We start from the raw sequence: 72,089 nt of genomic DNA, 5'->3' as shown, positions 1-72,089 counted from the left end.
AAAAAGAAAAAAAAGAAAGGCCAAAAAAAAGAAAGGCCAAAAATAAAAAAGGGGGACAATGTTACTATCCTTTTCCACACTTGTGCTTCAAAGTAGCACCATGTTCTTCATATAGAGAGTCTCTTATGTTGTCACTTTCATATACTAGTGGGAATTTTTCATTATAGAACTTGGCTTGTATATTCCAACAATGGGCTTCCTCAAAATGCCCTAGGTCTTCGTGAGCAAGCAAGTTGGATGCACACCCACTTAGTTTCTTTTGTTGGGCTTTCATACATTTATAGCTCTAGTGCATCCGTTGCATGGCAATCCCTACTCCTCATGTTGACATCAATTGATGGGCATCTCCATAGCCCGTTGATTAGCCTCGTCAATGTGAGACTTTCTCTTTTTTTTCTCCACACAACCTCCATCATCATATTCTATTCCACCCATAGTGCTATATCCATGGCTAAAGCTCATGTATTGCGTGAGGGTTGAAAAGGGCTGAAGCGCGTTAAAAAGTATGAACCACTTGCTTGGCTGAAACCGGGGTTGTGCATGATGGGAGTATTTTGTGTGATGAAAATGAAACATAGCCTAACTATATGATTTTGTAGGGATGGACTTTCTTTAGCCATGTTATTTTGAGAAGACATGATTGCTTTGTTAGTATGCTTGAAGTATTACTATTTCTTATGTCAATATGAACTTTTATTTTGAATCATTTGGATCTGAACATTCATGCCACAATAAAGAAAATTACATTGAGAAATATGCTAGGTAGCATTCCACATCAAAAATTCTATTTTTATCATTTACCTACTCGAGGACGAGCAGGAATTAGGCTTGGGGATGCTTGACACGTCTCCAATGTATCTATTATTTTTGATTGTTCCATGCTATTATATTACCTGTTTTGGATGTTTAATGGGCTTTACTATACACTTTTAAATTATTTTGGGACTAACCTATTAACCGGAGGCCCAGCCCATATTGCTGTTTTTTTTGCCTATTTTAGTATTTCAAAGGAAAGGAATATCAAATGGAGTCCAAACGGAATGAAACCTTTTGGAGAGTTATTTTTGGAAGCAATCCAGGAGACTTGGAGTATACGTCAGGGAAGCAAAAAGGAAGGCACAAGGCTGGGAGGCGCGCCCCCACGCCGTGGCCCCCCTGACCGACTTCTTTCGGCTATATATATCCATATACCCTAAAAACTTCGAGGAACACAATAGATCGGGAGTTCCACCATCGCAAGCCTCTGTAGCCACCAAAAACCACTTGGGACCCTATTTCGGCACCCTGCCGGAGGGGCGGGGGGATCCCTCACCGGTGCCCATCTTCATCATCCCGACGCTCTCCATGACGAGGAGGGAGTAGTTCACCCTCGGGGCTGAGGGTGTACCAGTAGCTGTGTGTTTGATCTCTCTCTCTCTCTCTCTCTCTCTCTCTCTCTCTCTCTCTCTCTCTCTCTCTCCCTCTCTCTCTCGTGTTCTTGATTTGGCACAATCTTGATGTATCGCAAGCGTTGCTATTATAGTTGGACCTTATGATGTTTCTCCCCCTCTACCTTCTTGTAATGGATTGAGTTTTCCCTTTGAAGTTATCTTATCAGATTGAGTCTTTAAGGATTTGAGAACACTTGATGTATGTCTTGCGTGGGATACCTGTGGTGACAATGGGGTATTCTATTGATTCACTTGATGTATCTTTTGGTGATCAACTTGCGGGTTCAATGAACTTATGCATAGGGGTTGGCACACGTTTTCGTCTTGACTCTCCGGTAGAAACTTTGGGGCACTCTTCGAAGTACTTTGTGTTGGTTGAATAGATGAATAGATCGATCAGAAAGGATAACTTTGAGGTGGTTGCGTACCCTACAATAATCTCTTCGTTTGTTCTCCGCTATTAGTGAATTTGGAGTGACTCTTTGTTGCATGCTGAGGGATAGTTATATATCCAATTATGTTATTATTGTTGAAAGAACTTGCACTAGTGAACGTATGAACCCTAGGCCTTGTTTCCTAGCATTGCAATACCGTTTACGCTCACTTTTACCACTTCCTACCTTGCTGTTTTTATATTTTCAGATTACAAAAACCTATATCTACCATCCATATTGAACTTGTATCACCATCTCTTCGCCGAACTAGTGCACCTATACAATTCACCGTTGGATTGGGTGTGTTGGGGACACAAGAGACTCTTTGTTATTTGGTTGCAGGGTTGCTTGAGAGAGACCATCTTCATCCTACGCCTCCCACGGATTGATAAACCTTAGGTCATCCACTTGAGGCAAATTTGCTACTATCCTACAAACCTCTGCACTTGGAGGCCCAACAACGTCTACAAGGAGAAGGCTGCGTAGTAGACATCAGACATGGAGGAGGCGGCAGAGATCGACGAGCTCCAGCCGTAGTAGTACTCTTTGTTTTGTTTAATTAAGAGCGTCGGTCTTTAGTTTGTTATAGTAATTTTTAGGCCAGCTAGCTCTGTTTAATTGCTGAACTTGCTCGATTAAGAAGTGTGGGTGTGCTGTAGTCTCCTTTGTGTACCCAAATTATGCAATGACGTGGATGAGCACTGTAACCAGGGAAATTGAACCAAAATTTCTGACGTTCAAACTCATCGCACACATGTTAAGCTATCTGAACCGTTTGTGATATTCACATATTGTACACAGTTCTGAGTAAGGGACCGTGTCTGATGACACTTTGCATGCCAGTATTTCGCCAAAACGATTCCAATTTTTCGGCTTCCGTGAAAGTATCTACCTCCCTGCCCCCTCCCACTTACCAAAAGCCATTTTTCCCCTATTTCCGCCTTCCTTTCCAAGTTGAAACCTTCACTCCTTGCTTGCAGCGCCGCCTCCTCGCCGGCAACCCTCCTTCACGCTGCTCGGCCTCGCCTATTCAGGCAGGTAATCCACACCCGAACCCCGTCCTCCTCCTCCTTCCACATCCCACCCCGACCGCCGACACGAGCACGACACCATCCACCCAAATCACCGACGCCTCCACCAAATAAGCGCTTTCCTAAGCCATGGTGTATGCAGTATAGCCAGGATCTCAAGGAGCATTTGGCAGCAGAGAAGCAAATCGTGGCCGCACACGCTGATGAGGTCGTGATGGCTACCATTCGTGCCGACCCCCAGATCTTGGAGGAGCACCTTGCCATTAGCTAGCTACGCCTGTTAAGCATGCTCGATTTACCCGTTGCGTGTGCTGTTCCTGCCTTTCCTTAACTAATTCTAGTGAATTGTGCTATCTAATTTTACCATGCAATCTGTTGCTCCTGTGTATATGTTCTATATGTCGTGCAGTGGGGTGGTCACTTATTAACTGTTTGGTTAATTAGTTGTCGTCTTCAGGTAACTGTTTGGTTCAATTCTGCAAATGTGATGTTCAATTCTTCAGGCTGCAATTTTGTATTGTCTTCCATGTGAGAAATAAATCAAATTTATCTTTACAAAATACATGAGAAACGAATACATTGCTATATTTCCAAGTTGTCAAACATGCTTGGTTTAGTTATACATTGTGCAATGTGGTGCTTAGTTAATGTTTGGTTCATTTGTGTTGTGGTGTTTAATTAACTGTTTGGTTCAATTCTGCAATGCAATGTTCAATAGTTGTGGGTGCATTCTGTTGTTGTATACCATGTGAGAAGTAACTCAAATTTGGCTATACTAAATACATGAGAAACAAATACAATTGCTATATTTCCAAGGTTTTAAGCATGCTTGGTTCGGCTAACTGTCTGATCTTCTATTAGGAGTATGTTATATTGTGCAATGTGGTGCCCAGTTAATCTTTGGTTCATTTGTTGTGGTGTTTAGTTAACTGCTTGGTTCAATTCTGCAATGCGATGTCCAATTGTCGTGGTTGGAATTTTGTATTGTTGTGCATGTGAGGAATAAATCGAATTTGGCTGCACTTAATACATGAGAAACATATACAAGTGCTATATTTCCTAGTTCTTAATCTTGCTTGGTTTGCATAAATGGGTTTTCCATGTGGCTTGAATTAATCTAATGAATTTGCAATGTGCTTATTTTTCATCAACATATTTTACTGATAGCATGCGAACCCTTACTTAACCTGATGACTAACTACCTTATATGTGTTGCAGGGAAACAATATAATGGGAAGCACTGAGGTTTACAATCGAGGTTAGCACGTGCATGGTCCATTGTCTAATAGCACATTATTGTGCAATTGCAGGAACCATTCGAATACTTAGGTTTTTAACAATTTGTTCTTGCACATGTAGGTCCTGTTGTTAAAGGTTTTGACCCACTGTTCGACCCTTTTTGCATATGGGGAAATGAGTTGTCCACGAATATCAATCAAGTTAAGAAACTCAAAAAGATTGTTAGGATAAAGAAATTGGCGACAAAAAACAACAAGATCTTTGTATGCACAATGAGGAAGACATCAGTTCACTACAAGATGGTACTAACTATTATACCTTGCCTTTTTTTATTCCTTTGCCCCATTTCCAATATAGAGAAGATATTTATGCACATCCTTGTTTTCAGGTCTTTCCAAAGCAGTTCACTAATGATTACCTCTCAAACCACCTCTATGGTCAGGAGGCGAGGAAGGTTTTCATACAACACCCGTGGTTTAATATTTAAGTGTTCCTGAAGAGGATGAAGGATGGACGGTCAATCATCCATAGGCACTGGCCTAAAGTTGCAAAGACCTTCAACATCAATGAAGGCTCAATATTCGCCTTCTGCTTCAGCAGTTTTCCCGATGAGATGCATCTGTCTATGTACCGTCTGTGATGCTAATTTTGAAAGGTCATGTGAAACTTCGTGCTGGTGCAGTTGTGTAATGGGGTAGCTGAGTGCTGAAGCTATCATGTTCTACTCTGATGTATTTCAATTATGAAATCCTGCTTCCTTAATATGGGAGTGAAATATATTATGTGTTTAATACGAATGTCAATTAGATTAATAAATGGATTATCAATAATAGGGCAATCAGCCTGCTAATGGCGAATTAGCCTGCTAATTGGTTTTTGCTATTACAGACGGTTATTGAGAAAATACCGTGGGTGATGACCAAAGACAACGCAAATAGTTTCTAGGAATAATTGGATCTATGAACAAGCACACGCGACATTCTCTTCAAAACTGTTTGCATTAGGCCACCTTGCGCAAACATTTACCGCATGAAAACTGTGTGTGATGGATAGCCTTTGCCACACTGTTTCCTCTACGCACCGTGTGTGATGCATTCAATAACGCAAACGATAATTTTTTTAATATTGTATGCGATGGGAATGCCATCACAAATAATTTAACGGGGAAAACTGTGTGTGGCGTACCTACGAACGGAAACATTTTCCTTGCAGCGACTATGTGGGATGTATATATGAACGAAAATGTTTCGCAGGGACTGACTGGATGGGATGTACTTACGACCGGAAATGATTTCGCTTGTATAATTGTATTTTTGAGCACTACTGTACGTATAACCGTATTTGGTAGCTCGCCGATTGCATATGACCTCATTTTGCCGAGCATGTGTGCCAGGAGGGCATATCCCAACGGTTTCTGGGTCGTGTGGGAAGGACCCCCTAATCGCCCACACTCACTAGGCGACGGTTACAAATGTCATCGTGGAAAGGGGTTTTAAACCGTTTGTATAGCACCAACGCATACCAGTGTGTCTACAAGAAGAAGGTTGCATAGTAGACATCAAGCTCTTTTCTGGTGCCGTTGCCAAGGAGGTTAGTGCTTGAAGGTATATGTTTAGATCTTGCAATCGAATCTTTTAGTTTCTTGTTTTATCACTAGTTTAGTCTATAATAGAAAACAAAAAAATGTAATTGAGGGTGCCTCATATGCTTCATGTTTTTAATATCTTTCGTGAAAATGATGGAAAGGAAAATTGTGCTCAAGTGTTAGAATGCATTAAAATGTTTAGCACTAAATATTTGAATGATGAGTATGATTGCAATGTTGTTAGTATGAATTCCTTGAATATCCATGTTGCTAATGATATGCAAAGCTACAAGCTTGGGGATGCTATGTTTGATGAGTATGATATTTTTAGTCTGCCAAGTTTTGATATGCAAATTTATTATGAGGATAGCATGCCTCCTACTTATGATGATTATATTGATGAAAGTGGGTTTGGAATAGTGTCGACTTTAGGAATTAAAGATCCCACTATTTTGGAGGATGTTGAGTCTTATTGTGATAATTGTGGAAGTGGATTTGGAGAGGTCATGACTTTATTTAGTGATGAATCCACTATTTCGGAAGAGGTTCCAATTGATTATGAGGACGAAGTTGCTATCGATGATGATTATTGTGATGCCATGTATGCTATAGATAATAATGATAACCATAAAACTTGTCATCATGATTTTAATTTTCAATTGGATTATGCCTCACATGATAGTTATTTTGTTGAGTTTGCTCCCACTACTATTGATGAGAAGAAATTTTCTTATGTGGAGAGTAATAAAAATTCTATGCTTGTGCATCATGAAAATAATGCTTAATGTGGTGCTTACATTGTTGAATTCATTCATGATGCTACTGAAAATTATTACGAGGGAGGAATATATGCTTACAGGAATTGCAATAATATCAAGTTTCCTCTCCATGTGTTGAAAATCTTGAAGTTATGCTTGTTTTGATTTCCTATGCTAGTTGATTATTGTTCCCATAAGTTGTTTGCTCACAAAATCCCTATGCATAGGAGGTGGGTTAGACTTAAATGTGCGAGTCGTATTCTTCATGTTGCTCGCATTATGCTTCAATTCTTATCTTTTATGTGAGCATCATTGAAATCATCATGCCTAGCTAAAAGCCAATAAAGAAAAGCGCTTGTTGGGAGACAACCCAATATTTAACCTTACTGCTTTTGTCTGTCCACATGATTAAGCTACTGTAGCAATCATGTTTAATAGCTTTTGTTTCAATAAAGTGCCAAGTAGAACCTTTGGGAAGACTTGGGTGAAAGTTAATGCGATCTTGCTGTAAAAAACAGAAACTCTACGCTCACGAGAATAATTTTAATTTTTAACAAAAGAGTGATTTTAAGTTGATTCTTTTCACAGAAGATTAATAGACAAATTCCTCATGTCCGCCAATTTATTTCAGAATTTTTGGAGTTACAGAAGTATTTGAGAGCTACAGATTACTAAAGACTGTTCTGTTTTTTGACAGATTCTGTTTTTCCCGTGTTGTTTGCTTATTTTGATGAATCTATGAGTAGTATCGGAGGGTATGAACCATATAGAAGTTGGAATACAGTAGATGTTACAGCAATATGAATTTAGAATGAGTTCACAATAGTACCAAAAGTGGTGATTTATTTTCTTATACTAACGGAGCTTACGAGTTTTCTGTTGAGTTTTGTGTTGTGAAGTTTTTAAGTTTTGGGTAAAGATTCGATGGACTATGGAATAAGGAGTGGAAAGGACCTAAGATTGGGGATGCCCAAGGCACCCCAAGGTAATATTCAAGGACAACCAAGAGCCTATGCTTGGGGATGCCCCGGATGGCACCCCCTCTTTCGTCTTCGTTCATCGGTAACTTTACTTGGAGCTATATTTTTATTCACCACATGATATGTGTTTTGCTTGGAGCATAATTTTGTTTTATTTTGTTTTGCTTGCTGTTTGAATAAGATACCAAGATCTGAAATTCTTAAATGTTAGAGAGTCTTCACATAGATGCATAATTATTTGACTACTCATTGATCTTCACTTATATCTTTCAGAGTACTTTGTCATTTGCTCTAGTGCTTCACTTATATCTTTTAGAGCACGGTAGTGGTTTTATTTTGTAGAAATTATTGATCTCTCATGATTTACTTATATTATTTTGAGAGTCTTTTAGAATAGCATGGTATTTTCTATGGTTATAAAATTGGTCCTAGAATGATGGGCATCCAAGTTGGGTATAATAAAAACTATCATGAATTGGATGCTATGATCAATTTGATGCTTGATAATTGTTTTGAGATATAAAGGTGGTAATATTAGAGTCATGCTAGTTGGGTAATTATGAAAATGAGGAATACTTGTGTTGAAGTTGGCAAGTCCCGTAGCATGCACGTATGGTAAAAGTTGTGTAACAAATTTATTGCATGGGGTGCTCTTTTGATTGCCTTCCTTATGTGTGGAGGTCGGGGGCGCGCGATGGTTAACTCCTACCAACCTCCCCCCTAGGAGCATGCGTAGTAGTACTTTGCTTCGAGGGCTAATAAAACTTTTGCAATAAGTATATGAGTTCTTTATTACTAATGCGAGTCCATGGATTATATGCACTCTTACCCTTCCATCATTGCTAGCCTATTTGATACCGTGCATTGCCCTTTCTCACCTTGAGAGTTGGTGCAAACTTCGCCGGTGCATCCAAACCCCGTGACATGATACGCTCTATCACACATAAACCTCCTTATATCTTCCTCAGAACAGCCACCATACCTACCTATTATGACATTTCCATAGCCATTCCGAGATATATTGCCATGCAACTTTCCACCGTTCTGTTTATTATGACACGCATCATCATTGCCATACTCCCTTGCATGATCATGTAGTTGACATCGTATTTGTGGCAAAGCCACCATGCATAATTTTTCATACATGTCACTCTTGATTCATTGCCCATCCCGGTACACCGCCGGAGGCATTCATATAGAGTCATATCTTGTTCTAGTTTCAAGTTGTAATTCATGAGTTGTAAATAAATAGAAGTGTGATGATCATCATTATTAGAGCATTGTCCCTTATAAAAAAAAGGAAAGGCCAAATAAAAAAAGAGAAAGGCCAAATAAAAAAAAGAAAAAAAAGAAAGGCCAAAAAAAGAAAGGCCAAAAATAAAAAAGGGGGACAATGTTACTATCCTTTTCCACACTTGTGCTTCAAAGTAGCACCATGTTCTTCATATAGAGAGTCTCTTATGTTGTCACTTTCATATACTAGTGGGAATTTTTCATTATAGAACTTGGCTTGTATATTCCAACAATGGGCTTCCTCAAAATGCCCTAGGTCTTCGTGAGCAAGCAAGTTGGATGCACACCCACTTAGTTTCTTTTGTTGGGCTTTCATACATTTATAGCTCTAGTGCATCCGTTGCATGGCAATCCCTACTCCTCATGTTGACATCAATTGATGGGCATCTCCATAGCCCGTTGATTAGCCTCGTCAATGTGAGACTTTCTCTTTTTTTTCTCCACACAACCTCCATCATCATATTCTATTCCACCCATAGTGCTATATCCATGGCTAAAGCTCATGTATTGCGTGAGGGTTGAAAAGGGCTGAAGCGCGTTAAAAAGTATGAACCACTTGCTTGGCTGAAACCGGGGTTGTGCATGATGGGAGTATTTTGTGTGATGAAAATGAAACATAGCCTAACTATATGATTTTGTAGGGATGGACTTTCTTTAGCCATGTTATTTTGAGAAGACATGATTGCTTTGTTAGTATGCTTGAAGTATTACTATTTCTTATGTCAATATGAACTTTTATTTTGAATCATTTGGATCTGAACATTCATGCCACAATAAAGAAAATTACATTGAGAAATATGCTAGGTAGCATTCCACATCAAAAATTCTATTTTTATCATTTACCTACTCGAGGACGAGCAGGAATTAGGCTTGGGGATGCTTGACACGTCTCCAATGTATCTATTATTTTTGATTGTTCCATGCTATTATATTACCTGTTTTGGATGTTTAATGGGCTTTACTATACACTTTTAAATTATTTTGGAACTAACCTATTAACCGGAGGCCCAGCCCATATTGCTGTTTTTTTTGCCTATTTTAGTATTTCAAAGGAAAGGAATATCAAATGGAGTCCAAACGGAATGAAACCTTTTGGAGAGTTATTTTTGGAAGCAATCCAGGAGACTTGGAGTATACGTCAGGGAAGCAACAAGGAAGGCACAAGGCTGGGAGGCGCGCCCCCACGCCGTGGCCCCCCTGACCGACTTCTTTCGGCTATATATATCCATATACCCTAAAAACTTCGAGGAACACAATAGATCGGGAGTTCCACCATCGCAAGCCTCTGTAGCCACCAAAAACCACTTGGGACCCTATTTCGGCACCCTGCCGGAGGGGCGGGGGGATCCCTCACCGGTGCCCATCTTCATCATCCCGACGCTCTCCATGACGAGGAGGGAGTAGTTCACCCTCGGGGCTGAGGGTGTACCAGTAGCTGTGTGTTTGATCTCTCTCTCTCTCTCTCTCTCTCTCTCTCTCTCTCTCTCTCTCTCCCTCTCTCTCTCGTGTTCTTGATTTGGCACAATCTTGATGTATCGCAAGCGTTGCTATTATAGTTGGACCTTATGATGTTTCTCCCCCTCTACCTTCTTGTAATGGATTGAGTTTTCCCTTTGAAGTTATCTTATCGGATTGAGTCTTTAAGGATTTGAGAACACTTGATGTATGTCTTGCGTGGGATACCTGTGGTAACAATGGGGTATTCTATTGATTCACTTGTTGTATCTTTTGGTGATCAACTTGCGGGTTCAATGAACTTATGCATAGGGGTTGGCACACGTTTTCGTCTTGACTCTCCGGTAGAAACTTTGGGGCACTCTTCGAAGTACTTTGTGTTGGTTGAATAGATGAATAGATCGATCAGAAAGGATAACTTTGAGGTGGTTGCGTACCCTACAATAATCTCTTCGTTTGTTCTCCGCTATTAGTGAATTTGGAGTGACTCTTTGTTGCATGCTGAGGGATAGTTATATATCCAATTATGTTATTATTGTTGAAAGAACTTGCACTAGTGAACGTATGAACCCTAGGCCTTGTTTCCTAGCATTGCAATACCGTTTACGCTCACTTTTACCACTTTCTACCTTGCTGTTTTTATATTTTCAGATTACAAAAACCTATATCTACCATCCATATTGAACTTGTATCACCATCTCTTCGCCGAACTAGTGCACCTATACAATTCACCATTGGATTGGGTGTGTTGGGGACACAAGAGACTCTTTGTTATTTGGTTGCAGGGTTGCTTGAGAGAGACCATCTTCATCCTACGCCTCCCACGGATTGATAAACCTTAGGTCATCCACTTGAGGCAAATTTGCTACTATCCTACAAACCTCTGCACTTGGAGGCCCAACAACGTCTACAAGGAGAAGGCTGCGTAGTAGACATCAGACATGGAGGAGGCGGCAGAGATCGACGAGCTCCAGCCGTAGTAGTACTCTTTGTTTTGTTTAATTAAGAGCGTCGGTCTTTAGTTTGTTATAGTAATTTTTAGGCCAGCTAGCTCTGTTTAATTGCTGAACTTGCTCGATTAAGAAGTGTGGGTGTGCTGTAGTCTCCTTTGTGTACCCAAATTATGCAATGACGTGGATGAGCACTGTAACCAGGGAAATTGAACCAAAATTTCTGACGTTCAAACTCATCGCACACATGTTAAGCTATCTGAACCGTTTGTGATATTCACATATTGTACACAGTTCTGAGTAAGGGACCGTGTCTGATGACACTTTGCATGCCAGTATTTCGCCGAAACGATTCCAATTTTTCGGCTTCCGTGAAAGTATCTACCTCCCTGCCCCCTCCCACTTACCAAAAGCCATTTCCCCCCTATTTCCGCCTTCCTTTCCAAGTTGAAACCTTCACTCCTTGCTTGCAGCGCCGCCTCCTCGCCGGCGACCCTCCTTCACGCTGCTCGGCCTCGCCTATTCAGGCAGGTAATCCACACCCGAACCCCGTCCTCCTCCTCCTTCCACATCCCACATGCCCCGACCGCCGACACGAGCACGACACCTTCCACCCAAATCACCGACGCCTCCACCAAATAAGCGCTTTCCTAAGCCATGGTGTATGCAGTATAGCCAGGATCTCAAGGAGCATTTGGCAGCAGAGAAGCAAATCGTGGCCGCACACGCTGATGAGGTCGTGATGGCTACCATTCGTGCCGACCCCCAGATCTTGGAGGAGCACCTTGCCATTAGCTAGCTACGCCTGTTAAGCATGCTCGATTTACCCGTTGCGTGTGCTGTTCCTGCCTTTCCTTAACTAATTCTAGTGAATTGTGCTATCTAATTTTACCATGCAATCTGTTGCTCCTGTGTATATGTTCTATATGTCGTGCAGTGGGGTGGTCACTTATTAACTGTTTGGTTAATTAGTTGTCGTCTTCAGGTAACTGTTTGGTTCAATTCTGCAAATGTGATGTTCAATTCTTCAGGCTGCAATTTTGTATTGTCTTCCATGTGAGAAATAAATCAAATTTATCTTTACAAAATACATGAGAAACGAATACATTGCTATATTTCCAAGTTGTCAAACATGCTTGGTTTAGTTATACATTGTGCAATGTGGTGCTTAGTTAACGTTTGGTTCATTTGTGTTGTGGTGTTTAATTAACTGTTTGGTTCAATTCTGCAATGCAATGTTCAATAGTTGTGGGTGCATTCTGTTGTTGTATACCATGTGAGAAGTAACTCAAATTTGGCTATACTAAATACATGAGAAACAAATACAATTGCTATATTTCCAAGGTTTTAAGCATGCTTGGTTCGGCTAACTGTCTGATCTTCTATTAGGAGTATGTTATATTGTGCAATGTGGTGCCCAGTTAATCTTTGGTTCATTTGTTGTGGTGTTTAGTTAGCTGCTTGGTTCAATTCTGCAATGCGATGTCCAATTGTCGTGGTTGGAATTTTGTATTGTTGTGCATGTGAGGAATAAATCGAATTTGGCTGCACTTAATACATGAGAAACATATACAAGTGCTATATTTCCTAGTTCTTAATCTTGCTTGGTTTGCATAAATGGGTTTTCCATGTGGCTTGAATTAATCTAATGAATTTGCAATGTGCTTATTTTTCATCAACATATTTTACTGATAGCATGCGAACCCTTACTTAACCTGATGACTAACTACCTTATATGTGTTGCAGGGAAACAATATAATGGGAAGCACTGAGGTTTACAATCGAGGTTAGCACGTGCATGGTCCATTGTCTAATAGCACATTATTGTGCAATTGCAGGAACCATTCGAATACTTAGGTTTTTAACAATTTGTTCTTGCACATGTAGGTCCTGTTGTTAAAGGTTTTGACCCACTGTTCGACCCTTTTTGCATATGGGGAAATGAGTTGTCCACGAATATCAATCAAGTTAAGAAACTCAAAAAGATTGTTAGGATAAAGAAATTGGCGACAAAAAACAACAAGATCTTTGTATGCACAATGAGGAAGACATCAGTTCACTACAAGATGGTACTAACTATTATACCTTGCCTTTTTTTATTCCTTTGCCCCATTTCCAATATAGAGAAGATATTTATCCACATCCTTGTTTTCAGGTCTTTCCAAAGCAGTTCACTAATGATTACCTCTCAAACCACCTCTATGGTCAGGAGGCGAGGAAGGTTTTCATACAACACCCATGGTTTAATATTTAAGTGTTCCTGAAGAGGATGAAGGATGGACGGTCAATCATCCATAGGCACTGGCCTAAAGTTGCAAAGACCTTCAACATCAATGAAGGCTCAATATTCGCCTTCTGCTTCAGCAGTTTTCCCGATGAGATGCATCTGTCTATGTACCGTCTATGATGCTAATTTTGAAAGGTCATGTGAAACTTCGTGCTGGTGCAGTTGTGTAATGGGGTAGCTGAGTGCTGAAGCTATCATGTTCTACTCTGATGTATTTCAATTATGAAATCCTGCTTCCTTAATATGGGAGTCAAATATATTATGTGTTTAATACGAATGTCAATTAGATTAATAAATGGATTATCAATAATAGGGCAATTAGCCTGCTAATGGCAAATTAGCCTGCTAATTGGTTTTTGCTATTACAGACGGTTATTGAGAAAATACCGTGGGTGATGACCTAAGGCAACGCAAATAGTTTCTAGGAATAATTGGATCTATGAACAAGCACACACGACATTCTCTTCAAAACTGTTTGCATTAGGCCACCTTGCGCAAACATTTACCGCATGAAAACTGTGTGTGATGGATAGCCTTTGCCACACTGTTTCCTCTACGCACCGTGTGTGATGCATTCAATAACGCAAACGATAATTTTTTTAATATTGTATGCGATGGGAATGCCATCACAAATAATTTAACGGGGAAAACTGTGTGTGGCGTACCTACGAACGGAAACGTTTTCCTTGCAGCGACTATGTGGGATGTATATATGAACGAAAATGTTTCGCGGGGACTGACTGTGTGGGATGTACTTACGACCGGAAATGATTTCGCTTGTATAATTGTATTTTTGAGCACTACTGTACGTATAACCGTATTTGGTCGCTCGCCGATTGCATCTGACCTCATTTTGCCGAGCATGTGTGCCAGGAGGGCATATCCCAACGGTTTCTGGGTCATGTGGGAAGGACCCCCTAATCGCCCACACTCACTAGGCGACGGTTACAAATCTCATCGCGGAAAGGGGTTTTAAACCGTTTGTATAGCACCAACGCATACCAGTGTGTCTACAATAAGAAGGTTGCATAGTAGACATCAAGCTCTTTTCTGGTGCCGTTGCCAAGGAGGTTAGTGCTTGAAGGTATATGTTTAGATCTTGCAATCGAATCTTTTAGTTTCTTGTTTTATCACTAGTTTAGTCTATAATAGAAAACAAAAAAAATGTAATTGAGGGTGCCTCATATGCTTCATGTTTTTAATATCTTTCGTGAAAATGATGGAAAGGAAAATTGTGCTCAAGTGTTAGAATGCATTAAAATGTTTAGCACTAAATATTTGAATGATGAGTATGATTGCAATGTTGTTAGTATGAATTCCTTGAATATCCATGTTGCTAATGATATGCAAAGCTACAAGCTTGGGGATGCTATGTTTGATGAGTATGATATTTTTAGTCTGCCAAGTTTTGATATGCAAATTTATTATGAGGATAGCATGCCTCCTACTTATGATGATTATATTGATGAAAGTGGGTTTGGAATAGTGTCGACTTTAGGAATTAAAGATCCCACTATTTTGGAGGATGTTGAGTCTTATTGTGATAATTGTGGAAGTGGATTTGGAGAGGTCATGACTTTATTTAGTGATGAATCCACTATTTCGGAAGAGGTTCCAATTGATTATGAGGACGAAGTTGCTATCGATGATGATTATTGTGATGCCATGTATGCTATAGATAATAATGATAACCATAAAACTTGTCATCATGATTTTAATTTTCATTTGGATTATGCCTCACATGATAGTTATTTTGTTGAGTTTGCTCCCACTACTATTGATGAGAAGAAATTTTCTTATGTGGAGAGTAATAAAAATTCTATGCTTGTGCATCATGAAAATAATGCTTAATGTGGTGCTTAAATTGTTGAATTCATTCATGATGCTACTGAAAATTATTACGAGGGAGGAATATATGCTTACAGGAATTGCAATAATATCAAGTTTCCTCTCCATGTGTTGAAAATCTTGAAGTTATGCTTGTTTTGATTTCCTATGCTAGTTGATTATTGTTCCCATAAGTTGTTTGCTCACAAAATCCCTATGCATAGGAGGTGGGTTAGACTTAAATGTGCAAGTCGTATTCTTCATGTTGCTCGCATTATGCTTCAATTCTTATCTTTTATGTGAGCATCATTGAAATCATCATGCCTAGCTAAAAGCCAATAAAGAAAAGCGCTTGTTGGGAGACAACCCAATATTTAACCTTACTGCTTTTGTCTGTCCACATGATTAAGCTACTGTAGCAATCATGTTTAATAGCTTTTGTTTCAATAAAGTGCCAAGTAGAACCTTTGGGAAGACTTGGGTGAAAGTTAATGCGATCTTGCTGTAAAAAACAGAAACTCTACGCTCACGAGAATAATTTTAATTTTTAACAAAAGAGTGATTTTAAGTTGATTCTTTTCACAGAAGATTAATAGACAAATTCCTCATGTCCGCCAATTTATTTCAGAATTTTTGGAGTTACAGAAGTATTTGAGAGCTACAGATTACTAAAGACTGTTCTGTTTTTTGACAGATTCTGTTTTTCCCGTGTTGTTTGCTTATTTTGATGAATCTATGAGTAGTATCGGAGGGTATGAACCATATAGAAGTTGGAATACAGTAGATGTTACAGCAATATGAATTTAGAATGAGTTCACAATAGTACCAAAAGTGGTGATTTATTTTCTTATACTAACGGAGCTTACGAGTTTTCTGTTGAGTTTTGTGTTGTGAAGTTTTCAAGTTTTGGGTAAAGATTCGATGGACTATGGAATAAGGAGTGGAAAGGACCTAAGATTGGGGATGCCCAAGGCACCCCAAGGTAATATTCAAGGACAACCAAGAGCCTATGCTTGGGGATGCCCCGGATGGCACCCCCTCTTTCGTCTTCGTTCATCGGTAACTTTACTTGGAGCTATATTTTTATTCACCACATGATATGTGTTTTGCTTGGAGCATAATTTTGTTTTATTTTGTTTTGCTTGCTGTTTGAATAAGATACCAAGATCTGAAATTCTTAAATGTTAGAGAGTCTTCACATAGATGCATAATTATTTGACTACTCATTGATCTTCACTTATATCTTTCGGAGTACTTTGTCATTTGCTCTAGTGCTTCACTTATATCTTTTAGAGCACGGTAGTGGTTTTATTTTGTAGAAATTATTGATCTCTCATGCTTTACTTATATTATTTTGAGAGTCTTTTAGAATAGCATGGTATTTTCTATGGTTATAAAATTGGTCCTAGAATGATGGGCATCCAAGTTGGGTATAATAAAAACTATCATGAATTGGATGCTATGATCAATTTGATGCTTGATAATTGTTTTGAGATATAAAGGTGGTAATATTAGAGTCATGCTAGTTGGGTAATTATGAAAATGAGGAATACTTGTGTTGAAGTTGGCAAGTCCCGTAGCATGCACGTATGGTAAAAGTTGTGTAACAAATTTATTGCATGGGGTGCTCTTTTGATTGCCTTCCTTATGTGTGGAGGTCGGGGGCGCGCGATGGTTAACTCCTACCAACCTCCCCCCTAGGAGCATGCGTAGTAGTACTTTGCTTCGAGGGCTAATAAAACTTTTGCAATAAGTATATGAGTTCTTTATTACTAATGCGAGTCCATGGATTATACGCACTCTTACCCTTCCATCATTGCTAGCCTATTTGATACCGTGCATTGCCCTTTCTCACCTTGAGAGTTGGTGCAAACTTCGCCGGTGCATCCAAACCCCGTGATATGATACGCTCTATCACACATAAACCTCCTTATATCTTCCTCAGAACAGCCACCATACCTACCTATTATGGCATTTCCATAGCCATTCCGAGATATATTGCCATGCAACTTTCCACCGTTCCGTTTATTATGACACGCATCATCATTGTCATACTCCCTTGCATGATCATGTAGTTGACATCGTATTTGTGGCAAAGCCACCATGCAAAATTTTTCATACATGTCACTCTTGATTCATTGCCCATCCCGGTACACCACCGGAGGCATTCATATAGAGTCATATCTTGTTCTAGTTTCAAGTTGTAATTCATGAGTTGTAAATAAATAGAAGTGTGATGATCATCATTATTAGAGCATTGTCCCTTATAAAAAAAGGAAAGGCCAAATAAAAAAAAGAGAAAGGCCAAATAAAAAAAAGAAAAAAAAGAAAGGCCAAAAAAAAGAAAGGCCAAAAATAAAAAAGGGGGACAATGTTACTATCCTTTTCCACACTTGTGCTTCAAAGTAGCACCATGTTCTTCATATAGAGAGTCTCTTATGTTGTCACTTTCATATACTAGTGGGAATTTTTCATTATAGAACTTGGCTTGTATATTCCAACAATGGGCTTCCTCAAAATGCCCTAGGTCTTCGTGAGCAAGCAAGTTGGATGCACACCCACTTAGTTTCTTTTGTTGGGCTTTCATACATTTATAGCTCTAGTGCATCCGTTGCATGGCAATCCCTACTCCTCATGTTGACATCAATTGATGGGCATCTCCATAGCCCGTTGATTAGCCTCGTCAATGTGAGACTTTCTCTTTTTTTTTCTCCACCCAACCTCCATCATCATATTCTATTCCACCCATAGTGCTATATCCATGGCTCACGCTCATGTATTGCGTGAGGGTTGAAAAGGGCTGAAGCGCGTTAAAAAGTATGAACCACTTGCTTGGCTGAAACCGGGGTTGTGGATGATGGGAGTATTTTGTGTGATGAAAATGAAACATAGCCTAACTATATGATTTTGTAGGGATGGACTTTCTTTAGCCATGTTATTTTGAGAACACATGATTGCTTTGTTAGTATGCTTGAAGTATTACTATTTCTTATGTCAATATGAACTTTTATTTTGAATCATTTGGATCTGAACATTCATGCCACAATAAAGAAAATTACATTGAGAAATATGCTAGGTAGCATTCCACATCAAAAATTCTATTTTTATCATTTACCTACTCGAGGACGAGCAGGAATTAGGCTTGGGGATGCTTGACACGTCTCCAACGTATCTATTATTTTCGATTGTTCCATGCTATTATATTACCTGTTTTGGATGTTTAATGGGCTTTACTATACACTTTTAAATTATTTTGGGACTAACCAATTAACCGGAGGCCCAGCCCATATTGCTGTTTTTTTGCCTATTTTAGTATTTCAAAGAAAAGGAATATCAAACGGAGTCCAAACGGAATGAAACCTTTTGGAGAGTTATTTTTGGAACAGAAGCAATCCAGGAGACTTGGAGTATACGTCAGGGAAGCAACAAGGAAGGCACGAGGCTGGGAGGCGCGCCCCCACGCCGTGGCCCCCCTGACCGACTTCTTTCGGCTATATATATCCATATACCCTAAAAACTTCGAGGAACACAATAGATCGGGAGTTCCACCATCGCAAGCCTCTGTAGCCACCAAAAACCACTTGGGACCCTATTTCGGCACCCTGCCGGAGGGGCGGGGGGGATCCCTCACCGGTGCCCATCTTCATCATCCCGACGCTCTCCATGACGAGGAGGGAGTAGTTCACCCTCGGGGCTGAGGGTGTACCAGTAGCTGTGTGTTTGATCTCTCTCTCTCTCTCTCTCTCTCCCTCTCTCTCTCTCTCGTGTTCTTGATTTGGCACGATCTTGATGTATCGCAAGCGTTGCTATTATAGTTGGACCTTATGATGGTTCTCCCCCTCTACCTTCTTGTAATGGATTGAGTTTTCCCTTTGAAGTTATCTTATCGGATTGAGTCTTTAAGGATTTGAGAACACTTGATGTATGTCTTGCGTGGGATACCTGTGGTGACAATGGGGTATTCTATTGATTCACTTGATGTATGTTTTGGTGATCAACTTGCGGGTTCAATGAACTTATGCATAGGGGTTGGCACACGTTTTCGTCTTGACTCTCTGGTAGAAACTTTGGGGCACTCTTTGAAGTACTTTGTGTTGGTTGAATAGATGAATCTGAGATTGTGTGATGCATATCGTATAATCATGCCCACGGATACTTGAGGTGACACTGGAGTATCTAGGTGACATTAGGGTTTTGGTTGATTTGTGTCTTAAGGTGTTATTCTAGTAGAAACTCTATGATAGATCGAATGGAAAGAATAGGTTCGTGTTATTTTACTATGGAGTCTTGAATAGATCGATCAGAAAGGATAACTTTGAGGTGGTTGCGTACCCTACAATAATCTCTTCGTTTGTTCTCCGCTATTAGTGAATTTGGAGTGACTCTTTGTTGCATGCTGAGGGATAGTTATATATCCAATTATGTTATTATTGTTGAAAGAACTTGCACTAGTGAACGTATGAACTCTAGGCCTTGTTTCCTAGCATTGCAATACCGTTTACGCTCACTTTTACCACTTTCTACCTTGCTGTTTTTATATTTTCAGATTACAAAAACCTATATCTACCATCCATATTGAACTTGTATCACCATCTCTTCGCCGAACTAGTGCACCTATACAATTCACCATTGGATTGGGTGTGTTGGGGACACAAGAGACTCTTTGTTATTTGGTTGCAGGGTTGCTTGAGAGAGACCATCTTCATCCTACGCCTCCCACGGATTGATAAACCTTAGGTCATCCACTTGAGGCAAATTTGCTACTATCCTACAAACCTTTGCACTTGGAGGCCCAACAACGTCTACAAGGGGAAGGTTGCGTAGTAGACATCAGACATGGAGGAGGCGGCAGAGATCGACGAGCTCCAGCCGTAGTAGTACTCTTTGTTTTGTTTAATTAAGAGCGCCGGTCTTTAGTTTGTTATAGTAATTTTTAGGCCAGCTAGCTCTGTTTAATTGCTGAACTTGCTCGATTAAGAAGTGTGGTGTGCTGTAGTCTCCTTTGTGTACCCAAATTATGCAATGACGTGGATGAGCACTGTAACCAGGGAAATTGAACCAAAATTTCTGACGTTCAAACTCATCGCACACGTGTTAAGCTATCTGAACCGTTTGTGATGTTCACATATTGTACACAGTTCTGAGTAAGGGACCGTGTCTGATGACACTTTGCGTGCCAGTATTTCGCTGAAACGATTCCAATTTTTCAGCTTCCATGAAAGTATCTACCTCCCTGCCCCCTCCCACTTACCAAAAGCCACTTTTCTCCTATTTCCGCCTTCCTTTCCAAGTTGAAACCTTCACTCCTTGCTTGCAGCGCCGCCTCCTCGCCGGCGACCCTCCTTCACGCTGCTCGGCCTCGCCTATTCAGGCAGGTAATCCACACCCGAACCCCGTCCTCCTCCTCCTTCCACATCCCACATGCCCCGACCGCCGACGCGAGCACGACACCTTCCACCCAAATCACCGACGCCTCCACCAAATAAGCGCTTTCCTAAGCCATGGTGTATGCAGTATAGCCAGGATCTCAAGGAGCATTTGGCAGCAGAGAAGCAAATCGTGGCCGCACACGCTGATGAGGTCGTGATGGCTACCATTGGTGCCGACCCCCAGATCTTGGAGGAGCACCTTGCCATTAGCTAGCTACGCCTGTTAAGCATGCTCGATTTACCCGTTGCGTGTGCTGTTCCTGCCTTTCCTTAACTAATTCTAGTGAATTGTGCTATCTAATTTTACCATGCAATCTGTTGCTCCTGTGTATATGTTCTATATGTCGTGCAGTGGGGTGGTCACTTATTAACTGTTTGGTTAATTAGTTGTCGTCTTCAGGTAACTGTTTGGTTCAATTCTGCAAATGTGATGTTCAATTCTTCAGGCTGCAATTTTGTATTGTCTTCCATGTGAGAAATAAATCAAATTTATCTTTACAAAATACATGAGAAACGAATACATTGCTATATTTCCAAGTTGTCAAACATGCTTGGTTTAGTTATACATTGTGCAATGTGGTGCTTAGTTAACGTTTGGTTCATTTGTGTTGTGGTGTTTAATTAACTGTTTGGTTCAATTCTGCAATGCAATGTTCAATAGTTGTGGGTGCATTCTGTTGTTGTATACCATGTGAGAAGTAACTCAAATTTGGCTATACTAAATACATGAGAAACAAATACAATTGCTATATTTCCAAGGTTTTAAGCATGCTTGGTTCGGCTAACTGTCTGATCTTCTATTAGGAGTATGTTATATTGTGCAATGTGGTGCCCAGTTAATCTTTGGTTCATTTGTTGTGGTGTTTAGTTAGCTGCTTGGTTCAATTCTGCAATGCGATGTCCAATTGTCGTGGTTGGAATTTTGTATTGTTGTGCATGTGAGGAATAAATCGAATTTGGCTGCACTTAATACATGAGAAACATATACAAGTGCTATATTTCCTAGTTCTTAATCTTGCTTGGTTTGCATAAATGGGTTTTCCATGTGGCTTGAATTAATCTAATGAATTTGCAATGTGCTTATTTTTCATCAACATATTTTACTGATAGCATGCGAACCCTTACTTAACCTGATGACTAACTACCTTATATGTGTTGCAGGGAAACAATATAATGGGAAGCACTGAGGTTTACAATCGAGGTTAGCACGTGCATGGTCCATTGTCTAATAGCACATTATTGTGCAATTGCAGGAACCATTCGAATACTTAGGTTTTTAACAATTTGTTCTTGCACATGTAGGTCCTGTTGTTAAAGGTTTTGACCCACTGTTCGACCCTTTTTGCATATGGGGAAATGAGTTGTCCACGAATATCAATCAAGTTAAGAAACTCAAAAAGATTGTTAGGATAAAGAAATTGGCGACAAAAAACAACAAGATCTTTGTATGCACAATGAGGAAGACATCAGTTCACTACAAGATGGTACTAACTATTATACCTTGCCTTTTTTTATTCCTTTGCCCCATTTCCAATATAGAGAAGATATTTATCCACATCCTTGTTTTCAGGTCTTTCCAAAGCAGTTCACTAATGATTACCTCTCAAACCACCTCTATGGTCAGGAGGCGAGGAAGGTTTTCATACAACACCCATGGTTTAATATTTAAGTGTTCCTGAAGAGGATGAAGGATGGACGGTCAATCATCCATAGGCACTGGCCTAAAGTTGCAAAGACCTTCAACATCAATGAAGGCTCAATATTCGCCTTCTGCTTCAGCAGTTTTCCCGATGAGATGCATCTGTCTATGTACCGTCTATGATGCTAATTTTGAAAGGTCATGTGAAACTTCGTGCTGGTGCAGTTGTGTAATGGGGTAGCTGAGTGCTGAAGCTATCATGTTCTACTCTGATGTATTTCAATTATGAAATCCTGCTTCCTTAATATGGGAGTGAAATATATTATGTGTTTAATACGAATGTCAATTAGATTAATAAATGGATTATCAATAATAGGGCAATTAGCCTGCTAATGGCAAATTAGCCTGCTAATTGGTTTTTGCTATTACAGACGGTTATTGAGAAAATACCGTGGGTGATGACCTAAGGCAACGCAAATAGTTTCTAGGAATAATTGGATCTATGAACAAGCACACACGACATTCTCTTCAAAACTGTTTGCATTAGGCCACCTTGCGCAAACATTTACCGCATGAAAACTGTGTGTGATGGATAGCCTTTGCCACACTGTTTCCTCTACGCACCGTGTGTGATGCATTCAATAACGCAAACGATAATTTTTTTAATATTGTATGCGATGGGAATGCCATCACAAATAATTTAACGGGGAAAACTGTGTGTGGCGTACCTACGAACGGAAACGTTTTCCTTGCAGCGACTATGTGGGATGTATATATGAACGAAAATGTTTCGCGGGGACTGACTGTGTGGGATGTACTTACGACCGGAAATGATTTCGCTTGTATAATTGTATTTTTGAGCACTACTGTACGTATAACCGTATTTGGTCGCTCGCCGATTGCATATGACCTCATTTTGCCGAGCATGTGTGCCAGGAGGGCATATCCCGACGGTTTCTGGGTCGTGTGGGAAGGACCCCCTAATCGCCCACACTCACTAGGCGACGGTTACAAATGTCATCGCGGAAAGGGGTTTTAAACCGTTTGTATAGCACCAACGCATACCAGTGTGTCTACAAGAAGAAGGTTGCATAGTAGACATCAAGCTCTTTTCTGGTGCCGTTGCCAAGGAGGTTAGTGCTTGAAGGTATATGTTTAGATCTTGCAATCTAATCTTTTAGTTTCTTGTTTTATCACTAGTTTAGTCTATAATAGAAAACGAAAAAATGTAATTGAGGGTGCCTTATATGCTTCATGTTTTTAATATCTTTCGTGAAAATGATGGAAAGGAAAATTGTGCTCAAGTGTTAGAATGCATTAAAATGTTTAGCACTAAATATTTGAATGATGAGTATGATTGCAATGTTGTTAGTATGAATTCCTTGAATATCCATGTTGCTAATGATATGCAAAGCTACAAGCTTGGGGATGCTATGTTTGATGAGTATGATATTTTTAGTCTGCCAAGATTTGATATGCAAATTTATTATGAGGATAGCATGCCTCCTACTTATGATGATTATATTGATGAAAGTGGGTTTGGAGTAGTGTCGACTTTAGGAATTAAAGATCCCACTATTTTGGAGGATGTTGAGTCTTATTGTGATAATTGTGGAAGTGGATTTGGAGAGGTCATGACTTTATTTAGTGATGAATCCACTATTTCGGAAGAGGTTCTAATTGATTATGAGGACGAAGTTGCTATCGATGATGATTATTGTGATGCCATGTATGCTATAGATAATAATGATAACCATAAAACTTGTCATCATGATTTTAATTTTCAATTGGATTATGCCTCACATGATAGTTATTTTGTTGAGTTTGCTCCCACTACTATTGATGAGAAGAAATTTGCTTATGTGGAGAGTAATAAAAATTCTATGCTTGTGCATCATGAAAATAATGCTTAATGTGGTGCTTACATTGTTGAATTCATTCATGATGCTACTGAAAATTATTACGAGGGAGGAATATATGCTTACAGGAATTGCAATAATATCAAGTTTCCTCTCCATGTGTTGAAAATCTTGAAGTTATGCTTGTTTTGATTTCCTATGCTAGTTGATTATTGTTCCCATAAGTTGTTTGCTCACAAAATCCCTATGCATAGGAAGTGGGTTAGACTTAAATGTGCGAGTCGTATTCTTCATGTTGCTCCCATTATGTTTCAATTCTTATCTTTTATGTGAGCATCATTGAAATCATCATGCCTAGCTAAAAGGCAATAAAGAAAAGCGCTTGTTGGGAGACAACCCAATATTTAACCTAACCGCTTTTGTCTGTCCACATGATTAAGCTACTGTAGCAATCATGTTTAATAGCTTTTGTTTCAATAAAGTGCCAAGTAGAACCTTTGGGAAGACTTGGGTGAAAGTTAATGCGATCTTGCTGTAAAAAACAGAAACTCTACGCTCACGAGAATAATTTTAATTTTTAACAAAAGAGTGATTTTAAGTTGATTCTTTTCACAGAAGATTAATAGACAAATTCCTCATGTCCGTCAATTTATTTCAGAATTTTTGGAGTTACAGAAGTATTTGAGAGCTACAGATTACTAAAGACTGTTCTGTTTTTTGACAGATTCTGTTTTTCCCGTGTTGTTTGCTTATTTGGATGAATCTATGAGTAGTATCAGAGGGTATGAACCATATAGAAGTTGGAATACAGTAGATGTTACAGCAATATGAATTTAGAATGAGTTCACAATAGTACCAAAAGTGGTGATTTATTTTCTTATACTAACGGAGCTTACGAGTTTTCTGTTGAGTTTTGTGTTGTGAAGTTTTCAAGCTTTGGGTAAAGATTCGATGGACTATGGAATAAGGAGTGGAAAGGACCTAAGATTGGGGATGCCCAAGGCACCCCAAGATAATATTCAAGGACAACCAAGAGCCTATGCTTGGGGATGCCCCGGATGGCACCCCCTCTTTCGTCTTCGTTCATCGGTAACTTTACTTGGAGCTATATTTTTATTCACCACATGATATGTGTTTTGCTTGGAGCATAATTTTGTTTTATTTTGTTTTGCTTGCTGTTTGAATAATACCCCAAGATCTTAAATTCTTAAATGTTAGAGAGTCTTGACATAGATGCACAATTATTTGACTACTCATTGATACGTCTCCAACGTATCTATAATTTTTGATTGTTCCATGCTATTATATTATCCATCTTGGATGTTTTATATGCATTTATATGGTATTTTATATGATTATTGGGACTAACCTATTAACCTAGAGCCCAGTGCCAGTTTTTGTTTTTTCCTTGTTTTTGAGTTTTACGGAAAAGGAATACCAAATGGAGTCCAATTGACGTACCAATTTTTGATGATTTTTTATGGACCAAAAGAAGCCCTCGAAGTAAAAGAGTTAGGCCAGAAGAGTCCCGAGCCATCCACGAGGGTGGAGGGTGCGTCCTTCCCCCTAGGCGCGCCCCCCTATCTCATGGATGACTCGGAGACCCCCCTGACGTGAGACCGACGCCAAAAATTCCTATAAATACAGAAACCCCCGAAAAGAAACCTAGATCGGGAGTTCCACCGCCGCAAGCCTCTGTGGCCACCAAAAACCAATCGGGACCCTATTTCGGAACCCTACTAGAGGGGAAATCCATCACTAGTTGCCATCTTCATCATCCCGGCGCTCTCCATGATGAGGAGGGAGTAGTTCACCCTCGGGGCTGAGGGCATGTACCAGTAGCTATGTGTTTGATCTCTCTCTCTCTCTCTCTCTCTCTCTCTCTCTCTCTCTCTCGTGTTCCTGATATGGCACGATCTTGATGTACCGCGAGCTTTGCTATTATAGTTGGATCTTATGATGTTTCTCCCCCTCTACAATCTTGTAATGGATTGAGTTTTCCCTTTGAAGTTATCTTATCGGATTGAGTCTTTAAGGATTTGAGAACACTTGATGTATGTCTTGCATGTGCTTATCTATGGTGACAATGGGATATTCACGTGATCTACTTGATATATGTTTTGGTGATCAACATGAGGGTTCAGTGACCTTGTGAACTTATGTATAGGGGTTTGCACACGTTTTTGTCTTGAGTCTCCGGTAGAAACATTGGGGCACTCTTTGAAGTTCTTTGTGTTGGTTGAATAGATGAATCTGTGATTGTGTGATGCTTATCGTATAATCATACCCCCGGATACTTGTTGTGACATTGGAGTATCTAGGTGACATTAGGGTTTTGCTTGATTTGTGTCTTAAGGTGTTATTTTACTACAAACTCTAGGGCTATTCGTGACACTTATAGGAATAGCCCAATGGATTGATCGGAAATAATAACTTTGAGGTGGTTTCGTACCCTACAATAATTTCTTCGTTTGTTCTCTGCTATTAGTGACTTTGGAGTGACTCGTTGTTGCACATTCAGGGATAGTTATATGATCCAATTATGTTATTATTGTTGAGAGAACTTGCACTAGTGAAAGTATGAACCATAGGCCTTGTTTCAAAGCATTGCAATACCATTTTCGCTCACTTTTATCGCTTGCTACCGTGCTGTTTTTATATTTTTTCAGATTACAAAAACCTATATCTACCATCCATATTGCACTTGTATCAGCATCTCTTCGCCGAACCAGTGCACCTATAAAATTTACCATTGTATTGGGTGTGTTGGGGACACAAGAGACTCTTTGTTATTTGGTTGTAGGGTTGTTTGAGAGAGACCATCTTCATCCTACGCCTCCCACGGATTGATAAACCTTAGGTCATCCACTTGAGGGAAATTTGCTATTCTCCTACAAACCTCTGCACTTGGAGGCCCAACAACGTCTACAAGAAGAAGGTTGTGTAGTATACATCAAGCTCTTTTCTGGCGCAGTTACCGGGGAGGTGAGTGCTTGTTTTTAGGTCTTGCAATCGAATCTCTAGGTCTTGCAATCTTTACATCTACAAGAAGAAGAAGGTTGTCTTTAGGTCTTGCAATCGAATCTTTTAGTTTATTGTTTTATCACTAGTTTAGTCTATAAAATAAAACTACAAAAAATGGAATTGAGGGTGCCTCATATGATTCATCTTTTTAATGTCTTTCGTGAAAATAAGGATTCCGATAATTGTGCTCAATTGCTAGAGGAAGAATGCATTAAAATGATTGGCACTAAATTTTTGAATGATGAGCGTGATTGCAATGTTGTTAGTATGAATTCCTTGAATATCCATGATGCTAATGATATGCAAAGCCACAAGCTTGGGGAAGCTATGTTTGATGAACATGATATTTTTTGTCCCCAAAGTTTTGATGGGCAAATTTATTATGGTGAAAGCATGCCTCCTATTTATGATGATTATATTGATGAAAGTGAATTTGGAGAGGTCATGACTTTATTTATTGATGAATCCGCTATTTCGGAAGAGGTTCCAATTGATTATGAGAACAAAGTTGCTATCTATGATGATTATTGTGATGACATGTATGCTATAAAGAATAATGATAACCATGAAACTTGTCATCTTGATTTTAATTTTAAATTGGATTATGCCTCACATGATAGTGATTTTGTTGAGTTTCCTCCCACTACTATTCATGAGAAGAAATTTGCTTATGTGGAGAGTAATAAAAATTCTATGCTTATGTATCATGAAAGTAATGCTTTATATGCTGGTTATATTGTTCAATTCATTCATGATGCTACTGAAAATTATTATGAGGGCATATGCTTGTAGGAATTGCAATAATATCAAGTTTCCTCTCCTTGTGTTGAAAATCTTGAAGTTATGCTTATTTTGCTTTCCTATGCTAGTTGATTCTTGTTCCCATAAGTTGTTTGCTCAAAATACCTATGCATAGGAAGTGGGTTAGAATTAAGTGTGCTAGTCATATTCTTCATGATTCTCTCTTTATGTTTCAATTCTTATCATTTATGTGAGCATCATTGTCATCATCATGCCTAGCTAAAAAGGCATTAAAGAAAAGCGCTTGTTGGGAGACAACCCAATATTTACCCCTACTGTTTTTGTGTGTTCACATGATTAAGCTACTTTAGTAATCATATTTTATAGCTTTTGTTTCAATAAAGTGCCAAGTAGAACCATTGGGAAGACTTGGGTGAAAGTTAATGCGATCTTGCTGTAAAAAATAGAAACTTTGCACTCACGAGATTAGCTGTCATTTTTTTTACAGCAGAGTGCTTTTGAGTTGATTATTTTTGCTTAAGATTAATAGACAAATTCCTCACATCCACCAATTTATTAAAGAACTTTTGGAGTTACAAAAGTATTCGAGAGTTACAGATTACTACAGACTGTTCTGTTTTTGACAGATTCTGTTTTCTATGTGTTGTTTGCTTATTTTGATTAATCTATGAGTAGTATCGGAGGGTATGAACCATAGATAAGTTGGAATACAGTAGATATTACACCAATATGAATTTAGAATGAGTTCACAACATTACCAAAAGTGGTGATTTATTTTCTTATACTAACGGAGCTTACGAGTTTTCTGTTGAGTTTTGTGTTGTGAAGTTTTCATGTTTTGGGTAAAGATTCAATGGACTATGGAATAAGGACTGAAAAGAGCCTAAGATTGGGGATGCCCAAGGCATCCCAAGGTAATATTAAATGACAACCAAGAGCCTAACCTTGGGGATGCCCTGGAAGGCATCCCCTCTTTCGTCTTCGTTCATCGGTAACTTTACTTGGAGCTATATTTTTATTCACCACATGATATGTGTTTTGCTTGGAGCGTCATTTTATTTTAGTTTGTTTTGCTTGTTGTTTGAATAAAATATTAAGATCTGAAAGTCTTAAATGTTAGAGAGTCTTCACATAGTTGCATAATTATTTGACTACTCATTGATCTTCACTTATATCTTTTGGAGTAGTTTGTCGTTTGCTCTAGTGCTTCACTTATATCTTTTAGGGTACGATGGTGGTTTTAATTTGAAGAAAAGATGAACTCTCATGATTCAATTATATTATTTTGCGAGTCTTAAAAAGCATGTTAATTTTCTTTGGTTATGAGTTTATTCCTAATATGATGGACATCCAAGAGGGATATAATAAAAACTTTCATATAAAGTGCATTGAATACTATAAGAAGTTTGATCCCTTATGACTGTTTTGAGATATGAGTATGGTGATATTAGAGTCATGCTAGTGAGTAGTTGTGGATTGTAGAAATACCTGTGTTAAAGTTTGTGATTCCCGTAGCATGCGCGTATGGTGAACCGTTATGTGATGAGGTCGGAGCATGATTTATTTATTGATTGTATTCCTTATGAGTGGCGGTCGGGGACGAGCGACGGTCTTTTCCTACCAATCTATCCCCCTAGGAGCATGCACGTAGTACTTTGTTTCGATAAGTAATAGATTTTTGCAATAAGTATGTGAGTTCTTTATGACTAATGTTGAGTCCATGGATTATACGCACTCTCACCCTTCCACCATTGCTAGCCTCTCTAGTACCGCGCAACTTTCGCCGGCACCATACACGCACCATATACCTTCCTCAAAACAGCCACCATACCTTCCTATTATGGCATTTCTGTAGCCATTCCGAGATATATTGCCATGCAACTTTCCACCGTTCCGTTTATTATGACATGTTCCATCATTGTCATATTGCCTTGCATGATCATGTAGTTGACATCGTATTTGTGGCAAAGCCACCGTTCATAATTTTTTTATACATGTCACTCTTGATTCATTGCACATCTCGGTACTCCGCCGGAGGCATTCATATGGAGTCATATTTTGTTTTAAGTATCGAGTTGTAATTCTTGAGTTGTAAGTCAATAAAAGTGTGATGATCTTCATTATTAGAGCATTGTCATAGTGAGGAAAGGATGATGGAGACTATGATTCCCCCACAAGTCGGGATGAGACTCCGGACGAAAAAAAGAGGCAAAAAAAGAGAACGAAAAAACAAAAAAATGAGAGAAAAAGAGAGAAGAGGCAATGCTACTATCCTTTTTCCACAATTGTGCTTCAAAGTAGCACCATGATCTTCATGATAGAGAGTCTCCTATGTTGTCACTTTCATATACTAGTGGGAATTTTTCATTATTGAACTTGGCTTGTACAGTCCAATGAAGGGCTTCCTCAAAATGCCCTAGGTCTTCGTGAGCAAGCGAGTTGGATGCACACCCACTTAGTTTCTTTTTGAGATTTCATACACTTATAGCTATAGTGCATCAGTTGCATGGAAATCCCTACTCACTCACATTCGTATCTATTGATGGGCATCTCCATAGACCATTGATACACCTAGTTGATGTGAGACTATCTTCTTCTTTTTGTCTTCTCCACAACCACCATTCTATTCCACCTATAGTGCTATGTCCATGGCTCACGCTCATGTATTGTGTGAAGATTGAAAAAGTTTTAGAACATCAAAAGTATGAAACAATTGCTTGGCTTGTCATCGGGGTTGTGCATGATTTAAATATTTTATGTGATGAAGATAGAGCATAGCCAGACTATACGATTTTGTAGGGATAGCTTTCTTTGGCCATGTTATTTTGAGAAGACATGATTGCTTTATTAGTATGCTTGAAGTATTATTGTATTTATGTTAATATTAAACTTTTGTCTTGAATCATATGGATCTGAATATTCTTTCCACAATAGAGAAGATTACATTGATCAACATGTTAGGTAGCATTCCACATCAAAAATTCTGTTTTTATCATTTACCTACTCGAGGACGAGCAGGAATTAAGCTTGGGGATGCTTGATACTTCTCCAATGGATCTATAATTTTTGATTGTTCCATGCTATTATATTATCCATCTTGGATGTTTTATATGCATTTATATGCTATTTTTATATGATTTTTGGTACTAACCTATTAACCTAGAGCCCAGTGCCAGTTTTTGTTTTTTCCTTGTTTTTGAGTTTTACAGAAAAGGAATACCAAACGTAGTCCAATTGACGTACCATTTTTTGATGATTTTTTATGGGCCAAAAGAAGCCCCCGAAGTAAAAGAGTTGGGCCAGAAGAGTCCCGAGCCATCCACGAGGGTGGAGGGCGCGCCCTACCCCCCTGGGCGCGCCCCCCTATCTCGTGGATGACTCGGAGACCCCCATGACGTGAGACCGACACCAAAAATTCCTAAATACATAAACCCCCAAAAAGAAACCTAGATCGGGAGTTCCGCCGCTGCAAGCCTCTGTGGCCACCAAAAACCAATCGGGACCCTATTCCGGAACCCTACTGGAGGGGAAATCCATCACTAGTTGCCATCTTCATCATCCTGGCGCTCTCCATGATGAGGAGGGAGTAGTTCACCCTCGGGGCTGAGGGCATGTACCAGTAGCTATGTGTTTGATCTCTCTCTCTCTCTCTCTCTCTCTCTCTCTCTCTCTCTCTCGTGTTCCTGATATGGCACGATCTTGATGTACCGCGAGCTTTGCTATTATAGTTGGATCTTATGATGTTTCTCCCCCTCTACAATCTTGTAATGGATTGAGTTTTCCCTTTGAAGTTATCTTATCGGATTGAGTCTTTAAGGATTTGAGAACACTTGATGTATGTCTTGCATGTGCTTATCTATGGTGACAATGGGATATTCACGTGATCTACTTGATATATGTTTTGGTGATCAACTTGCGGGTTCAGTGACCTTGTGAACTTATGTATAGGGGTTTGCACACGTTTTCGTCTTGAGTCTCCGGTAGAAACATTGGGGCACTCTTTGAAGTTCTTTGTGTTGGTTGAATAGATGAATCTATGATTGTGTGATGCTTATAGGAATAGCCCAATGGATTGATCGGAAATAATAACTTTGAGGTGGTTTCATACCTTACAATAATCTCTTCATTTGTTCTCCGCTATTAGTGACTTTGGAGTGACTCTTTGTTGCACGTTATGAGATAGTTATATGATCTAATTATGTTATTATTGTTGAGAGAACTTGCGCTAGTGAAAGTATGAACCCTAGGCCTTGTTTCAGAGCATTGCAATACCGTTTTCGCTCACTTTTGTCGCTTGCTACCTTGCTGTTTTTATATTTTCAGATTACGAATACCTATATCTACCATCCATATTACACTTGTATCACCATCTCTTCACCGAACTAGTGCACCTATACAATTTACCATTGTATTGGGTGTGTTGGGGACACAAGAGACTGTTTGTTATTTGGTTGCAGGGTTGTTTGAGAGAGACCATCTTCATCCTACGCCTCCCACGGACTGATAAACCTTAGGTCATCCAATTGAGGGAAATTTGTTACTGTCCTACAAACCTCTGCACTTGGAGGCCCAACAACGTCTACAAGAATAAGGTTGTGTAGTAGACATCACTCATTGATCTTCACTTATATCTTTTGGAGTAGCTTGTCGTTTGCTCTAGTGCTTCACCTATATCTTTTAGAGCACGATGGTGGTTTTATTTTGAAGAAATTGATGAACTCTCATGCTTCACTGATATTATTTTGAGAGTCTTTAGAACAACATGGTAATTTGCTAGGGTTATAAATTTAGTCCTAATATGATAGGCATCCAAGAGGGATATAATAAAAACTTTCATATAAAGTGCATTGAATACTATGAGAAGATTGATTCCTTATGATTGTTTTGAGATATGAAGATGGTGATTTTAGATTCATGCTAGTGGAGTAGTTTTGAATTTGAGAAATACTTATGTTGAAGTTTGTGATTCCCGTAGCATGCATGTATGGTGAACCGTTACGTGATGAAGTCAGAGCATGATTTATTTATTGATTGTCTTCCTTATGAGTGGAGGTCGAGATCTCGCGATGGTTAACTCCTACCAACCGTTCCCCTAGGAGCATGCGTGTAGTACTTTGTTTCGATAACTAATAGATTTTAGCAATAAGTATGTGAGTTCTTTATGACATTGCACGACATAAATCACGAGCGATTCATAGTGTAACACTAAGCCGCTGGATTGCTGACCCGCTCTCGCTTACCATGACAGTCAGTTTCGGCTTTCTCTACTAATGTATTTTGCCGGATGAACCGGAAGTACAATCGCAGTAGTTCTCCCTTTACCACCTTAGCCGAACTTGCGGAACGTAAGGTGGAATACACAGGAGCCGGGCAACCCAACTATAGACTAAAGACATGATTCAGAGAAGATGCATATAACGCAATATCCAGGACACCGAAGAGTTCCCTATGGGTGTTCGGACTTAATAAATTTAGCAGGGCCGAGTACAGCCCCTAGCACATGTCGGACCACGGGTGTCCGTCGAATATGAGGAATAGTGTAGATTACAAGGAAGAAATTCGACGTCCAACCGAAAAGGTGGTAATCATCTGTGCCCTTTGTATCTTTATTGATACTTCCATGACATCCAATGCCGTTCAACACTAAGGTCATATTACATGCCTAAAGAAGAGAAAATTTTATATAAGTTTAAGTCTAACACAGGGCCTCAAAACCATAGTTCGAAAAAGAAACTTTTATGATGCCTTGCCGCACGTGTGCGCCTTTCGTCCTTAGTAGTAAGTCCTTCGAGAGGAGTGTTTGATGACTGGGACATACTAGCCTTAACGGGATCTCCTATGATAACCATCCTGTAAGTAGGGCTCTTGATGAACCTGCGTTGATAGAAAAAGTAAGAGGGGATATGTGGTCCATTCGTGGTCAAGCCGTGGGATGGACCTATTCCGCAGAGTGCCTCCGGCGTCACTCGATGTATTTTTAGTGCGTAATTATGTACACGCGGTACCTGAACCGCCACCTGATGGGTCGATCGGCGGAGGCCAAACTGTTAATTGATGTCCGGATCCGCTGATTTATGCACGGACCGGACTCGCTTGGATGCGTCCTTGGCTTTATTGGCCTGTGAGCTGTTCGGCTTGATGAGGCCGCTATACACTTCGGTTGCAAGGGCCGCGGTGTGTTCTGCAGTACAGAGTGAGCGCTCCATATTGCCATTGACTGTAATAATGCCGCGAGGTCCGGGCATTTTGAGCTTCAAGTAAGCATAATGCGGGACCGCGTTAAAGCGGGTGAAGGCAGTTCTTCCGAGCAATGCATGGTAACCACTGCGGAATGGGACGATGTCGAAGATTAACTCTTTGCTGTGAAAGTTATCTAGGGAGCTGAATACTACCTCCAGTGTGATTGAGCCCGTGCAACGGGCCTCCACTCCAGGTATCACACCTTTAAAGGTAGTGTTACTAGGCTTAATTCACGATGGGTCAATCCCCATCTTTCGGATAGTACCTTGATAGATCAAATTGAGACTTCTTCCTCCGTCCATGAGGACTCTAGTGAGGTGGTATCTGTCGATGATTGGGTCAAGGACCAAGGTGGACGAACCTCTGTGACGGATACTAGTTGGGTGGTCCCTGCGATCGAAGGTGATCGGGCAAGCTGACCATGGGTTAAACTTGGGGGAGACAGGCTCTATGACATAGATGTCCCGTAACGCGCGTTTGTGCTCCCTTTTGGGGATGTGAGTGACATATATCATGTTCATTGTTTTCACCTTGGGGGGAAATTGTTTCTGACCCCCGGTGTTCGGCTGACAGAGCTCATCATCATCTTCGCTTGGGGGCCCTTTTCCCTTGTGTTCGGTATTTAACTTAGCGGCCTGCTTGAAGACCCAATAGTTCCTGTTGGTATGATTTGCAGGCTTATCGGGTGTGCCATGAATCTGACAGGGCCTCTCAAGGATTTTATCTAAGTTGGATGGCCCGTATTTGCCTTTGAAAGGTTTCTTCCACTGACCGGACTTCAGCCCGCTGAATCCGGCATTGACTGTCGTATTGTCTGCGTCGTCGTTGTTGTTATTCCTACGTTTGTGTTTATTGCGGCGAGGTTTACCATTGCTGTCCCGCACCTCGGAGGTGCCGGGGTCACCTGAGTTGTTGCTTCTACGAGCCAACCAACTGTCTTCGCCCAGGCAAAAGTGGGTCATGAGTGCCGTTAAGGCTGCCATGGTCTTAGGCTTTTCCTGCCCAAGGTGTCGGGCGAGTCATTTGTCACGGACGCTGTGTTTAAAAGCCGCTAAGGCTTCGGTGTCCGGACAGCCTACAATCTGGTTCTTTTTAGTTAAGAACCAATTCCAAAGCTTGCGGGCTGATTCGCCTGGCTACTGAATTATGTGACTCAAGTCGTCAGCATCCGGTGGCCGGACATAAGTGCTCTGGAAATTAGCCCTAAAGGCATCTTCCAAGTCTTCCCAAGTTCCAATGGAGTTTTCTGGAAGCCTATTTAGCCAGTGCCGTGCTGGCCCCTTCAGCTTTAGGGGAAGATATTTAATGGCGTGGAGATCATCTCCTCGAGCCATATGAATGTGGAGAAGGAAGTCTTCAATCCAGACGACCGGATCCGTTGCTCCATCGTATGGTTCGATGTTTACGGGTTTAAACCCTTCTGGAAACCGATGTTCCATAACCTCATTAGTGAAGCATAGGGGGTGTGCAGCTCCTCCATATCTAGCAATGTCGTGGTGTAGATTGGCTGGCATCTGGGTTCGGTACTGATCCCGAACATAATAGAGATCGTCACGCCGGGCTTCATAGCCATTATCTTGTGTCGGGGCACGCCCCCTTGATCCATAGATGGATCGGGTCTGACCAGCTTTATAGGCTAGGTCGTGTTGCAAGTCGTATGTATAGCCCGCGACTGCAGTCTCCCTGCCTCTTCGGCGAGGGGGCACGGGTTGGTATTCAGCTTGATATGCCGCTTTATCCCGTCCACGTGGTGGTCGGCCTGGTTGGTCTGCCTGATTGTATTTCGACGGTATTGGTTCAAGGACTTCGTCATCGAATTGAGGCAACATCTTACGCCTAGGGTAAGTTTTGACAGGTCGCTCTTGGCCGTATTCCTCAGTGGCCAAGACCTTAGTCCACCTTTCGTTCAACGTGTCTTGCTCTTCTTTGAGCTCCTGCTGCTTTCTCTTCAGGCTCCGGGCTCTAGCAATAAGCTGTTGCTTGAAGCGTTCTTGGTCGAGGGGGTCCTTTGGGACAATGAAGTCCTCGTCACCGAGGCTGAGCTCCTCTTCGGATTCTGGCATGTAGTTGTTGTCCTCCGCCTCTTCATTGTCAGCGCATCTAGGGCTGTATTCACCTTCTTCCCGTTCGTCCTATTCGGATGTGGGCTCGATAAGGTGTTCATTATCTTTGGCGCCATCGGGAGTCTCATTGTCTCCGGTGCGGGTATTACTGTCCTTCTCTTGACGCGATCGGGAGCGACGCCATTGACGTCGGTGCTTTGGTGGTTTATTGATGGGTCTATCCTCATCTGGGCTTGGGTTCTCCTTGTCGTTCTTCGGCATGTCCACCATATATACATCATATGTTGAGGTGGCCGTCCAACGCCCCGTAACGGGTGGGACTTGGCTTGGTTCCGCGTCGGCATCGTCATCCATGTCGTCGATGTCTTCGGACGCATAATCTAGCATGTCGTTTAAGTCCTCGAAAGTGGCTATCACGTGGGTGGTGGGTGGGGCATAAGATTTCCCTCTCTCAGCCCCCAGTCCAAGCTGGGTGCAGTTCGGAGGTAAGGCCTCCGTGATGGCGAGAGACTGCAATAGGCCCAACGCTTCATCTAAGAGCGGGAGAGGGACCAGAAACTACGGGTCTGCCTCTCTATGTTCGGCTTGGACATCCTGATCGGATCCGCTAAGTGCAGACCTTGGCAATTCAGCACGGTTGCCCAGAGCCGGGTTTAAGCCTGCGTTTGGGCCTTCGGAAGGAAGTTCAATAAGGGGAAGAAGTCCGGCGGGGTTTATGCTCCCGTCTTCGGACGGTGAGACCTACCCCGGATCTAAGGCCGAGGCGAGTGTTGACCCCTAGATGGGATCCGGCAGGGGATCCGAATATTCTTCTTGTATGGGACACAGAGTGGCGATCGAGGCCGCAAACCCATCAAAAACTAGATCTCCTCGGATGTCTGCAACATAACTCAGGTTTCAAAACCTGATTTGATGGCCGGGGGCGTAACTGTCGACCTGCTCAAGGCGGCCGATCGAGTTGGCTCGAAGCACAAAGCCACCAAACACAAAAACCTTCCCAGGAAGAAAATTCTCCCTGGACGCAGCGTCATCCTTGACGAAGAGGTGAGCCATTGATGCTTCTGTCGATGATACAGCGGAGCTCTCAATGCAAGCACCAATGTCGGGGTCAAAACCGGCAGATCTCGGGTTGGGGGGCCCAAGTTGTGCGTTTGAAGATCAATGGTAACAATGGAGAAGGGACAGGATGTTTACCTAGGTTCGGGCCCTCTTAATGGAGGTAAAACCCTACTCCTGCTAGATTATATTCGAGGGTATAGGGGTTATAAGAGTTGATCTACCATAACATCGATTCGGCTAAACCTAGATAGCTAGCCTAGTAATGTTGTTTGCCTGCCTTTGCTCTAACCCTTCGGTTTATATAGACACCAGAGGGGCTTAGGGTTTGTACAAAGTCGGTTTTTACAGAAAGGAACAATATATCCGGACACATATACTTGCCATCCATGCATGCAAGAGTCCCCACAAGATACGGGAGAGGATCTTCGGTCTTGTGTCTAGACGGCCCACCAATCCAGCCCACATCAGTAGACCGGAGGCCCGAGGACCCCTTAATCTAGGACTCCCACAGTCACGTCATTCGTGGATGATCACAACCACACGATGGCTCAGCTTTATGAGGTTTGCTTTTTGTGGTCACACAGACGGATTGGATATGGCACTAGGGCAGAGATATTGGCGATCGAAGCGGCCGGGATAAGAAAGCATATAATAATGGAGAACTTCATCAGCAGATAAGGTTCGTATGATAAGTGCGGGCTTATCAGACAGGACATTTACAATTTGTGCTGTCAAGAGAAAATGAAGCTCATTGCTAAGGGTGATGCCGAGACGGCGGTTGGCATTATGAGGAGGAGGAAGGAGAAGTACCCTGAGGTTTTTCTGAGTATGTGCTTGATAAGGAAGGGCGACTGAAGAGTATGTTCTAGTGCAATTCACAGTCACGGAGGGACTATCAGGACTATGGTGATGTGGTCGTGTTTGACAACACCTATAAGATGAACAGATATGGTATGCCCTTCATCCCCTTTGTCGGAGTTAACAACCACAGTTGCCCCATAGTGTTTGGTTGTGCCATTATTTCTGATGAGACCAAAGGGACATACGTGTGGCCCCTACAGGCATTTATGAAGGCAAACTGTCAGGTGAAGCCAAAGTCAATAATCACAAACGATGACGCTGCCATGATTCGGGCTATTCGGATTGTCCTTTCAAATGTGTTCCATCGTCTTTGTTCGTGGCATATCGAAAAAATATAAAGAGGCACCTGCATTACATGTCTGTGGATGAGTTCAGATCGCTCCTGTACTATGCCACCTCTCAAGCCAACTTTGAGCAGAGATGGACCGCTTTCTATAGTATATGGAAGACGGATAAAACTGAAGAGTGGCTTAATAGCATGTACAAGAAGAGGAGTCTTTGGGCAGCTTCATATCTTTCTGGTGGTTTTTTTCTTGGTATGCGCAGTAACCAGAGGAGCGAAAGCCTCAACTCCTGCCGTCACCTTCACCTGGACTACGGTACGATAATAGTTGATTTGGTAGTGCATTATGAAAACTGTATAGTTCGCCTCCGTGAGAATGAGGCGTACGATGACTGCGAGGCACATCAGAAAGAACCACCGTCGGTCACTAAATATATGGCCCTTGAGGAGCATGCTGCCAAAGTATTCACACCTGCTGATTTCTACATCCTGCAAGATGATTTGCATAAGATGGGTCAGCTTGAGACATTTGAGACACTTGTGGGAGTTGAGCGTCAGACATTTATGGTGACATGGAAGGATAACCACAAGTTCAGGTACAATATTGTTTATGAACCAGGTAACTCAGAAGAAAGTATAACATGCAGTTGTCTTAGGATGGTTCGGAAAGGGCTGCCATCCGAACACATTCTCTTTGTTCTCCATCATCTGAGCATAACTAAATACCAAAGTGTTGTGTCCTTCATAAATTGTCCAAAAATGCGAGAGATGGGTTGCCTGTGCAGCGGAAGAGTGATATGTTTGGATGGGGTTGGTCAGGGCCATTAGATAGAGAACTGTATAGTCAAATAACCATAAAAACCGCAGAAGCTGCTCATGTTGCTGCAAATGATCCCTTCTTGTTTGATGAGTTGATGAAGTGTCTGGACAACATAATAGCGCAGAAAAAGATTTCAGTGGAGGAACTTATAGGAAGTAGAAGGTATGCTATGCTTATGAAGGAGGCAAGTCAGGCGCAACAAGTGGAACCTGGTATTGGTGATCCTGAGAAAGTTTCGACGAAGAGTGCACCTAAGAAGGAGCGGTCAAAGTGGGGGCCCGATGTTACGAAGAATGGTAGGCCAAAAGATTTTAGAGAGAAGAAAAGTGGTCCTTTGTGCAGTATGTGTAGTCTGCCAGGTCATAACAAGGCTACATGTTCTCTGAACAAGAAGTGAGCTGCTACCTTCTTATTTTTGTTATCTTGCAAATTTGATTTCACCGACTATATTTTCTCACCTATTTCTTTATTTTTTGTTCAGGAATGGGCGTAGAGAAGCAGCTTGGTTTGTTGGAAGAATAAAAGTGGTCGCACGAGTCAAGTCTGAATAACCTATGTTGTTTTTTATTCATACATGTGTGCCAGAAAACTTGATAAGTCTCAATTTGTTTATGTGTGATGAAAATACATATGTGAACATATGTGATCTGACACATCATATTTGTTGAGTGAATTGCCATCTTTTTTGTACTTCTATGTGAAAGAGTTCATAGTTTTATATGCTGGCATTTTGTTCGGTTACTGATCATTATTGTACATGTGGGGAAAAAATGCCCGACCGCCGTTGTGCAAAAAAATGCCCGACCGGCAGCTGCTCGACCGGAGTTGGGATATATTCCACCTAAATCAAGCTAACGAGGCGACTCGGGAGGGACATAGGGCCCAACAAGGGCCCAGCAGCTAGGTCCAACGGGGAGGCGAGGTCAGGCAGTATTAGCAGAGGAGTTCGACCTCTGTACCACGCCGGCATATTTAAGCCGGTCCTCGCCCCCGCCAGCTTCTGAGGTGGGACTAAACACCTGCATCGGGCGTGCGAGGCGACGGTGACTAGGCCGGGGGAGGGGTGCTGCTGGGCCTTTCGTATTGGGCCGACCTGGTCCGGACGGCAATGGTGGAGAAATGGAGCCTCATCAGCGTTTCGTCGACCGCATGCACAACTGGTGCTTATTTAGTCCCACCTCGCCAACGGAAGGGCACACCAACTGGCTTAAATAGCCGCATCGGCGTATGTTCCCGAGCTCTTCTGTTACCAGTGCCCTGTCAGCCTCATTGGGCCTCGCTTGTGGGCCCATGTGGGGTCCGAATGAACCGCCCGAGTCGCCTGTCGGCTTCATTTGGGTTGGTTGCACAGTCCCCTATGGGTCCACAAGCGAAGGTCGGGCTGTTTTTTTTAAGTCAAATTTTTTTGTCACCAAACAAGCAGGCGGCGGCCTCCATTTATATGTGCCTCTTAGAGCCAAAAGACGGTGGCGTTATCATCACATAATCATATCGCACATAGAAGCTGAATATATATAGTTGCAAAATCATCACCCGTAATGATGCATACAATCTGAACATATATAGTTGCAAAATCATCACCCATAATGATGAAAATAAGACTGACATTGCAAAATCAATATTGTGGCTAGTACCGATGGCGACACGTTTATTTAGTTGCGAAACATGCAAAATCATGCCGCGTTACAATAAAGAAATGTCTTAATATAAAAATTGTTACAAGTGCCGACAACATCATGTTTATTTAGTTGCGATAATATGAAAAATAATGTCCTAGTAGGCAAAACCCCATCATCGGACACATTTCTTATCCATGATCTTGAGAATCTTCTCTTTCATAGCTTCCATCGTGTTGCATTCTGAAAAAAGTATTTCAGCTAGAATGCGCCCCTTGAAGCATTAACCTCAGCTTGATCAAAGTCAAATATCCAATCATCTCCATCCCAGTTTTGAATGCATTTCACCACAAAAAGACCACAAGAGACTCTACAAGAAACCATGAGTCAAGCATTGCTAGGTCAGATAAGTACACAGAAATTAAACATTTGAACATACCCGTCCTCTTGTAACGACATATCATACTCCCTTATTGGCCAGGAAGATACTTCTGGATGTTCCGTTTGTATAAGGGAGTTCACCTCCGTCATATCTTTAGCTATTTCTGCACTCTGAAATAAAAATATGAAGTTCATATGAAGTAGGTAACTAATTACTACTATATCTTTCTTTTATGTAAAGTTGTAAGCTTACCAGCTTAGTAATCTTTGCAAGGACTCTCTTGCTGCATTTACCAGTAGAATTTAAAACTTGAAACTCTTTTTTCTTGTTGTGCATGAGAATTGTTATCCAGTGATTTTCTTCCACATGAAAAGAAAAGTATGCCTATAACAAAGTTTATTCAAGTTCTTGGACACACAAATAGTTATGTACTACGAAGGATCATACAAAACTGAAGTACCTTATCTTTGATGAAATACTCTTCAGTAACTCTAGACACCATTTTAGTTTGGTTTGTGAAATGCTCCAGAGAATGCTGCTTAGAGTTCTTAACCATTCCATCAGCATGAAGAATAAGCCAGTGTGACACCCAAGATGATAAAATGTGACAGTCATCACGAGGGTTATGGGTCTGCATATGGTTGCAATAACTATTGATGACCTGAAAAAACGTAACAACAATACGCCTATTAGATTTTTTTTAAATGACATGTACAACTTAATATATTTGTTCTAATACTTACAGCGCCATGCAACCATTTTTTCACAATGATGGCTCAAAGTATATCAGGTGTACATGTTTCCCCAGCAAGATCCGATACAGTCTTTGTGATGCCATTGACGCAAACGTGTTCCAGTTAAATGATTTGATGCTCTCCACATCCTCCACTAACTTGTAAAAAGCATTAGGAACTTCTTTCATGGAGTGCGGTGCAAGAACCGTGCCAAGGAGAACCAACACAATTCAACGCAGGAAATCATCATCGTACGTGCCACTGGCAATGATGTCCTCAATAAGCTAGTCTATCATTATTTCATTCGTACTGAAATCTATAAAACGACTTGGCACCTTCACCTTCGCCTTCAACCCCCCTTTACATAACGCTTTCATAGCATCTCTACCCTTGTTATCTAGCCCAAAAATGTTAAACACATCTTCAGTGCGCAATGATATCACACCATTTTTTGATGGCATGATGAACCTTTTTCTACCCAACGCATATGATTTAATAATGAACTTAAGCAAACACTTTCGCATGAGCACACTAGGAATCATCAACATCTTTCCCAGTCTAGTGCTGGCAAAACGCTTTTTCTTCCTAGAGTTTAGTCTGCTGACATACAGACACACTTTTCAACAGAAAAATAAATCACTCCGTACTTTTCCATCACTACGGAAGGAGCAAAAATAATATTAGCTACTTTACATGTCTACTTGATAAACATGATGAATGCAACGTGCGTTCGAAAAACAAAAAAATTACCTCCCACCATTAGGCCCTAGGCGGCTCGTTGCGACTACGGTGCACATATGGTGGTGAAGCTGGACAGAGAACGTGGCATTTGGTTCGTCGCATCATTCGTGGATGATCACAACCATACGATGGCTCGGCCCGACGGGGTTTGCTTTTTGTGGTCACATAGATGGATTGGATATGGCACGAGGGCAGAGATATTGGCGATGGAAGCGGCCGAGATAAGAAAGCATATAATAATGGACAACTTCATTGGCCAATATGGTTCGTATGATAAGTGCGGGCTTATCAGGCGGGACATTTACAATTTGAGTTGCCGAGAGAAAATGAAGCTCATTGCTAAGGGTGATGCTGAGACGGTAGTTGGCATTGTGAGGAGCGGGAAGGAGAAAGACCCTAAGTTTTTTTTGAGTATGTGCTTGATAAGGAATGGTGACTGAACAGTATGTTCTGGTGTGATGCACAGTCATGGAGGGGCTATCAGGACTACGGGGATGTAGTCGTGTTTGATAGCACCTATAAGATGAACAGATATGGTATGCCCTTCATACCCTTTGTCGGAGTTAACAACCACCGTTGCACCACAGTGTTTGGTTGTGCCATTGTTTCTGATGAGACCAAAGGGACATACGTGTGGCTGATGCAGACATTTATGAAGGAAAACTGTCAGGTGAAGCCAAAGTCAATAATCACAGACGGTGACGCTGCAATGATTCGGGCTATTTGGATTGTCTTTTTAGATGTGTTCCATCATTTTTGCTCGTGGCATATCAAGAAAAATATGCAGAGGCACCTTCAGTACAAGTCACTGGATGAGTTCAGAACGCCCTTGTACTATGCCACCTCTCAAGCCAACTTTGAGCAGAGATGGACCGCTTTATATAGTAAATGGAAGACAGATAAAACTGAAGAGTGGCTTAATAGGATGTACAGGAAGAGGAGCCTTTGGGCAGCTTCATCTCTTTCTGATGGTTTTTTTCTTGGTATGCGCAGCAACCAGAGGAGCAAAAGCCTCAACTCCCGCCTTCACCTTCACCTGGACTGCGGTATGACAATAGTTGATTTGGTAGTGCATTATGAAAACTGTAGAGTTTGCCTCCACGAGAACGAGGCGTATGATGACTGTGAGGCACATCAGAAAGAACCACTGTCAGTCACTAAGTATAAGGCCCTGAGGAGCATGCTGCCAAAGTATTCACACCTGCTAATTTCTACATCCTGCAAGATGATTTGCATAAGATGGGCCAACTGGAGATATTTGAGACTCTTGTGGGAACTGAGCGTCAGACATTTATGGTGACATGGAAGGATAACCACAAGTTCAGGTACAATATTTTTTATGAACCAAGTAACTCAGAAGAAAGTATAACATGCAGTTGTCGTAGGATGGTTCAGAAAGGGCTGCCATGCAAACACATTCTCTTTGTTCTCCATCATCTGAGCATAACTAAAATACCAAAGTGTTGTGTCCTTCATCGATTATCCAAACATGCGAGAGATGGGTTGCCTGTGCAACGGAAGAGTGATATGTTTGGATGGGGTTGGTCAGGGCCATTAGAGAGAGAACTGTATAGTCAAATAACCATAAAAACCGCAAAAGCTGCTCATGTTGCAACAAATGATCCCTTCTTGTTTGATGAGTTGATGAAGTGTCTGGACAACATAATAGCACAGAAAAAGATTTCAGAGGAGGAACTTGTAGGAAGTAGAAGGTATGCTATGCTTATGAAGGAGGCAAGTCAGGCGCAACAAGTGGAACCTGGTATTGGTGATCCTGAGAAAGTTTCGACGAAGGGTGCAGCTAAGAAGGGGCGGTCAAAGGGGGGGCCCGACGTTACGAAGAATGGCAGGTCAAAAGATTTTAGAGAGAAGAAAAGTGGACCTTTGTGCAGTCTGTGTAGTCTGCCAGGTCATAACAAGGCTACATGTTCTCTGAACGAGAAGTGAGCTGCTACCTTCTTATTTTTGTTATCTTGCAAATTTGATTTCACCGACTATATTTTCTCACCTATTTCTTGATGTTTTGTTCAGGAGTTGGGCGTAGAGAAGCAGCTTGGTTTGTTGGAAGAATAAAAGTGGCCGCACGAGTCAAGTCTGAATAACCTATGTTGTTTTTTATTCATACATGTGTGCCAGAAAACATGATAAGTCTTTATTTGTTTTTGTGTGATCAAAATACTTTGAACATATGTGATATGACACATTATATTTGTTGAATGAATTACCATCTTTTTTGTACTGCTATGTGAAAGAGTTCACAGTTTTTATATGCTGGCATTTTGTTCGCTTACTGATCATTATTGTACATGTGGGAAAAAATGAGCGACCGGTGTTGTGGAAAAAAAATGCCCGACCGGCAGCTGTTGGACCGGAGTTGGGATATATTCCACCCAAATCAAGCTGACGAGGCGACTCGGGAGGTCCATAGGGCCCAACAAGGGCCCAGCAGCTGGGTCCAACGGGGCGGCGAGGTCAGGCAGTATTAGCAGAGGAGTTCGACCCTCGCCCCTGCAAGCTTCCGAGGTGGCACTAAACACCAGCGTTGGGCGCGCGAGACGACGGTGACTGGGCCGGGGGAGGGGCAAGGCTGGGCCTTTCGTATTGGGCCAACCTGGGCCGGGCGGCGACGGTGGAGAAATGGAGCCTCGTCAGCGTTGCGTCGACCGCATGCACAGCCGGTGCTTATTTAGTCCCAGCTCGCCAATGGAAGGGCACACCGACCGACTTAAATAGCCGCGTCGACGTATGCTCCCGAGCTCTTCTGTTACTAGTGCTCTGTTAGCCCCGTTGGGCCTCGCTTGTGGGCCCATCTGGGGTCCGAATCGACCGCCCGAGTCGCCTGGCGGCTTGATTTGGGTTGGTTGCACAGTCCCCTATGGGTCCACAAGAGAAGGTCGGGCTATTTTTTTTTGAAGTCACATTTTTTTGTCAGCAAACAAGCAGGTGGGCGCCTCCATTTATATGTGCCTCTAAGAGCCAACAGATGGCGGTGTTATCATCACATAATTATATAGCACATAGAAGCTGAATATATATAGTTGCAAAGTCATCACCCATAATGATGCATACAATCTGAATATATATAGTTGCAAAATCATCACCCATAATGATGCAAATAAGACTGACATTGCAAAATCAAGACTGTAGCTAGTACCGACGACGCCAAGTTTATTTAGTTGTGTAACATACAAAATCATGCCGCATTACAATAAAGAAATGTCTTAATATAGAAATTGTTCCAAGTGCCAACTGAAAGAAATATGCCCTAGAGGCAATAATAAAGTTATTATTTATTTCCTTATTTCATGATAAATGTTTATTATTCATGCTAGAATTGTATTAACCGGAAACTTAATACATGTGTGAATACATAGACAAAACATAGTGTCCCTACTATGCCTCTACTTGACTAGCTCGTTAATCAAAGATGGGTAAGTTTCCTAACCATAGACATGTGTTGTCATTTGATGAACATGATCACATCATTAGGAGAATGATGTGATGGACTTGACCCATCCGTTATCTTAGCATTATGATCGTTACAGTTTCATTGCTACTGCTTTCTTCGTGACTTATACATGTTCCTCAGACTATGGGATTATGCAACTCTTGCATGGTTTTAAATAGCGGATAACGGGATGTAGCGGATTGGGGTCCACATAGCGGAATGCGGATAGCGGGTGATATTGCGGACGCTATGTCTGCGTAGCTGATTTATAAAAACACTAGATTGTTTGTCTATACTTCTAGATCATTAACAAAAAGTAGTGGCATTTAATTTGAGAAAAAGCGGATGCTATTGCGCTAGTGCTATTGCGGACGCAATAGCGGATGCTATCTTTGCTATTTGAAACTATGAACTCCCGAATACTGAAGGAACACTTTGTGTGCTATCAAACATCACAACATAAATGGGTGATTATAAAGATGCTCTACAGGTGTCTCTGAAGTTGTTTGTTGGGTTGGCATAGATCGAGATTAGGATTTGTCACTCCGTGTTTCGGAGAGGTATCTCTAGGCCCTCTCGGTAATGCTCATCACTATAAGCCTTGCAAGCAATGTGACTAATGAGTTACTTGCGGGATGAAGTTTTATGGAACGAGTAAAGAGACTTGCCGATAATGAGATTGAACTAGGTATGATGATACCGACGATCGAATCTCGGGCAAGTAACATACCGATGACAAAGGGAACAACGTATGTTGTTATGCGGTTTGACCGATAAAGATCTTCATAGAATATGTAGGAGCCAATATGAGCATCCAGGTTCTGCTATTAGTTATTGACCAGAGATGTGTCTCGGTCATGTCTACATAGTTCTTGAACCCGTAGGGTCCGCACACTTAATGTTCGATGACAATTTGTGTTATGAGTTATGTGTTTTGATGACCGAAGTTTGTTTAGAGTCCCGGATGAGATCACGGACATGACGAGGAGTCTCGAAATGGTTGAGACATAAAGATTGATATATTGGACAATGTTATTCGGACACCAGAAGTGTTCCGGGTGGTTTCGGGTAAAAATGGAGTGCCGGAAGGGTTACCGGAACCCCCGGGGGACTAATGGGCCACCATGGGCCTTAGTGGAGAGAGAGGAGGGCTGCCAGGGCAGGCCGCGCCCCCCCTTAGTAGTCCGAGTTGGACAAGGGAAGGGGGAGCGGCAAGATGTGCGGTAGTAGGTTGAGAAAAACGGTTCGAATAATGACCAGGCCGCAGCGTGATGCCAAACTGTGAAGAAGTTGTCAGCAGATTAGACTTGTGGAATATTTCGCTCTCTATGGTGGTATGTGAGATCTATTTTTGCAGAGCCGGACACGATCCTTGTGTTCAAGATCTTCTATGGAGTATTCGGAGAAGGAAACCGCCTTGCAATGCCGAAGACAATCTGCGCGTCGGACTCATCGTCATTGAAGCCTGGTTTAGGGCTACTGATGGAATCCTGGATTAGGGGGTCCTCGGACAGCCGGACTATGTACTTGTGCCGGACTATTGGATTATGAAGACACAATATTGAAGACTTCATCCCGTGTCCGGGTGGGACTCTCCTTTGCGTGGAAGGCAAGCTTGGCAATTCGGATATGTAGATTTCCTTCTCTGTAACCGACTCTGTGTAACCCTAGCCCCGTCCGGTGTCTATTTGAACCGGAGGGTTTAGTCCGTAGGACGAGGACAATCATAATCATAGGCTAGCTTCTAGGGTTTAGCCTCTACGATCTCGTGGTAGATCAACTCTTGTAATACTCATATCATCAAGATCAATCAAGCAGGAAGTAGGGAATTACCTCCATAGAGAGGGCCCGAACCTGGGTAAACATTGTGTCCCCCGCCTCCTGTTACCATTAGCCTTAGACACACAGTATGGGACCCCCTACCCGAGATCCGCCAGTTTTGACACCGACATTGGTGCTTTCATTGAGAGTTCCACTGTGTCATCACGATAATGCTTGATGGCTCCTTCAATCATCCACAACGATGCGATCCAGGGTGAGGTTTTCCTCCCCGGACAGATCTTCGTATTCGGCGGCTTCACACTGCGGGCCAACTCGCTTGGCCATCTGGAGCATATCGATAGCTACTCCCCTGGCCATCAGGTCAGGTTTGGAAGCCTGAACTACATTGCCGACATCCGCGGAGACTTGATCTTCAACGGATTCGAGCCCGCGATAAGTGCGTCATACAGTCACAATGAGCATGACTTAGATCTGCCATCGGACGGTGTTCAGGAGAACGCACCTGCAGCTACCCTTGCCTTAGATCCGGAGCAGATCGTGCCATCCCAGGACGAGTGGATAGACCCCGCCATGGAGGCCGCACACTCATCAGCGATAGAGCCGAACACAGACTTCGCCTCCAATGAGGTCTGTGTCATCGGACCCTCGGACTCATCTCCGGCCATAGGCTCCGAACCGTGTGCATCTATGCCTATCGAACCGGATTGGGCGCCGATCATGGAGTTTACCTCCACGGATATCATTCAGCACTCGCCCTTGGGCGACGTGCTAGATTCATTAAAATCTCTCTCCCTACCAGGAGACTCCTGGCCGAACTATGTCTGGCTTGAGTGGGAAGCGAACGACGAAGAAATTCGTTCCCCACCCACCACCGACTTAATAGCCACTGTCGACGACTTAACCGACCTGCTTGATTTCGACTCCGAAGACATCGATGGTATGGATGACGATGTCGGGGAAGAACAGGAACCACCGCCCAAAGGGCGCTGGACAGCCACCTCATCATATGATATATATATGGTGGACACACCCAAAGAAAGCAATGGCGATGAGGCAACGAAGGATAATCCCCTTGACCCCTTGAGAAGCAATCCAAGCGCCAGCGTCAGCGGCGCCGCTCTAAGCCCCGTCATAGCAAAAATAGCGATACCGGCACAAGAGACAATAACACTCCGGATAATGTCGAAGACGAAAACAATGCCGCCCAGCCAAGCTTCGAGCAAGCCGGACGGGAGGATGGCAAGCTAGCCATGATGAGCAGGCAACGGATGGAGATTCGACGGATGACAATTACAAGCCCTCTCCGAAGACAAGGTGAGCCTCGGCGATGAAGAATTTATCGTGCCTGAGCATCCCGTCGAGCAGGAGCGCTTCAGGCGCCAGCTTATAGCCACTTCAAAAAGCCTGAAGAAAAAGCAGCAACAGCTTCAAGCTGATCAAGATCTGCTAACCGATAGATGGACTGAGGTCCTGGCAGCCGAGGAATATAGACTTGAGCGCCCAACCAAAAGCTACCCAAAGCGCAGGTTGTTACCTCAATGCGAGGAGGAGGCACTAGAGCCTACACTACCAGCGCAGGATGCGGCTGACCGGCCGCCTCGTGGCCGAGATAAAGCGGCGTATCAGCTCGAACACGAGCCCTCACCCCGTCGCCAAACAAATAAAAACATGAAGGCGAGGGGCTACACGCATGATCCGCGAGACGAATTGGAAAACAAAGCAGGACATTCAAGATCGATCTACGGATCACGGGGGCGCGCCCCAACGTGCGACGATGACCGCCACATCGGATATACTAAATACAAATCCGGCCAGGCCGAATACAACAGACCAGACTCATTTGAACTGCGTCGTGATGTAGCTCGGCATAGAGGCGCTGCACACCCCCTATGCTTCACCGACGAAGTAATGGAGCATGAGTTCCCAAAAGGGTTTAAACCCGTGAATTCGAGCCCTACAATGGGACTACAGACCCCGTGGTATGGATAGAAGATTTCCTCCTCCACATTCACATGGCCCGCGGCGATGATCTACATGCCATCAAGTACCTCCCACTAAAACTTAAGGGACCGACTCGGCATTGGCTGAATAGTTTGCTGGCGAACTCCATTGGAAGTTGGGAGAACCTGGAAGACGCATTCCTGGATAACTTCCAGGGAACTTACGTGCGACCACCAGATGCTGATGATCTAAGTCACATAACCCAACAGCCCGGAGAATCAGCCAGGAAATTCTGGACTCGGTTCCTAACTAAAAAGAACCAAATTGTCGACTGTCCGGATGCCGAAGCCCTAGCGGCCTTTAAGCACAACATCCGTGATGAGTGGCTTGCCCGACACCTTGGCCAAGAGAAGCCGAAGTCCATGGCAGCCCTCACGACACTCATGACCCGCTTTTGTGCAGGCGAGGATAGCTGGCTAGCTCGTAGCAACAGCACATCAAGCAAGCCTGGGACTTCTGAACCAGGAGATAACAACGGCAAGCCCCGACATGCAAACACAAGCGTTGAAACAATGGCGACAAAGCCGAAGACACGACCGTCAATGTCGGATTCAGCGGCTCTAATACCGGTCAAAGGAAGAAACAATTCAAAAGAAATAGTCCGGGCACGTCCAGTCTAGACCGTATACTCGACCGTTCATGCCAAATTCACGGCACCCCAGGAACACCAGCCAATCATACCAACAGAGAATGTTGGGTCTTCAAACAAGCCGGCAAGTCAAGTGCCGAAAACAAGGAGAAGGGGTCGCAAAGCAACGACGACAAGGAGGAGCTCCGGCCACAGAACACAGGAGGACAAAAGAAATTTCCCCCGCAAATCAAAACGGTGAACATTATAAATGCCACCAATATTCCCAAGCGGGAGCGGATGTGCACTCTCAGGGATGACGGTGCAACGGAGCCAATCGCCCCAAAATATAACTTATGGTCGTCCGGCCTAATCACCTTTGACCGTACGGATCGCCCGGCCAATACCAGTCAAGGCAATTCGGCCGCACTAGTCCTGGACCCAATAATTGACGGATTCCAACTCACACGAGTTCTCATGGACAGAGGCAGCAGTCTGAACCTGCTGCATCAGGACACAGCGCGTAAGATGGGTATCGATCCTTCAATAATCAAAAAGCTAAAACCACCTTTAAAGGTGTTATACCAGGTGTGGAGGCCTGTTGTACAGGCTCTGTCACTCTGGAGTTAGTCTTTGGACAACCGAATAATTACTGTACCGAAGAGTTAATCTTCGACATTGTCCCTTTTCGCAGTAACTATCATGCACTACTCGGACGAACCGCGTTTGCTCGATTCAACGCGGTGCCACATTATGCCTACCTTAAGCTCAAGATGCCCGGTCCGCGCAGTGTCATAACAGTCAATGGTAAGGCCGAACGCTCCCTCCACACTGAAGAGTGCACCGCCTCCTTAACAGTAGAAGCAATGAGTGGCATCTTTCAATCAAACCTAGAGTCGACGGCCAAGCTCCCAGACACCATCAAAGGAGTCCGAACTACTTCGTGACAGGATAGCCCGGCTCGTCAGGAGCTCAATTAAAACACTCCGGCAGTAAACGGAGGCAAAACTAGGATAGACCAAACAATGCGGCTTAACTGCTCCGGGGCACACAAACGTTTTTTGCATTTTCTTTGCAGGTCCACTTTAGTGTAGGCCATCACTGGCAACATGACGACCAGACCCACGAGGGAACGAACATACCAAGGAAGGAAATAGCTCGATCGCGTACGGGAACCCTCAGATATTCCCCTTGAGGACCATCCGATTATTACCCGAATCCGGGCACGGCCCCCCTCCCCCCGGTCACAGCAGGTTCTGAAGCCATATTTATTTCATCACACTATACGTACTCGTATGCATCAACGTATTATTCAATTACAATATGTGGCTTTATATGACGCTTGCTTGCTGCTCTTTCTTGTTGATATTCTATGTCAAATGGCATCCGAAACACGGCAATATGCCTTAATATGCCAAGGGCCTTGTTGTACCCATAATATGGCAATAAAGTCCGAACACATTCACCGTCGTACGGCACCCCGAACTTATAGCATTATATGCATCGGCTCCGAATTATGTCTTGGGTCAATAGTTGGGTTGCCCGGCTCCTGTGCTTGCTACCCTACGTTCCGCTGTATCGGCTAGGGTAGTAAAGGGAGAACTACTGCGATTGTGTCCCGGTTCTTCTGGACGAGCGCCTCAGTAGAGAAAGCCAAAAACTGTCTGTCATGATACGGCGAGAGCTGGTCAGCTGTTCAAGAGGTTGCAAAATCTTTAAGGATTTCTTCCGCATTATGCGATAATTCATGCAGTGCGATGGATCGGCTTTTCTTCCGATCAGGTGCTTATAGAGCCCCTCGTGCGGTCTTCCGAACACCAGGGGCTGCGTCTACCTTCCTTTTGTCAAACTCCTATGGCTAAGTGAGAGTGATAAAGCCTTATAGTCCGATTGCCTGGTTCGTTGCGCTGAACACCTCCTTCAAGGACCCAAAACTGGGGTAAAGAGTGCTCAGATTTATCCCGAACACCCCCGTACTCCCTACATGGGGGCAAAAGCCGACGACTGGCCAACTCTCAGGATTAATATATAAAACAGCCGCGCAGGAGGAAAAACTTTCAAATAACAGGCAATAAATAATAGAAATGACCTTGTTTAACATTACATAGGACAATATGACTATATTCATGGGAATATAATGTCCTTGGCGCATTGCTCCGCCACAAGGCGGGATCCTTTCATGACACTATCATAATATAACTCGGGCTTGCGGTGCTCCTTCCCCTCCAGCGGTCCTTCGTTCATCAGCTTTTCAGCATCCATCTTCGCCCAGTGCACCTTCGCGCGGGCGAAGGCCATTCGTGCACCCTCCATACAGACCAACCGCTTGATGACTTCAACTCGAGGGCAGGCACTCACAAGCCGCTTTACAAGCCTCAAGTAGCTACTAGGAATCAGCTCATCAGGCCATAGCCGAATAATTAAATCCTTCATGGCTAGTTCGGCCGCCTTATGCAGTTCGATCAGGTGTTTCAGTTGATCGGCAAAAGGCACTAGATACTTTGGCGCCAGATACTGCGACCAGAAGAGCTTCTCCGCAGTGCTCCTTTCTTTGGCCCAGTAGAATTGGGTGGCATCAGATATGCTGCGTGGCAGCTCTGCAAATACCCCCGGAGAAATTCGAATTCAAATTAGTAAAACGTGATTTTCTCCCTTCAAATACCTGCTTTGCATAGAAAAAGCCTTACCCGCCGCGATCTTCCTCACCTCCTGGATTTCCTGCAGGGTTCTTGGGCTTCCCCCGGGCACCACACGCGGCTTGTCGAGCCTGGGTGAGTTCGGATTCTTTCTCCATTACACTCTGCTCCAAGGTCTCGCATTTCTTCACGGCCTCTTGAAGCTGTCGTTCAGCTTCAATAACCCTGGCCTTGTGCTTTTCACGAAGAGCCTGCTCTGTGGCTGCCTTCTTCTTGGCTTCGGCCGCAGCCTTCTTAAGAGCCTCAACTTCGGCCGTCGCTCCTAGAGCACACCATAAAAATCTTTTCATCATACTAACTTCTTCATTCACGCTGAATGCGAACAAGGTTTTTGCATACCTTGGTTAACCTCCAACTGCTTCTTCACTCGGCCGAGTTCTTCTTTGGCCCGCTCCAGACTCTGCTTCAGTCCGGAGACTTCCACAGTATGAGAGGCGGCAGTCGCTACAGATGCCTGCTTATAATAAAAAAGAGGGAGAGATGCCATAAAGTCAGTCTCCTGCGAACATATATTTGATCCTCTGTCCGGTTCTTTCTTTCACCGAACAATGTATCAGGGGCTACTACCTATACTATGACACTCTTCGAAACCTCACAAAACATACCTCAAAGCCCGTTATAAGGCTGATGCAGGCTTCATTCAGCCCACTCTCAGCGGACTGAATCTTCTCAATCACCCCACCCATAAGGGCACGGTGTTCTTCAACGATGGAGGCGCTCTTCAGCGTCGCCGATAAAGTATCCGGCACCTCTGGTTGGGCAGAGGTTGCTGATACGTCTCCAACGTATCTATAATTTTTGATTGCTCCATGCTACTTTATCTACTGTTTTAGGCAATATTGGGCTTTATTATCCACTTTTATATTATTTTTGGGACTAACCTATTAACTGGAGGCCCAGCCCAGATTTGCTGTTTTATGCCTATTTTAGTGTTTCGAGGAAAAGGAATATCAGACGGAGTCAAAACGGAACGAAATCAACTGGAGAAGTTATTTTTGGAAGGAAACCCACCTGATGGACTTGGACTCCACGTCAGAAGATACGGGAGGTGCTCACGAGGGTGGGGGCGCGCCCCCCTACCTCGTGGGGCCCTTGTAGCTCCACCGACGTACCCCCTGCACCCATATATACTCTTATACCCTAAAACTTCCAGAACAGAAGATAGATCGGGAGTTCCGCCGCCGGAAGCCTCTGTAGCCACCAAAAACCAATCGGGACCCTGTTCCGGCACCCTGCCGGAGGGGGATCCCATCACCGGTGGCCATCTTCATCATCCCGGCGCTATCCATGACGAGGAGGGAGTAGTTCACCCTCAGGGCTGAGGGTATGTACCAGTAGCTATGTGTTTGACTTCTCTCTCTCGTGTTCCTCTATGGCACGATCTTGATGTATCCCGAGCTTTGCTATTGTAGTTGGATCTTATGATGTTTCTCCCCCTTTACTCTCTTGTGATGAATTGAGTTTCCCCTTTTGAAGTTATCTTATTGGATTGAGTCTTTTATGAACACTTGATGTATGTCTTGCGTGGGATAACCGTGGTGACAATGGGTTATTCTATTGATCCACTTGATGTATGTTTTGGTGATCAACTTGCGGGTTTCATGACACTTGGGAACCTATGCATAGGGGTTGGCACACCTTCTTGACTCTCCGGTAGAAACTTTGGGGCACTCTTTGAAGTACTTTTATGTTGGTTGGATGAATCTGAGATTGTGTGATGCATATCGTATAATCATGCCCACGGATACTTGAGGTGACAATGGAGTATCTAGGTGACATTAGGGTTTTGGTTGATTTGTATCTTAAGGTGTTATTTTGGTACGAACTCTTTTATAGATCGATCCGAAAGAATAGCTTTGTGGTGGTTTCGTACCCGACCATAATCTCTACGTTTGTTCTCCGCTATTAGTGGCTTTGGAGTGACTCTTTGTTGCATGTTGAGGGCTTGTCATATGTTCTATCTATGTTATTATTGCTGAGAGAACTTACACTAGTGAAAGTATGAACCCTAGGCCTTGTTTCCTATCATTGCAATACCGTTTACGCTCACTTTTATTACTTGTTACCTTGCTGTTTTTATTATTTTCAGATTACAAAAACCTATATCTACCATCCATATTGCACTTGTATCACCATCTCTTCGCCGAACTACTGCACCTATACAATTTACCATTGTATTGGGTGTGTTGGGGACACAAGAGACTCTTTGTTATTTGGTTGCAGGGTTGCTTGAGAGAGACCATCTTCATCCTACGCCTCCTATGGATTTATAAACCTTAGGTCATCCACTTGAGGGAAATTTGCTACTGTCCTACAAACCTGTGCACTTGCAGGCCCAACAACGTCTACAAGAAGAAGGTTGTGTAGTAGACATCAAGCTCTTTTCTGGCGCCGTTGCCGGGGAGGCTAGGTAAAGGGCACTCACTCACACCCCGTCAACTAAGCTCTTTTCTGGCGCCGTTGCCGGGGAGGTGAGTACTTGAAGGTATATCTTTAGATCTTGCAATCGAATCTTTTTATTTCTTGTTTTAGCACAAGTTAGTTTATAAAAGAAAATTACAAAAAAAATGGAATTGAGTTTGTCTCATACGCTTCACCTTTTTAATATCTTTCGTGAGTATGATGGAAAGGAAAATTGTGCTCAAGTGCTAGAAGAAGAAATATCTAAAATGTTTGGCACTAAATATTTGAATGATGAGCATGATTGCAATGTTGTTAGTATGAATTCCTTGAATATCCGTGATGCTAATGATATGCAAAGCCACAAGCTTGGGGAAGCTATGTTTGATGAAGATGATATTTTTTGTCCCCCAAGCTTTGTTGAACAAATTTACTATGATGAAAGCATGCCTCCTATCTATGATGATTATTGTGATGACACGTATGCTTTAAACAATAATGATAACCATGAAACTTGTCATCTTGATCCTAATTTTCAATCATATATAGTTATTTTGTTGAGTTTGCTCCCACTACTATTGATGAGAAGAATTTTGCTTATGTGGAGAGTAGTAAATTTTCTATGCTTGTAGATCATGAAAAAAATGATTTAGGTGTTGGTTATATTGTTGAATTCATTCATGATGCTACTGAAAATTATTATGAGGGAGGAACATATGCTTGTAGGAATTGCAATAATATCAAATTTCCTCTCTATGTGCTTAAAGTTTTGAAGTTATGCTTGTTTTACCTTCCTATGCAAGTTGATTATTGTTCCCATAAGTTGTTTGCTCACAAAATCGCTATGCATAGGAAGTGGGTTAGACTTAAATGTGCTAGTCATATTCTTCATGTTGCTCTCTTTATGTTTCAATTCTTATCTTTTATGTGAGCATCGTTGAAATCATCATGCCTAGCTAGGGGCGTTAAACGATAGCGCTTGTTGGGAGGCAACCCAATTTTATTTTAGTTTATTACTTTTTGGTTCTTTTTAGTAATAAATAATACATCTAGCCTCTGTTTAGATGTGGTTTTGTGTTTTAATTAGTGTTTGTGCCAAGTAGAACCTTTGGGAAGACTTGGGTGAAGTCTTTATGATCAATCTGTAAAAAAACAGAAACTTTAGCGCTCACGAGATTATCTAGAACTTCTTACTGGAGAGTGCTATTTAGTTGATTCTTGTTGCAGATGATTAACAGGCAAATTGCTCAGGTCCAGAAATTTATTTCATAATTTTTGGGGTTCCATAAGTATACGTTTGATACAGATTACTACAGACTGTTCTGTTTTTGACAGATTCTGTTTTCTATGTGTTGTTTGCTTATTTTGAGGCATCTATGGCTAGTATGAAGTGGTATGAACCATAGAGAAGTTATAATACAGTAGATATTACACCAATATGAATTTAGAATGAGTTCATTACAGTACGTAAGTGGTGATTTTATTTTCTTATACTAACGGAGCTTACGAGTTTTGTTTTGAGTTTTGTGTGGTTGAAGTTTTCAAGTTTTGGGTAAAGATTCGATGGACTATGGAATAAGGAGTGTCAAAGAGCCTAAGCTTGGGGATTCCCATGGCACCCCAAGGTAATATTCAAGGACAACCAAGCAACTAAGCTTGGGGATGCCTCGGAAGGCATCCCCTCTTTCGTCTTCGTTCATCGGTAACTTTACTTGGAGCTATATTTTTATTCACCACATGATATGTGTTTTGCTTGGAGCGTCATTTTATTTTGTTAGTTTTTGTTTGCTGTTAGATATAATAATGATTTGCATCTTTAGTTTCAATAGAAAAGTCAAGGATAGCCTTTACCATGCTTATTTTGCTAGTATGCATGTTGCTGTTTGAAAACAGAAAGTTTACCGCTGTTGAAAAAATTCCCTAGAAAAGTAAGAGAGTGGTATAGTGTTGAATATTTTTGCATATTGAGCTCTTATAAATTCATTACAGTTTAAATTTTAGTTCATAATTTTTGGAGTTAGGTAAGTATTTATACTCTTGCATTCTTTACAGACTGTACTGTTTTGACAGATTGCTGTTATGGTTGCATTGTTTGCATATGTTTGCTTGTTTAATGATTCTATTTGGTGATAGGAGTATTAAATATGCAGAGGCATTTATTATTCAATGTTGAATAATAATTTTAATGATTTGTTACAGTAGAAGATGATAAGGTTTTGCATTGGTTTATACTAACCGATCTCACGAGTTCTTGCTGAGTTTGTTGTGAATGAAGCTTTTGATAAAAAGAGAAACCATGATATGAGAGGAATTAAAGAGACACAAAAGCACAAGCTTGGGGATGCCCAAGGCACCCCAAGATAATATTTCAAGAAGTCTCAAGCATCTAAGCTTGGAGATGACCCGGTAGGCATCCCACCTTTCTTCTTCAACAATTATCGGTTAGTATCGGTTGAGCCTAAGTTTTTGCTTCTTCACATGAGTTGTGCTATCCTTGCAATGTAGTTTTCTTTAGCTTTGCTTGCTGTTTGAATAAAGTATCAAGAGCTGAAATTTTTATTTGAGAGAGCCATACATGAATTGGAATTTGTTAGAATACTCTATGTGCTTCACTTATATCTTTTGAGCTTGATAGTTTTGCTCATAGTGCTTCACTTATATCTTTTGAGCGTGATAATTTTTGCTCTAGTACTTCACTTAGATCTTTTATAGCCCGATGGTGGATTTGTTTTAAAGAAACTATTGATCTCTCATGTTTCACTTAGATTATTTTGAGAGTCTTTAATAGCATGGTAATTTGCTTAATGTTAATATACTTGGTATTCAAGATATGTGAAACTTTCTTTTGAGTGAATTGAATACTAAGATAAGTTTGATGCTTGATAACTGTTTTGAGATATGGATGTGACAATATCAAAGTGGTGCTAGTTGGGTAATTGTGAATTTGAGAAATGCTTGTGTTGAAGTTTGCAAGTCCCGTAGCATGCACGTATGGTTAAAGTTGTGTAACAAATTTGAAACATAAAGTGTACCTAGCTTGTCCATCCTTATGAGTGGCGGTCGGGGACGAGCGATGGTCTTTTCCTACCAATCTATCCCCCTAGGAGCATGCGCGTAGTACTTGATTTTTGATGACTTCTAAAGTTTTGCAATAAGTATATGAGTTCTCTTGACTAATGTTGAGTCCATGGATTATACGCACTCTCACCTTTCCGCCTTTGCTAGCCTCTTCAGTACCGTGCATTGCCCTTTCTCACCTTGAGAGTTGGTGCAAACTTCACCGGTGCATCCAAACCCCGTGATACGATACGCTCCATCACACATAAACCTCCTTATATCTTCCTCAAAACAGCCACCATACCTACCTATTATGGCATTTCCATAGCCATTCTGAGATATATTGCCATGCAACTTCCATCATCATCATCATGACATGCATTACTTTTGTCATATTGCCATCGCATGATCATGTAGTTGCATCGTATTTGTGGCAAAGCCACCATGCATTATTTTTCATACGTGTCACTCTTGATTCATTGCACCATCCCGATACACCGCCGGAGGCATTCATATAGAGTCATATCTTGTTCTAAGTTTCGAGTTGTAATCCTTATGTTGTAATCAATAGAAGTGTGATGATCATCATTTTTAGAGCATTGCCCAAAAAAAGTGAAAGGCCAAAAAAAAGAAAGGCCCAAAAAAAGGGAAAGGCAAAAAAAAGGCCCAAAAAAGGGGGCAATGCTACTATCTCTTTTTCCACACTTGTGCTTCAAAGTAGCACCTTGTTCCTCATGTAGTGAGTCTCACATATTGTGCTTCAAAGTAGCACCTTGTTCTTCATGTAGTGAGTCTCATAAGTTGTCTTTTTATACTAGTGGGAATTTTTCATTATAGAACTTGGCTTGTATATTCCTACGATGGGCTTCCTCAAATGCACTAGGTCTTCATGAGCAAGCGAGTTGGATGCACACCCACTAGTTTTCTTTTGTTGAGCATTCGTAGCTCTAGTGCATTCGTAGCTCTAGTGCATCCGTTGCATGGCAATCCCTACTCCTCATGTTGACATCAATTAATGGGCATCTCCATGATTATCCTCGTCAATGTGAGACTTTCTCCTTTTTGTCTTCTCCATACAATCCCCATCATCATATTCTATTCCACCCATAGTGCTATATCCATGGCTCACGCTCATGTATTGCGTGAAGGTTGAAAAAGTTTGAGATTATTTAAGTAAGAAACAATTGCTTGGCTTGTCATCGGGGGTATAGAAGTTGGGAACATCTTTTTGTGACGAAAATGAAGCATAGCCTAACTATATGAGTTTGTAGGGATGAACTTTCTTTTGCCATGTTATTTTGAGAAGACATGATTGCTTTGATTAGTATGCTTGAAGTATTATTATTTTTGTGTCAATATGAACTTTTCTCTTGAATCTTTCGGATCTGAATATTCATATCACAATTAAGGAGATTTACATTGAAATTATGCCAAAGTATCACTCCGCACCAAAAATTCTTTTTTATCATTTACCTACTCGAGGACGAGCGGGAATTAAGCTTGGGGATGCTTGATACGTCTCCAACGTATCTATAATTTTTGATTTCTCCATGCTACTTTATCTACTGTTTTAGGCAATATTGGGCTTTAATATCCACTTTTATATTAATTTTGGGACTAACCTATTAACCGGAGGCCCAGCCCAGATTTGCTGTTTTATGCCTATTTTAGTGTTTCGAGGAAAAGGAATATCAGACGGAGTCAAAACGGAACGAAATCAACTGGAGAAGTTATTTTTGGAAGGAAACCCACCTGATGGACTTGGACTCCACGTCAGAAGATACAGGAGGTGCTCACGAGGGTGGGAGGCGCGACCACCCCCTGGCCACGTCCCCCTCCTCGTGGGGCCCCTGTTGCTCCACCGACGTACCCCCTGCACCCATATATACTCTAATACCCTAAAACTTTCAGAATAGAAGATAGATCCGGAGTTCCGCCGCCGCAAGCCTCTGTAGCCACCAAAAACCAATCGGGACCCTGTTCCAGCACCCTACCGGAGGGGGATCCCATCACCGATGGCCATCTTCATCATCCCGGCGCTATCCATGACGAGGAGGGAGTAGTTCACCCTCGGGGCTGAGGGTATGTACTAGTAGCTATGTGTTTGATCTCTCTCTCTCTCGTGTTCCTCTATGGCACGATCTTGATGTATCCCGAGCTTTGCTATTGTAGTTGGATCTTATGATTTTTCTCCCCCTCTACTCTCTTGTGATGAATTGAGTTTCCCCTTTTGAAGTTGTCTTATTGGATTGAGTCTTTTATGAACACTTGATGTATGTCTTGCGTGGGATAACCGTGGTGACAATGGGTTATTCTATTGATCCACTTGATGTATGTTTTGGTGATCAACTTGCGGGTTTCGTTACACTTGGGAACCTATGCATAGGGGTTGGCACACGTTCTTGACTCTCCGGTAGAAAATTTGGGGCACTCTTTGAAGTACTTTTATGATGGTTGGATGAATCTGAGATTGTGTGATGCATATCGTATAATCATGCCCACGGATACTTGAGGTGACAATGGAGTATCTAGGTGACATTAGGGTTTTGGTTGATTTGTATCTTAATGTGTTATTCTAGTATGAACTCTTTTATAGATCGATCTGAAAGAATAGCTTTGTGGTGGTTTTGTACCCGACCATAATCTCTATGTTTGCTCTCCGCTATTAGTGGCTTTGGAGTGACTCTTTGTTGCATGTTGAGGGCTTGTCATATGTTCTATCTATGTTATTATTGTTGAGAGAACTTACACTAGTGAAAGTATGAACCCTAGGCCTTGTTTCCTATCATTGCAATACCGTTTACGCTCACTTTTATTACTTGTTACCTTGATGTTTTTATTATTTTCAGATTACAAAAACCTATATCTACCATCCATATTGCACTTGTATCACCATCTCTTCGCCGAACTAGTGCACCTATACAATTTACCATTGTATTGGGTGTGTTGGGGACACAAGAGACTCTTTGCTATTTGGTTGCAGGGTTGCTTGAGAGAGACCATCTTCATCCTATGCGTCCTATGGATTGATAAACCTTAGGTCATCCACTTGAGGGAAATTTTCTACTGTCCTACAAACCTGTGCACTTGCAGGCCCAACAACGTCTACAAGAAGAAGGTTGTTTAGTAGACATCAGTTGCCAGTGGAACAGGCGCACCCCCTCCAGCCGAGGGAGGCTTCCTGCCTGATTCTGGAGCCGTATCGGTCTCCGGAATTATGTCCTGCGGGGGGGCGAATTCGAGATAGCCCCCGCCGTCGACGTCTGTCGGTGTCAAAACCGGCGGATCTCGGGTAGGGGGTCCCGAACTATGCGTCTAGGTGGATGTAACAGGAGAAAAGGGACACGATGTTTTTACCCAGGTTCGGGCCCTCTTGATGGAGGTAAAACCCTACTCCTGCTTGATTGATATTGATGATATGGGTAGTACAAGAGTGGATCTCCCACGAGATCAAGGAGGCTAAACCCTAGAAGCTAGCCTATGGTATGATTGTTGTTGTTGTTGTTGTTGTTGTGTCCTACGGACTAAAACCCTCCGGTTTATATAGACACCGGAGAGGGCTAGGGTTACACAGAGTCGGTTACAATGGTAGGAGATCTACATATCCGTATCGCCAAGCTTGCCTTCCACGCCAAGGAAAGTCCCATCCGGACACGGGACAAAGTCTTCAACCTTGTATCTTCATAGTCTTGGAGTCCGGCCGATGATGATAGTTCGGCTATCCGGACACCCCCTAGTCCAGGACTCCCTCAGTAGCCCCTGAACCAGGCTTCAATGATGACGAGTCCGGCGCGCATATTGTCTTCGGTATTGCAAGGCGGGTTCCTCCTCCGAATAATTCATAGAAGATTGTGAACACCAGGATAGTGTCCGGCTCTGCAAAATAAATTCCACGTACCACCGTAGAGAGAATAATATTTACACAAGTTCAATCTGCTGACGTATTTCGTGGCGTGACGTCACACCACTACCAAGCCTTTACTCGAATCGTTTTTATTATACCACCTCAGGGCATTTAGCGAAGCGGTTTCCTTGGCACATCTTGTCGAAGCAGAGATCGTGTTCCCCTTATTCCGGGATTCCCATCAATACAGACGTGGGTAACCCAACCGCGCCATTGATGGCGGCGCTTGGGAGATAAGCGAGTTTTACCAGGCCGGTAGGGACGCATAGTTTCATCCGCCCATATATAAGGGGATAAGGATCCACCTCTTTTACCTACGCCTTCTTCCTCCTTTGCTTATCCATCTCCGCGCACTCGAGCTCCAGCGCCCAAGTCCACACATCTCACCTCGACCTTCTCCAGCCATGTCCGGAGTGGGAGGCAAGTGCATGGCCTCCTCCGTTACGGAGGGGCACATCAAGAAGCTGCGCGACGCTGGATATCTGTCCAGCGACATCGCGCATCGGCTGCCCGACGAGGGGCAGCTCATCCCCACCCCCAGGCCCCATGAGAGGGTGGTATTTCTTCCCCATTTCCTCCGCGGACTGGGCTTCCCGCTCTATCCTTTTGTCCGGGGGCTCATGTTCTACTACGGCCTGGATTTCCATGATCTAGCCCCGAATTTCATCCTCAACATCTCGGCGTTTATCGTCATGTGTGAGGCCTTCCTCTGCATCCAGCCCCACTTCGGCTTGTGGCTCAAGACCTTCAATGTCAAGCCGAAGGTTGTGAAGGGCAGCCAAGCGGAGTGCGGAGGCGCCATGGTGGGTAAAATGCCCAACGTCACTTGGCTCGAGGGTGTCTTCATGGAATCCATCAAAGGGTGACAATCGGGGTGGTTCTACATCACTGAGCCGCGTGACCCTAAATGGGCAGCGGCCCCAGAATTCATATCTGGCATCCCCATGCAGATCACCTCCTGGAAAGAGAAGGGCTTGCTATGGGGTTCGGAAGAGCTGACCGGACTCCAGTCCTGTCTCCAGACCCTGGTGAACAAGAAACTCAAGCTTGTCAATGTGATCCAGGTCATGCTTGTCCGCCGGATTCTCCCCTGCCAGCAACGGGACTTCAATTTGTGGGAGTTCAATCCGGCACAGCACCAGACCTTGAGCGGGCTCTTTGACACTACGTACAAAGATGCCTGGAGGGTGCTGTTCAAGGGCGCCAAAGCCCCCGCATCCGCTACTGAAGATCACGGATTCAGCTCGCAACGTCCAGCTGACGAGGTAAGCCATGCTATCCTTTATGGGATACTTGCTTTTTGTGTTTTGATTTTATGCGGGATCTAAACTCCCAATACCTTTAACAGGCCTGGCAGACGACGTCCGGACAGGTCAACTGTCCGGCTCCTCTTCCAGAAGACCCAGCGGATGCCCGTTTGATAGGGCTACTGGTCCCGGCACTTTACGTAGTGCCGGAGAAGAAGGCCAAGAAGAAGGCCATGGGAACCCGAAGGAGTTCCCGGCGTCAGGTGGTATCGGACTCGTCGTCTGATGACTCCAAGGCGGACTCCTCCCGCGAGGACGAGGAGGAGAAGAAAGAGGACTCTCCCCCAGAGGGGGGAGAGAAGAGAAGTAAGGCCTCCCCAACGAGGGAGGATGAAGGGTCCAAGAAGGGAAGGACCCTTCCCCCGGACTGTTCCGCCAACGTCGGCGACGGCGACGAGGAGTGGCTCTCAAGGGCCAAGCCCCTGGCGAGATCGTGTGTATCCGGACTCCTAGATGATTCATAATTTTTTGTTTTTTCGCATGGTGTCTTTCTAATCATACAACCCTGCAGTCCGCCCAAGGACGATCTTCCCGCTTCGTCGAGCGGGTCCTTGGGTACGTCGGATATGGATTCTCTTCCGACCGCCTCCACCCCTCGTGGTGCTGACGACGCCGAGGTGGGATCCCGGGAAGGGACCCACCAGGAGGAGGAGGCCCCGCAGGTGCCGCAGGGCAACCTCCCAGACTTTGCACCGGACTCCACACCGGAACCTGCAGTGGTTCCGGAGTCCGGCAGGCGGCCCCTTCGTAAGAAGGGCAAGACCGTGACGCCGGCGGCCTCCGTCCAACCGGAGGCGCCGGATAACTTGCTGGAGGCGCTCAACGGCGCTTCCATCGAAGAAGAACACCGCACTGTCATGAGTGCGGTGATTCAGAAGGTTCAGCTCGCCAAGAGCGAGCTGACCGAGGCCTACAACAGCCTTCTAACAGGCTTTGAGGTAAGAAGTTTAATATATGTAAAATAGTACCGCATAGACAGTAGCCCCTGATGCTCGGTTCGGTGTTTGGAAAGAAAAGACGGATTGAGGATCTAAATAGATATACGCAGGAGTCTTAAAAAATATGTCGATATGGGATTGCAGGTTGCGCTGCTGACCTCTGCCACACTGACTGCGGAGGTCGATGCTTTGAAGCAGAGCCTCGAGCGGTCCGAGAACGAGCTCGGCCATGCCAAGAAGCAGCTCGAGGACAAGGAAGGTGAGTAACACCTTATGAAAGTTGTACCTTACAGAAAAGGATTTGGTTGCAAGAGAAATAACAAGGATAACATGGGTATTCCAGGGGCCACGAATGAGGTGGTGACCCTGAAGGAGGCTGTCGGTGTCAAAACCGGCGGATCTCGGGTAGGGGGTCCCGAACTGTGCGTCTAGGCGGATGGTAATAGGAGACAAGGGACACGATGTTTTACCTAGGTTCGGGCCCTCTTGATGGAGGTAAAACCCTACGTCCTGCTTGATTGATATTGATAATGTGGATATTAAAAGAGTAGATCTACCACGAGATCAAGGAGGCTAAACCCTAGAAGCTAGCCCATGGTATGATTGTTGTAATGGTTGTTGTTGTCTCCTACGGACTAAAGCCATCCGGTTTATATAGACACCGGAGAGGGCTAGGGTTACATAGAGTCAGTTACAATGGTAGGAGATCTACATATCCGTATTGCCAAGCTTGCCTTCCACGCCAAGGAAAGTCCCATCCGGACACGGGACGAAGTCTTCAATCTTGTATCTTCATAGTCTTGGAGTCCGGCCGATGATGATAGTCCGGCTATCCGGACACCCCCTAGTCCAGGACTCCCTCAGTAGCCCCTGAACCAAGCTTCAATGACGATGAGTCCGGCGCGCATATTGTTCGGCATTGCAAGGCGGGTTCCTCCTCTGAATAATTCATAGAAGATTGTGAACACCAGGATAGTGTCCGGCTCTGCAAAATAAATTCCACATTCCACCGTAGAGAGAATAATATATACACAAGTTCAATCTGCTGACGTTTTTTGCGGCATGACGCCACACCACTACCAAGCCTTTACTTGAATCGCTTTTTTTACTTTACCACCTCAGCGCGTTTAGCGAAGCGGTTCCCTTGGCACATCTTGTCGAAGCAGAGATCGTGTTCCCCCTTATTCCGGGATTCTCATCAATACAGACGTGGGTAACCCAACCGCGCCCATCGCCACGCCCCCTCTATCGTGGGCGAGTTCCGAACGGTCACGGATACGGCTCTCGGTATTCTCCCTTTTTATAACGGGACCAAGGCTCGTTTATTTTCTTCAATCCTCCATCGAATCTTCTCCTTGCTCCAAGTTCCAACACCTAGAGCCCCAGATTCGAGCGCTTCGGACCTTCAACAATGTCTGGTTCCGACCTCCAGGGCCGGTGGATGCCCTCCTCCGTCACGGAGGAGGACGTGCTAAAGCCGCGGGAGGCCAAGTACCTGACTTACGAGATTTCGCACAGGTTGCCCGCCGAAGGGCAGGCCATCCTACCCCCGAGCCCGGCGAGTACGTCGTTTTTGTATCCCACCTCCGTCGGGGTTTAGGCTTCCCGATGGATCCTTTTGTGAGAGGGCTCATGTTTTACTATGGGTTGGAATTCCACGACTTGGCTCCGGAGTCCATCCTCCATATTTCCGCATTTATTGTCATCTGCGAAGCCTTCCTCCGCGTCACCCCCCACTTCGGCCTGTGGCTGAAGACCTTCAATGTGGAGCTGAAGATGATCGAGGGACGTCAAGCAGAGTGCGGCGGGGCGGCCGTAAGTAGGAGGGTCAATGCCCCGTGGCCCGCGGGCTCCTTCCAAGAGGAGCTCGGCCTGTGGCAGCAGGAGTGGTTCTATATTACCGCTCTGAGGGGCAGCAGACAGAAGCCGCGGCCCTTATTCCGCTCGGGACCTCCACGACGGTTGATGTCGTGGGTCAACCAAGGGCTCAACTGGGGGCCGTCAAAGGACGTGCCCTTACTGCAGGTCCGAATTCGAGATCTCCAAGCGAGGGAGATTGATATGGTGGTGGTAATGCAGGTCATGCTGATTAGGCGTCTCCTGCCCTGCAAACGCCGCCCTCTCCGGCTGTGGGAATTTAATCCGGAGGGGCCACGGATTCTTCAACACTTCATGGGTATGACACCCATGGAGATGTACAAATTATTCTTCAGATCGCAAGAGGCGTGTCCGGAATTGACCGAGGATGCTGGCCTAAGCTGCAATCGCCCGGATACTCAAGTAAGTAGCTCCGAGTCCGGACATACCGTTTGTTTGCCTTTCGATGATTCGCCTTATGACCAATTTCCTTCTAAACAGGAGTGGATAGCGCAAGCAAAACTGATATGGTGTCCGTCCCCCCTCCCAGAGACCGCGCCGGATTCCATGCTGGTCAGGATGCTGGAGGTTGCGCCTCCAGAGGAAGGCGAAGGGGAAAGTAGAAGAGCTACCACCTCACCTAAGGAGGCTCTTGAAAGAGGGGGGATCGAGAATCCCTCCCTCCAAGGGGAGAAGAGGACTGCCTCTGAGGACCCGGGGGCCAAAGCCCCTAAGCGGGGGAAGAAATCTTCACCAGAGGGTCCTGCGTATGGGAGGCCCCGGCCGCACAGTCTCCCTTAAAGAATCAGCCCTCCAACGAGCCGTAAGTAGAAAGAAGGGAGTTTTATAATAAGGGACACCCCTATTTGTGCTTCTGAGGATAACTCAAGTTTTTACCTTGTAGTTCGGATCTCCGTCCTCGCAAATGAGCTCGTCTTCGGGGGACCTTCGTCCGGAGATGGTGGAGAATGAGACGCCTCCGTCTGGGGCACCGTCGGATAGGGCGGACGAGCCTGAAGTATCGTCACAGAGGGAGCCCCCGGGTTTGGCAAAGCTGGATAGTTTGGCACCAACTGGTGTACGGCTGAAGGATCTGCTTGAGAAGGCGTCTATCTCAGAAGATCACCATGCATTGATGAGTATGGTGATTGGAAGGATTTCGTCCGCCGAAGGCGGATTGCATAATGCCGTCAGGAGTTTGCTGGCGGGGTTTGAGGTACGTAAAAATGACACACCTTTTGACACTTTTGCATATAGAGTGCGCCCTATATAGATAGTAGCCCTGAGACTCGATAGGTTGTCGAAAGCAACAGCGTGCCGAGGATCAAAATCGCAGGTTTCAATTTTCGCCGTGCCTATGTAGGTGGCGGATCGTCTGGGGGCCAGCCGGACTGATGGAGTTGCTGAACTAAAGCGGCAACTCGACGTTGCGGATGCGGACATCACGCTAGTCAACAGGCGACTTGATGAGTCGCAAGGTAAGTGTTTCTTTGCGGTCACTTGGTAAGGGAGCCGAAGCCCGCTCCTTACAACATGTGTGTGAAATGCAGATAGTGCCGCTGCTGTGGAGAGCCTTCGGGCCGAACTTTCTCAAGCCAAGGAGCAAGCCAGAAGGAGTAATGCGGCGGCCTCGAGGGCGGCCGAGGAGTTAGAAGCCGAAAGGGCTGCACACTGCCGAAGCAGGGAAGAGATGGCCGAAATGGCCGTGAAGTTAAAAGATGCTACCAACCGCAATGAGGCTCTTGAAAAGGAGCGCCTAGCGAGGAAAGAAGACCTGGGGAAGGCCACCGCCGAGGCCAAAGATGCCCGTTCTGCAATGCGGGCTATAAAGGAAGAGCTGCGCCAGGCCGGAGACATTGTAGCTGGCAAGCCTTTTCTGCTGCGCCGAAGGTTTACGGATCCAAAGTATGCTTAGCTGGGCCAGCTGTGGGGTCCGGAGGACCCTTATATGGACTTAGCAGCGAGTGCGGCGGATGCCGTTGTGCATTTCCGAAGCCAGATGGATCACAAGACGGAAGAGCTGTTTTGGTCTAAATCCCATAGTCTGGAGCGTTCACTTCCGCTGACCGACCGGTTGGCCGAGTGGGCTGAGCTGAATAGGTTGTCCGGGCTTGCCATGACGGATATCGTGACCCATGTCTGGCCGGATAGGCCCAAGCCGAAGAGCTACTTTGGCTTATTGCAGCAATTTCTTGGGGCGGTGCAGCATATCAAGGCGATGAAGCGGTCGGCCTGCATAGAGGGTGCGCGGATGGCACTCGCCCGTGTGAAGACACATTGGACAGAGATGGATGCCACCGCTGTTGCGACCCCGGGTTCGGATGATAGCCGGTTACCCGCCGAGCACTATTTTGGCGAAGTTCTGCGTGGTGCTCGTGTAATAGAGTCGCAGTGCTAAAAAAATGTTATGTTCAAATGAACGTTTTATGTTGTAAAACAATGTTTATGATGTAAGCGCCTTTTATACTTGTGCGTTCAAGTAGTGGAATATCTCCTGTGCGGCCGTTCATGTATACGTGTGTATAACCTGAAAGATGGCAGTCATCGGCTTCAGCCCCCACGCACAAGGTGCGGGGGTGTTCGCAAAAATAGCGCATTTTCACACTTAATCCAACGTCTTGGTCCTATAAAGGAGGTGGTAGCTTAGCAAATGAGGCAACCGGACTATAATGCTTTATCACTTTCACTTAGCCATGGGAGTTCGAGGGTGGGGCTACGATATAGCCCCTGGGGCACCGCGCTCTCCGAATTTGGGGCGCGTATGTGCCTGACCGGGAAACAGCCCTTCGTCAAAGCGGAGGAATTCTAAACATTCCATTGGTCGATCGAGTGGTTGACCAGTCTCTCGCTGTATCATGACAGTCAGTTTTCGGCTTTCTCTACTGAGGTGCTCGCCCAAGCCGAACTGGGGCACAATCGCAGTAGTTCTCCTGGTGCCGCGTTAGCCGATGATACGGAACGTAAGGCAGCAAAACACAGGAGCCGGGCAAATCCAACATTTGACCAAAGACATGATTCGGAGCTGATGCATATAAGGCCTAACTCGAGATGCCGAACACTCCCGAAGGTGTTCGGTCTTTATAATAACGGGCAGAACAATGCCCTAAGCCCCTTGTGTCCAGGTACGGGCAAGTTCCTCTGACGCGGCCGATGCCAAAACGCCAGTCTCCACTCTGGTTGTAATGAGAAACCAGGGTATTATAGCAACAAGAGACAGTAAGAAAGGTTTACGCAGGGTCTTAGTCTGAAAAGAATCCTTGAAACGGGTCCCTACTGCACGTCTGCGCCTGTGTCTCCGTTGTGCCGTATCCTGGACGGGTGTGCATGTTGTTCATCTGTAAAAAGAGAGGAACTTAGTTTGAAAAGAAATCGTGCGAAAAAGTGCATAAAAAATTGAAATATAAATTAATAAAGCTGAGCCTATGCTAGCTCATTATAGCTTATATGCACAACCCCTTGTGAAGGGGTGTGCGGCTAGGTAGCCCCTAGCTTATTTATTCCGGACTCGTCCAGCCGTGTCCGGGGTCCTAGACGACCTTTTAATGAAATGATGCCACGTGGACCGGACATTTTAAGTGTAAGAGACGCGTAGTGTGGTATTGCGTTAAAGCGGACGAAAGCTTCACGTCCCAATAGTGCTTGATAACTACTTTTAAATGGGGCGACATGAAAGGTTAGCTTTTCGCGTCGGAAGTTGTCAGGTGACCCGAACACAACTTCTAGTAATAATGAACCTGTGCACCTGGCGTAAGGGCCTGGCGCCACTCCTTTGAAGGAAGTGCGGCTATGTCGAATTGTAGTAGGGTCTATCCCCAACTTGCGGATTGCGTCCGGATATAGCAGGTTTAAGTCACTGCCGCCGTCCATCAGGACTTGTGTAAATTGCAGTCCGTCTATTATAGGATCCAATATCAGAGCAGTCCATCCTACGTTCCGGATACTTTTGGAATAATCCAGGTGGTCAAAGGTGATTGGTTTTGACATCCAATCTCGATGTTTCGCTGGGGTAGACCGTGCTACACCTATCTTAGCGGGTGCCGCATTGTGTTTCCGTACTATCACATGAAGTGAGTTTATTGTTTTGACTTCTTGTGGGAAAGTCTTTTGTCTTCCGGTGCTCTGCTGGTGGGGTTCGTCATCGTCCTCGCTTGGCGCATCAAGCCCCTTGTGTTCGGCGTTGAGTCTGCCGGACTGTTTAAAAACCCAACAATCTCGGTTGGTATGGTTTGCAGGCCTTCCGGAGGTACTGTGGATTTGACATATCCGATCCAAAATTTTGTTTAAGTTGGATAGCTCATCACTGTTGTCCTTAAGAGACAGTGTTTTATTGTTTGGCCACGAGCTTTTGAATCCGGCGTTGACCGCCGTGCTCTTTGGTCTTTTTTCTTTATTCCGGCGCTGATCTTTTCTGCGCCGTGATTTTCCGTTTCCATCTCTGATCTCGGATGTACTCGGGTCGCTGGTGCTGCATCTTGCTAGCCAGCTGTCTTCCCCTGCGCAAAAGCGGGTCATGAGGCATGTTAGCGCGGCCATTGTTCTTGGGTTCTCTTGGCCGAGGTGTTTGGTGAGCCATTCGTCTCGGACGTTGTGTTTAAAAGCTGCTAAGGCTTCCGCGTCCGGACAGTCGACTATTTGGTTCTTTTTGGTAAGGAACCTGTTCCAGAATTTGCGCACTGACTCTCCGGGCTGTTGAGTTATATGAATTAGATTGTCTGCATCCGGCGGGCGGACATAAGTCCCTTGAAAATTTGCTCTAAACGCGTCCTCAAGCTCTTCCCAACTTCCAACAGTGTTTTCCGGGAGAATTTTGAGCCAACGCCGAGCTGTCCCTTTGAGCTTGAGGGATAGGTATTTTATGGCGTGGAGATCATCTCCTCTAGTCATGTGTATGTGTAGTATGTATCTTCTATCCAGACTCCGGGGTCTGTTGTTCCGTCGTATGCCTCTATATTTATGGGTTTGAACCCTCCTAGAAATTCATGATCCAGCACCTCATCAGTGAAACATAGTGGGTGTGCGGCGCCCCTGTATTTGGGTGTGCCGCTGTCTTCGAACACTTGCCGTGTTGTGTTGCTTCCTGGGCCCCTCTTTTTTGGCCCGTAAATGGACCTGGCTGGGCTGTCTGTTTTCCCAGGGTCGTAAATCGGATTATGTGCGGCGCCGCTTGTCCTTTTTGTCCTGTCATCTGGCCGTCTATCCGGCCAGGCGGCCTCTTTGTTTTTTGACTGTGAGGGCTCTATGGCTTCCTCGCCAAATTCGGGTAGTAGCTTGCGCTACGGATAGCTCTTTGTTTGGTGCCCATTGCCATATTTGTCTGCGGTCTTGAGTACTTTGCTCCACCTCTTTCTGA

Source organism: Triticum dicoccoides, chromosome 2B, assembly GCF_002162155.2.
Source record: "Triticum dicoccoides isolate Atlit2015 ecotype Zavitan chromosome 2B, WEW_v2.0, whole genome shotgun sequence".
Taxonomy (NCBI): Eukaryota; Viridiplantae; Streptophyta; class Magnoliopsida; order Poales; family Poaceae; genus Triticum; species Triticum dicoccoides.
This window is presented reverse-complemented; position numbering follows the sequence as displayed.